The following is a 72089-nucleotide window of genomic DNA, read 5'->3' on the forward strand; positions in this document are numbered from 1 at the left end:
AGAAAGGTATGTCAAATAAAAAATATTTTTGTCTTTTTTTTTCTTACTTATATATGTACTCATAGTGCAATTTCTTTTCACTGAAATACCAAATAAAAGACATAAACCCCAAAGATAATTATTAATGGCAGCACTTAAATGATTAAACATAGGGTTGTAAAAATATATACAATTTTTAAATTTTTAAATCCATGCTGATAGAGGAAGTGTGTTTGTGCTTTTGTTTTTTATGCTTTTGAGGTTTTGAATTTTTGAGGGCTTTTTTGGTTTATGTAGGATTGCTTTCTGTTAATGGTATTCAAAATTCATAAGTATCTTATAGGCCAAGCTGAAGATCTAAATCTGAAAAGCTGTTACTTGCAGAAGAAAAGTCAGTTTCAGGAACATCTAGGAAGCAGTTTGCATCTACAAACTGCCTTCTTTAGCAGCCTTCCAGGAATCCTACAGAGATGAAGGACATCTTGACATGATTAATCTTGTAACTTCAGGAAAAGTAGGCTGATGAAAAGGATCCAATTGTTTCTAAAAAAGCTTCAATACCACAAAATGAATAATGCCAGATGCCTGCAGAAACAGTGTCCCTTCTCCATAAGTGAAGAAATTTTTTTGTTCTGGGATGAGAGCAGAGGTGCTGAGAGAATCAGAGCATTTAGGTTGCTACTTTTTAAATTTACATTTAGTTTTTCATGGTAGGTTCTTATAAGACCAGTTAAAGGTTGTTGAGTCCACATAAACGATGAAGCTGTATTCAGGAGGTATGATGTTTTGAGCAATCTCAGTCTTCATGGTATATAAAACTGCTGTGACACACAAGGTGAATTAATCAAGAGCAGGTTAAGTAGAGCAAGCAATACCAAAAATCCTCCTTTTGGATACTGGATCTAGTGCTGGCACAATCTGCAGAAGAGTGTTCTAGCGTGGTGTGCAAGGGAGTTTCATGAACCTGGGAAACCTGAAATAGATCTCCCCAAGAGCCTTCAACTTACATGAAGAAACTACAAGCCTGTCAGTCTGACCTCAGTCAGAATGTCAGAGAAGGTCCTAGAGCATGTCATCATGGGTGCCACTACATGACACCCACAGTACAGCTAGGGCACAGGCACAACCAGCATGAATTTAGGAAAGGCAGGTCCTACTTGACCAACCTGTCCTCCTTCCATGAAAACTGGCCATCTTAGTGAATGAGGGAAAGGCTTTGGATGTTGTCTACCTGGATTTTAGTAAAGTCTTTGCCACTGTTTCTCACAGCATTTTTCTGGAGAAATTGGCTGGTTATGGCTCAAACAGATACATTGTTCACTGGGAAAAAAAAATGGCAGAGTGATTGATTCCAAAGAATAATGGTGAATGGATCAGCTGCTGTATGGTCACAAGTGGTGCTCCCCAGGTCTCAGTATTTGGGCTAATCCTGTTCAATAGCTTTACTAATGATCTGAATGAAGGAATTGAGTGCATCCTAGATAAGTTTGCAGATGACACCAAGCTGGCCAGAAGTTTCCACCTGCTGGAGGGTAGGAAGGTTCTGCAGAGGGATGCAGACAGACTGGATCATCGAGGTCATTTTTCAACAAAGTATGTTTATCACTCTCTACCTGAAACAAGGTTGTAGCAAGGTGGGGGTTGGTCTCTTCTCCCAAGTAACAAGCAAGGAAATGGCCTCAAGTTGCACTGGGGAGATTTAGACTGGATAGCAGGAAAAAAATTCTTCACCAAAAAGGTTTCCAAGCATTGGGATAGACTGCCCAGGGAAGTGATTGAGTCACCATGTCAAACTGTTTAAAGGATATGTAGATGTGGTACTCAGTGACACATGGTTTAGCAGTGGACTTGGCAATGTTGAGTCAAATGTTGGACTTTGATGATCTTAAGGGTCTTTTCCAACTTAAATGCTTCTATGATGTTACTAGATTAACAGGTCTGGATACCACAAACATATACTTACTGATGGAATAATCATGACGCATGTATGACTGAAGATTCTTATACTCTGCTCCTCTGTACTGTGCTATTACCCAGAAAGGTTCTCAGGATCATAGTCTCTATACTAAAACAGCTGAAATGCGTAATGAGACACTGATGCTAACCTAAAACACTGTTTCCCATCCAATGCAGCTCTGTTTTTTCTTAAGGTTAATGTATTTGCTGTAGACATGTCAGCGTCTGCCATATTCCATCCTTCCATTTTATTAAAAAAAATAATATCTAGTTAATTGTTGATTTAAATTTTTTCTGGATTTTCTACTGATACATAATTTATGTATGAATAGAATGTGTATATAATGTGTATATAATAAATGTGTATAATGTGTATATAAATGTTATATGTGTATAAATGTTATAAATGTGTATATGTGTATATAATAAATGTGTATGTGTTATCACTGTATGTGAAGGATGTGACCTTACCCAAGGAAAACTGCAAGGTTATGCTGCAGGTTAGCACTTTGAGAAAGCTTTTTTAATTGAATGATGTTTGCTATTTTATCTTGCAAACACTTTTCCTGAAAGGATGAGGTAACAGAATGGCAGTGTAAAACTGTTCTATGAAACCTGATGGTGTGCTGTAAATGTTTGACCTTTCTATCATTTAAGCAACAAGATACTCCAGGGTGTGATGTTGAAGAATAATATTAACACAGCTCACTTATACAGAGTTTAGCATGCATGCTGATATCATACAGTAATGGGCACCCTGGAGTGTTTTATGGAAGTATAAAATGACAGATAAATTGTTACAGGGGATTTCTTATGTCTATATATTCTTTAAATAATCAGCACAAAGCTGTATTTAAAAACAAAACAAACAAAAAGCCCACTTAAACATGAATAGCTCTTAAACAAATCCAGAAGTTTTAAAATTATTATTATTTATATCTATTTGTTGGTTTAGATTAGGAAATGTTGCCATAATCTCTAATATAAATATATAATAGTACAGAATGCCTGTCTGAGAGAGACAAATAGAAGCAGATAAACTAGTTAGTTTTGTAAATAAAGCTGATTTCTAAAGAGGATTAAAGACTATGCAATCACTTTGCTTCCAAGTTTGGGTATTCTCAAACTACTCAGTAGCTCAATAACAACAACTTGTTACTTCCCAGTGTTTTGTGGCAAATGTATATTTTTATCTCTTCCTTGTGTTTTGCTATGTCCCTTAGCACCATTGCTTGATGGTCTCTTTTCATTTTGCCCCTTTTGCATGTTCTTTTCATGTAGGAATTTCCCTTGCCTTTTATATTCAGTAAATGCCTTAATAAGATTTAAAAACAATAAAAAATATATTAAAGAATATAAAGAACCCCAGCAATGATTACATTGAAAATTACATGGAAATCCTTCCATGTAGAGGTGAAAGGGTCTTGTGCTTTTATGCTGATGCCATTGTCTTATTTGCAGACCTGGCTTCTTTGGGAGTACTATGTACCAAATTACAAAGGTAGTTCATGTCTTGTAAATGTAGGTACATATATGCTCAAAAGAACAGAAGGACAGTAGGACACCTATTGTTAGGGTGTCATAGCAGTCTGTGTGTGCTCCAGTGTGCTGCAACAGCCTCTCCCTCACCCACATGAGCTCTGATAGTCTGTACACAAAATTAAACTTTTCTGAGCATTATTAGTTTGGAATAAGCTTTAATATCTGAAAGCTTATTTGTAGTGGTTGATTTTCTGAACTTTACTGCTTGAACTATAATTGTAAAATTTGTACACCTTTTAACCATTCCTTCGGATTTTAATATTAATGATGCCAAAGTAAATTCTGCAAAAATACCAAGAGAGAATTGCCACGTGGGCATGGTATAACACAACATAGTATTGAGGAGATTCTGAAAAGGACAAAGATACTGGAAATGTCATGTGTAAAGCTGGGTAAGGAACCCAAGGCTAACTGAGGGGTAATTGACCACTGTACCAAATCAATCTACATACAGATTTTGGAGCACCTAACCACCTTCCTATAATGCTATTTGTAGTTCACAAATCAGAAGGAAAATGCATGTGCAGTGGAGGTGAGGGATGTTCTCGTGTTGCAAAAGGCAACACGAAGTTCAAGAAGTACGCCGTGCAATTGTAGCAGAGGGAACCTCAGCCTGCTATTAACGATTCTTAGAATCATCAAATAGTTCCAGACTGTTACACTAACTGAAATTAAAGGAAACTGGGTTTACTGTCCCATAAAAACTTTAAAGAACTAAACTTTCTTCCCAGTAAGAGAATTTCCATTAATAATAAGAATTTATCCATCACAGAATAACCTAACAGTCAATAAATTATTTCCATTCTGAGCAGAAATTCTGGTTATTCAAACACTCAAATATTAATGTGAAATCTGGTATACTGTCTGAGGGAAATGAATAGGATTTTCCTATACTTTTGCGTTTTACTTTTCTAAAACCTCTCTTATTGTTTTGTATGACTTCCACTTGGCCAAATAGAAATGCATTTCTCTTTGTTGATGAAGAATACCTTCATCGAAGTCACATTCTTGCCTTAGGAAAATAATCTTGATCACAGTACTTTAAATGCCTGGCACCAGCCAAAACTATGCAGTGATAATCTTGCTTACTGGTGGAAAGATTAGTAATTCAGTGCTGTGGGAAACGGTAAAGGTAAGAAGACTTTCAGTAACCATCAAAATATGCCCCAGGAAAGAAAAAGCAGAGAACTTAGACCTAGCTGCAGCTGCAAGGTCTGAAAGTAAAGAAGATACAATAATGCAATATGAAAGGACATGAAAGAATAGTTGACTTTTTAGGCTTGGCCAAGATAGACCTTAAGACTGCAGAAAAATATGCTTACCAAGATAGTAGAAAGTTTTAAGCTTAATAACAGACTACGGTGTATTGTTAATAGAAAGCAAACATGCAAGCATTGTTTGAAGGTTTATGTGCGTTTCTAGTGATTGGATAGAACAACTGTCTGTAAGCTTTAGCAATATTCTATTGGCTGAAAAATTTACAAAATATTCTGTAGCAAAGAGATCTTAAGCTGCTCTTGGCAGACATAAGCCATCTCCTGTATGTGTAGCTGAGACTGGTGCCCAAAATAAAAGCTCATGATTCGTCACCTGGCAGTCCCATTCCATTTGTGAAAAATTAACTTCCAACACAGGGCTTCTGTGTCTAAGGCCCCTTCCAGCTCAAACCATTCTCTGATACACATTTCCTTTGTGGAAACAAGAGAGTGAAGGTCTCATGGGCCTTTGCAGATCTCACTACTTAAGAAGCATTTTCAGCTAATGATCATGCCAACAAGACCAGCACAACTTTCTTAAGAAAGAAGTTGATTATTCCTGTCAGCCTCTGTACTCCTTATCAGAAGGATTTCAATCCTGTTGTTATTTGCCATGTCCTGTTTGTCTGACACAGTATTGGTGCAGAATGACTTGTACAACCTAAAGGTTGTATAAACTCTGAACCATATGCGGAGAATTCGTATCAGCAGTGTGACACATTGATGCTGCTCTGTATTCTCTCCTATAGCTGCAGTAACAAACACACTGCCACTGTTCTCACCTCATCCAAGTTGTATTCTGGGTTTTTTCCACACCACCAATACCTTTGATGAAAAGGTATTGGTGGTGTGGAAGGATGCAGAAACATTAAAATTGTTCCCTTCATAAGAATCTGTGAGACAAACCTCTGCAAAATGCATGCCCTGAAGAAGATATCATATTTAATATGTTTAATCAAAAACATGTATACATGCATAAATGCATGCAGATTTCCTGAGTTAGCAGAGAATAGATTATGATTAACAAAAATGCAGTTAATTTTGTTTATACAGCTGTAATTTGTCTTACTGATCCAGTATGTGCACACAACCTTTAAATTCCAGATCATGTGTGGTGGTACGTATTTGATTTTTTTTTTTTTTTTTTTTCTTTTTTGTGGGGGAAAATGGAGATAGGAAAAGTATTTCTGTAAAAAATTGTAAATTGATTTCTGTACAAAAACAGTACAAGATGCCTTAAATATTATTGAAGTATAACTGTAAGACATTTGTGCAGGTAATATGGATGCATAAGTGAAATTAATACAAGTTGGGAAACTTCAAACAACATAGAAACAGAAAAATGCATTAGTGAACATATAGTCTATTCTACTAGTACACAGAATGTATCCACCTTTATTCTGGTTTAACCAATGCTCCAAATCAAAAGCCCAAACAGGAGAAAAGTTTAGATTGGATTGGGACTGTGAAGCTGGAGACCACAGCTTTTTTGTCTGATGACCTAAAATAGCTGCAAAGTTTAAACCTAGTGCAAAAGATTTTTAAATGGGCCAAGTCCTGCAGAATTAAATAAAAATACTGTGATGTATCAATTACCAGAGCTGGGTTATTAATTTTATTAAAACATATTTTTATTATAGAAGAACAGATCCCTATCCAGGTCAGATGTAATCAAGAAAAATGATAATTTTCTGGAAAAAGTAGGATGGTCTGACTCAAAGCATTTCATTAAAGGGACGAGACCTTTTTAAATAAGAATGAGAATGAAGACAAACATGAAATTTCATTACTAAATGATAAACGACTTATGATTGATTTAGTTTTCACTACTCACACATTTCAAAATGTCACATTTACAGTAAAATAATCTTTCTAGGAAGAATATGTGGCATGTATAAATATTTTGCTAAATGGTCTCATGCTTCACTAAGTTCTCTCCATTTGCAGTTCATTATTTTGTTCATTTAAATGACAAGTGCTATACTAGTTTTTTTTTTAATAAAAAACGAAAGTCCTCTGTCTTTTAAGATATGAAAATAAATTCTATAATGCAATCTATAATTAACAAGGATAAAAAAGAATTAGAATTTTGAGTCTGGAAATAGTTTTCAAATGGATTGTTTTATTTGTTATTCAGGCCTCCTAACAAATATTGGTTAGGGGTTTTGTTGTTATATGCTTCTGTGTTTTGGGGTTTTTTTAACATGAAAGATAATGAAGAATTCTTTAAAGGAAATGGTAGATTTTAATATAAAACTATGTCACATGAATACCTTTGAGTAACTTTTACAAAGCCCTTCAGCTTGCATGCAAATTTCTCACCATCTTGTGGTGTCATATCCGTGAAAGGTCATGGAATCATTTAGTTCTACTTTCTCTGACAATTTTTCAACATTATGTTCCATCAACCTACAGTATTCTGCAACATAGGGCACTAAATAGTAATGTAGATTTATGTACTGCACAGGGAGTGGGGAAGCAGGAGAAAAACGTGCAGGATACTACACTACCTTTGTTTCTTCCTTCAATGCTCATTTGCTTGTTAGCAGCAAATTTATCACTATGCCTGCAAAGAATTTTTAGGTTTTTTTTTTAAAAAAAAAATAATTTTACACCAGTGGTTTTTTACCACGAGCTTCATATTTGAAGTTATGACAGAAATAAAGCCATAGATTTCGAGAAAGGCAAGTTAGGCAAAATGTTCTGACTGCCCTTCAGGCACTTACCAAAGAAACAGTTAAACACTGCATTCTTTCAGGCCTACAAATTTTATATTTCAGCATATAGGTTATGAAGCAACACAAGCTTAGCTGTTCTTCTTGGTGAGCACCTTAAAGTATTTTAAGCAAGGAATCAAATTCTCAGAGGAAAAAATACACATACATGAATTTATCACATGTATTTGTCCTACAATCATGGAAGAGTAAGGTACTTCCTCAGTGTGATCGATTACATCATGGAGTAAAGCAAATGAAATATGATGAAACACGTCCTAGAGAAGTGGTTTTAATATACTAACTATAAAAGAAAACTGTATGTTTGGCTCAGGTGAGCAACCAGAAATAAGAAAAAATAAATTATAGTCCTCTACCTTATGACCTTATAATTGGCTACACAAAAAAAAACAACCAACCAAAAAAAAAAAAAAACCACAAAACAAAAAACAACAAAAAATCCTCTAATCCACAAACACCAAACACTATTTGTAACACTTGGAATCCTTAGAGAAAAAACAATTCTAAGATAAAGGAGTTTCTGTTGTAATAGCAATTTCTTCTCTGTCTTCAGCCAAGGTAATAATATTATTTGGGTTTAGGTGACATTGAAAAGGAAAATATCCAAAATAGGATAGATTCTACGAGCAGTTGTAGAAACAGAGCAATGTAGATTTTATGATAAGAAGAAAGCTCTTACAATTAATGGAGAACTATCAAAATGCAAGTATTAGGGGGGAAAAAAACCCAGCTACTGTTGCCTTTTAAATACAGATCTCTTCATATTTAAGATCAAATTACAAACTACTGCAAAATATATTTAAAACATGTATAGAAATCATTCTGTAATCAGTGCATAAAAAAAAAATCAGTATTTGGTTATAACGACTGGTTATTTCTAAAATTCCAAGATACCAAAAATTATTGCTCTCAGATTTTTTGGTTATTGTTTTAGTATAGAAGTCACATAAATCATGGCTTTAGTTTTTTGCATATTAGTACTTTGTAGTGGTTTTAAAGCAGTAATTAAAGAATTACTAGAAAACTTACTTATTTTTTGCCGTGAGATATGGATTCGAACAAGAGCAAAACAGGCTTAAAACTTAAAAGGAATAAAGAAAGTTTATTAACAAAACTGCAAGAATAAGAACACCAGAATATACCTCCAGAAAACCCTTTTATCCCCCACTACCCACCATTCCCTTGTTCACATGACAACATAGAGACAAAAAACTTTGGTGTTCAAAACAGTCCCAATTCCTGCTAGAGTCTTTTCATCAGCCTTTGCAGAGAAACAGAAGTCTTCTTCTGCTAATCTATGGAGTTTCTCACAAGAAAACTATTTCTGTTATAACTTTCTATTTTTCTGATGCCAGCTGCCCGGAAATCTGTCATCAGATTTTCTCCTCCCATTTCACATCACTCTGAGGTGTGTATGGGCCATGAGTCTAGGGATGTCATTTTAAGGATGAGTTATTCAAAGGCAAAAGTTCTCTTCATCTGTCTCTAAGCTTTCCTGGAAACAGAAGTTTTCTCTTTGCCTCTACAAACCTACAAATCTTCAACTATTACTTCTCTTCACTGTTCCAGCACCTCACTGTATCACAATTACTCCACCTTTTGCTCAAAATCCACACCTTGAACACTCCATTCCTCCCAACATACTCTGTCATGAATTAAAGGAGTTTTTTCAGAACACTATTGTCAATCTCCATAGCTTTAACAGAAAAATATTTCAGCTTATAAAGCATCTCCTTATTCTCTCTTCCCCATCTAAAACTTTACTGTTGATTCTCTCTCTCTGTCTCTCTCTGTCTCTCTGGGAAAAAGGAGTAATCTGTACGTTTTATCCAGGTAGTAACAGAATTAAAGTCTTGCTCAAGCTGCAGATGTTCACGGTGTCAGGTTTCAGTTCAGCGGCAGAAACTACAAACCAGGCCAGGCCGGCCGGCTCCGTTTCTCTCCCCGCCCCTCCCTGCGGCCTTGTCCGGCCTGGAGGAGGGGGGGAGGAGGCCGAGACAGAGCCTTGTTACCTTTTCAGAAGCTGGAAGCCAAAAAAAGCAAGAGAACTCTGCCTTTACATCTTAAGGTGGTGTTCACAGGTTGATCTCACTTTTCAATGGTCAAAACTGCTGTCAATTCTTAGAAATTACCAATAATTGGTCAGGAGAAAAGACTCCCATCAGCCTCCAGCAGCTTCAACTTCCTTAGCTCCCAAAGCTGTCTTAAAGGTAAAGTCGCCCTATGACATACTTTTATAAGTTTTATAGATAAAATACAAAGTTTTAAAGCTCATACATCTATAAATATCAACACACAAATCAAAACTTCAGCCTTTATTCTGTTTTCAGTGTATACTGAGACACTAAGCTTTTTAGTGCACGAGAGTAGCTCAGGAACATTCTCAGCCTTGAGAGTTCTTGCCTCTTGTGCATCCAAACCATCAACTTGCACTCTGATTGCACATTTGGTAGACAGATGGGAATTAATAGTAACCTTACTTGATAGAGTGCATAGGTTAAACAGAATTGTTCTTTGAATTTTGCCTTGCTCTGGTTAGAGAGCTGTGCTGGTATTCTGTTCTGAGGAGGAGTTGCCCATGATTTACCTAAATAAAAGCACAAATTCTGAAGTACAGATGGACTCAGCTGTGAAAATCAAATAAAAATATTCAGTCTCCAATGATGAAATGTGCATTGCTACTCACTATTTAGATGAGTAATTCAGTGTGCAATAAAGACCAGTAATGTGATGAGTAATTTCCAGATCCTCTACTTGTTGCTTTAGATGGTAGCATGTTATATTTGCAGCTATTTTCTAGCAGCCTGTATTGATGTATTGAATAGTTAGTAGATATGGTGTCCTGGTTTAGGGCAAATTTTGAGAGGAAACCTGTGATTGGGGACCCTCTAGAAAATCAAATTAAAGTGGCCCCTCCCCCAACTGGTTCAGGGAAAGATTTCCTTGAAGGAAAGTAGAAAAACTTTCTTTAACTTTTTAAAGATTTTTGTTTAAACTTTTTTTTTTAACTGTTTACTTAACAAGGAAAGTATTCACAAGTATAAAAATTTAAAAATCTTAAACAATAAAACTTCTTGCTGTTCTGAAGAGATGACAAATTCAGAAAGTCCTTGCTGTGGGGTTTGCTCACTCTCTTATCAATCTCACCTCCACTGGAATGACTTGTCCTGGGCCCCGGTGCGCTACAGGTGTGAGCCCCTGGTGTTTGTCTGGGTTTTCAGTCCAGTTCAGGGCTGACCAGTTCCAAGAAAAAGAAAAGCCACAGTCTGGGGAACTTCTCTGCCTCCACTAGCTTAAAAGCAAAGGAGAGCTCTGTCCCACTGTCTGTCCGTGCTGCAGACCGCGTAGTCCAGGGGAAGGATGCAGGGGAGCAAGTGCAGTTTCTGAAAACAAGCTGTGCTTCTTTTTTCCCACCTTCCTTCTTGGAACCCGTCTTAAAGGTACAAAAGTTAATACCCAACATGAACAGAACAGGTAACTGGGGATACAAGCATCATAAAGTCACTCCAGGTCATGTGGCCATGAAAAATTTCAGTCCTTAGTAGAAAGGACATGCTGACATGCATTATAAATGCCCAGCCCTGTGTTTTCTGTCTCTCCCATTACCCTTAGCTCTGTTCCTTCCTATCACACCAGATGTGTTTGGCTTTCTTAAAAGCTGTTTCCTGTTTTATAAGAACTCAAATCCTTCCTGTTCCTGCACTCAATATGAATTTCTGCTGGTTTTGAGCTCTTTGTGAAGACTAGGGAATTTGAAAGGTTGTTTCTCTTTGGAGGCATGAATTAGTTTTGGGTTTGAACAGTTAATAATAAAATTCAGAAAGAGTCATATAATCTGTGTATTTTGCATGCATAACAAATGAAAAAAAAAAGTAGGAAATTTGTTCAGAAATACTTAAGGAAAAAAAAAAGTTGTATGGACAAGGGAGCAGTTAAGACTAAGTCACAGAACCACAGAATCACAGAGTGGGTCAGGTTGGAAGGGACCACAATGGCCATCTGGTCCAACCTCCCAGCTCAAGCAGGGTCATCCTAGAGCACATGGCACAGGATTGTGTCCAGATGGTTCTTCAATATCTCCAGTAACAGAGACTCCACAACCTCTCCGGGCAATCTGCTCAGAGTGCTTCCAAGCAATCCAGTGGCTGGTCACCTGCACTGGAAAGAAGTTCTTCCTCTTGCTCAGGAAGAACTTCCTGCACATCTGTTTCTGCCCATTGCCTCTTTTCCTATTGCTTGGGCCTCTGAGGAGAACCTGACTCCATGCTTTTGACAGCCTCCCTTCAGAGACTTACACACTTGAATGAGAGCCCCACTCAGTTGTCTCTTCTTGAGGCTGAACCAGCCCATCCCTCTGCAGGTATGGCATAGAATGTTATCTTCTGTCCTGGGAAAGGGAATGAGAGTGGGGGAGAATATGAGACAGCTGTGGGTGAATGATGATACCTATTCATTTCAGTGTAGCTTTACATACCATAAAGTATAAGGCTAACAGGAATAAGGAGTTAGCCAGAACTTACAAATCTATCATTCTAGAGCTTTAGGTAGTACTGAGTTCTTCAGTGGAGCCCCAAAATATTTTGAGACCAAAACCTGGAATTTTCCAGTTTATAATCTGCCATATTTGCAATTTCTAGTCAGATGATTATATAACATATTAGAACAAAATATCTATCTAGACAGTCCCTGCCTATTCAGGGATCACCATGCTTCTAGGCCTAATTTCAGTCTGTACAGCTTGTGTCTGGGTTACTGCAAATTCTGCAAAATCCTCTCTTGATTTGTTTCTCCTGTCCCCACAGCGGCCTGCCTATGTCTTTGCATGAACTGCAGTCTGGCTGCCTGTGAAATGACTGCTTGCTGTAATTGGCAATGTGGAAACTTCTCTGGTGCATATTCATTAACCCCAGGAATATCCCTGCCCTCTTTTCGCATCTATCTTGTCTGGTCGCTCTTCTTAAAAGAACAAAGCACATGATAAGAAGCCAACACATAGAAGAGATACCATTCATCAGGCTGCTGCTGCACATACCAAGTCTGTAATAGTTAAGGGTTAGAATTACAAAGAAACACATAAGTGATGGGGAGTAGGGATTCATTGGAAACAAGTAAACATAAACCAGTCAGATATTAATGTCAGGCCAAATCCTGCAGCATCATTGGTGAAAGGCTTGACTGAATGTAGCTGGATAGCTAGGATCTAGCTCTTGTGTAATATTATGGTTTGTTTTCTGTTTTGCAGTTTGAGTTATATGGATAGTAAGGTCTGAAAAATTGTTTGATTTTTAAAAACAGTTTTCAGAGGATTAAATCAGTTGCTGCTGTATTAGCACAGAAGATTAATCTCAGAATCATTGGAAATTTTGCCTGTGTAAGGCCATGAAATTAATAATGCTTTAATGCAAACACAGAACTGTAGAAAAGGTCAAATTTTTTTTTTTTTTTTTTTTTTTCAGGTAACAGCAAGTCCAGTATAACTAGCAAAATAATTCTGCCAGGCAGATAGGATTGTCTGAAACCCATCCTCTTGCCAATGGAACAGAAATATGATGATGGTGCTCTTCATAATATAATTAGTGAGAAGCATTCTGTAAATTGCTGAAGAAATCTTCTGTCACAGTAGTGTATATTCCACCTCATAAAGCAGGTGGCATTTGGGCTATTTTCTGTGAGGGATGAATGTGAGCAGACAGACTGATATAACTAGGGCTAATATGCACAATGATGATGATTTAGCATGTTGTGTTTTTGCTGTAATTACTTGGTAGTAGTACTGTGTTGTATCAGACCACTGCTACCTTTTTATTAGTTTGAGAAACTTCTCTTTTTATTTTATTTTTCAATTGAGGCTAAAATAAAATTTTCATAGATGTGTAGTAATGTTGCTTTACACAGTTTGGATCCCAAAACAATTGAAGAAAATTGGGGTTTGTAATTTACAGTTTACTCTTTGGCATTCTATTGTGTTTATTTAACCATGGGGAAAGGTCATAGAGAAGAAATAGACAAGAGAGGATGGCAGCAGTTATAAAGCAACTTATTGCTGTGTCAAAAAATAATAATTGTCATAGGGGTCTGTCTAATCACTGATGCATGCATGTATACTGTTTTTTATTTTCTGTGAGTGCTGAAAAGGCAGCACAGTCCTCTGATACATTTTTATGGGCCTTTCAAAAATACTAGGTTTTCTAGTAAATATATGAAATTACTTTAGAGTTCTACCTTTATTCTTGATGTGATTTTGATAGTTTGTTTGGGGTATTACCCCTCCCTACCCCACCCCCCCAGTTTGATGAGTTATAGTGGAAATGATATGGAAGGAATTGTTTGTTTCCTTATTTCATTATATTGCAATTATTTTAGCAGCATTCAAGTAAAATATATCTGAGTCAGGCTAAGACTAGAAATACAGAACGATGATAGAAAGTAATCTACCATAGAACAATGCTAAACAAATACTTCACTTGTTGCACAAAATAAATTAAATGGATATAAAAGCAATTCTCTTTCATCTATGATTTCACAAACACAGCAATTACAGCCTCATATTTGCCTCATGAAACACATGATGCTTTCCATCATGGATTTTAGCCTGCATTAATCAGGCTACAGTTTTGCCTTCAGTTTTTCCTATTTTTTTCTGTTAGTTGCAATTCTTTTTCTCAAAATATAAATGTATGTTGTTTATTCCCTTTACTGGAAATAATCTGCTGACCTCAAAAAAAGATGGCAAGTATTCATAGCCTTCCCTTTTTGCCACCAAAATAGACATTTCTTGATCAATTCATGTCTGTGTCTGTGAGTCTGTAAAAAAAAGAAGGAGTGCAAATGTGACAATCTAATATGTTTGCACAAGCCTCTCCCTGTTTTTCGTTGTGTGGTTTGTTTGTTTTTTTCCTGGGGAGAGCTGTGTTTTATGGTTCAATTGTATTTTCTTTGCCACAGGCATCCATTTTGCTCTAAAGGTAAACCTCGGGATTACTTTCTCTGAAGTCTTCAGGAGCCATTGAAATGCTAAACACTCAGAATAACTGGGAGAAGTAGACTTAAGCAAAACATGGTATGAGATGCCCTTATGAACCTGTAGGTAAGATACAGTGTCCTGAGGGCAGGGCTCCTCTCGAGGTAAGGCACCACTGGGACTGTGTTTGTGGCTATAGTGGTGTCCCTCAAGAGCAGAGTGCAGGGTGGGATCTGATGCATATGGCTTTGTTACCATTAGCAGAAGGGCTGTGGTGCCCTGGGACCTGTGGGGCTGGAGTCTGGCCCTGGTCTGGGAGGTGCTGGCCAGCCAGCTGCTGGGGGCGGGTGACTCTCACCTCCCCAGTGTGAGCTGGGTCTGCACAGTACCAGCTGTGCTGAGGAAAAATGCAGATATAAACCCAAACAAGCCCAAGGCTAAGCAGGAAAAAATCACTGACACTAAGTCAGCAGGAAGAGACCCTAACCATGAACCTCTTCTAACAAAGACTTTGAGTGTGACCTCCTCTGCTTCCCCCCAAGGACTGTTGTTTGAGGAAGATGGAAACTGCTCGCAGGAGAATCCAGAAGGGCATTGCAAAAGTGACCTTAGTACCAACAAAAAGAGGTCAGTGTTAGCAATTGTTTTGTATGGTGTTTTTAAAAAGCATATTATTAATGAGGACTTACTCTGGTAGCTGGACTGTGAATAATAGTGTTACTGGACCAGTCATAACAACAGTGGTTTTGTTAATTACTAGTGCTTTAAATACACTGATGATGGTTTTCTCACATGTTTTCACTTTTTGTCAGCAACAAGATTCTGAGTGTACCATTATCTAGTCCAGCCATTTTAGGTTTAACTGAGTAATCTGGTTTATATTCTAGTGAAATCTGACCTTTGAGTTTGAAAGTGTTTTCTGTGCTCATACAAAAACAAGTGTCATGGATCTTTTTCAGGCTCCTGAGTTCCACTGCTATAATCATGTAAGGATCCAGTGAAACTTGTGCACTGTTCCACACTGGTGTGTCCCCTCTTGAAGTGTGAAGTCCTTTAGAGGAAGAGAAGAAAATGATCTCCTATTAGATTATTCCAGAGATATTTTACAGTTTAGTACATTTTCATATTCTTCTGTCTCATGAATGTATTGAGGCATCCTGAAAACCTGTGAATATGCCTTTAAGTGTATTTTAAGTTTTCCTTCCTTAGGAAGGGAACTGCTTTCAGTATTCTGAAACTAGGAATGTCAGTTACACTTTCCTCTCCCACAACATACAACACCTTACAGTTTCTATCCTTTTTCGTTTGTTTGTTTGCTTTGTGGATTTGTTTTTTGTTTGGTTTTGTGTTTTTGCGGGGTTATTTTTGGTTTGGTTTTTTTTTTTTTTTTTTTTTTGAGGGGGGCATTGTGTGTTTTTTTGGTTTTTTGGGGTTTTTTTTGTGGTGGTTTTTTGTTTGGTTTTTGTTTGGTCTGTTTCTTTTTTGTTGTGTTGTTCTGTGGTTTTGTGATGTCACATTTCCAAGCTGTGGAGATCTTTATCTTGTTTCTCTTTGGCTTTGCATTTATGAAATATTAGGGTATATTAACATTTACAGTATTTAAAGCATTTGAAGTTGCTTTCTGTGGAAAATATTTTTGTCTTTCCAGTTTTGTATATATTGGCTTAATCTTGCAAATAGAGCTCAGGAAGAATTTTTAGATATCACAGGAAGTGCAATTTTATTGCAAATTTATTTTTTTTTAGTTTATTTTTTATCAATTTATCATCATTATTTATACAATATGTTTTTATAAGTGTATAGACAGAGGGAAGCTGCTTACTGTGTTTAAGCAAGGGAAGAAATAGCTCATCAAAAGCTGGTAGGCAACATTTCTTGTGAAGATGATGATTTTTATATTAGACTGTATTAAAGGAGGAAAGGAAAATTACTTTGAAATTTATTTTCTAGAAATGATAAAATCTTTTGGGAAATTGCCTGGATATAACTCTTTTTCTAGTAATTATGGCCTCAACCTCTTGAAGCACTCTGATAATCCTCAAATGAAATTATTTTCTCAGACTAGGACATTCCATTCTAGATTATTTTCCCTAGAGAACCTCTGCTTAATATTCTTCAAAAAAAAACTTTGGTAGAGAATTTGCTACACTGAAAATTTCATATAGGAGATCTGTCTATAGATAAGCCTACTTTTGATGAAAAAATCTATCAGGTAAGTAAGAAAAAATTAAAATTGAAGCAAAAATAATTTTATGTGTCTATATAATCATATTTCAGTTTATTATTTTTCAGTATTGTCACTTTTTCCTCAAATGACATATTTTTCAGATACTGTTAGGGGAACTTCTTGTGTTTTAAGAACTACTTCCCTGTGTGCATTCCTGAACTCATTAGTCTGAACTTTTTTCAGTCCTGATTGTAGGTGAGTTCATGGTAGTGAAGCCTTTGGGAGAACAGTTTACTGTGAGTAAACAACTCAGTATTTATAATAACTTAACTTAATGTATACGAGCACATCATTCCGTCACAAATCCTTGTCAGAATATTCCTCAGTTCTAACCAAAACAGTCACTAAGCCTAAGTTTGGGAATGAAAACATACTGCAGTTCCTAAGACAGCAGCTAAATTAAAAAATAACTCTTACTCCTAAATGTTTGCTTATTGGATGCCTATGAAGGTTTCTTAGTGACTCTCTGAAGGTCACTAGAAACTTCAGACTTGGAGAAACCATGGCATTATAGAAATCCTTCTGTGGAAAGTGAACTGAAAGGCTGTCTTTATACAAGGATACTTGAAAAAAACCTGGAAGAGGAATCTTCTGATCTAGGTTGTCTCTTAAGTAAAAGTGACTTTTCAGTGGTACTGAAAATGTGAGGAGAGACAACAGAATTGTGAATTTTCATTGCATTTTGTCTGCATAAGAAGGACCTTACAGGCATATCTACTTTACATGAATCTCTCCATTCATGTTGCCATTTATTTTCATGACATAATTGTTCACATTCCACATTTTTAAGGGATTTAAATTTGTCTACAATGAAACTATTCCACATGGAACAGGCAATAGCTATTTGTGAACTTTAAGCCTTAGCTTTTTCTGACCCGTAATGTCAAATTCATTTTTTCTTGTGACTGGCTTAATGGCTTAATGACCTCGAATTTCAAGAGGAAATGGGAACCATTCAGATCCTGTATAGATAAATGGTCTTCTGCTGACCTCTAATGGAGAAGATAAATCTGAAACTAACTTGTAGCCAATTGCATGTTCATAGCTCAACAGAGCAAGAAGACATGGTAATAACACTGTGATAATACTGTCATCCAGTTAAAAGCAATTATGCTGTATGATAGAATGTGAAGAAAATTATGTTAGAAAATAGTTGTCCAAGAATTTACTTGTTTTGCAAACTTAAATCTAACTTAGATTGAAAAATCTGTTCCTCCTTTTAAAACTTAGGAATTTCAGACAGAAACAGAGGATTTATGAGCTTGTGTACCGGGGTGTTGTACTAGAAAATGTTTCACTTTGTGAGGCTGTTACTAGTGTGGAGTTAAAGACAAAACAAGGTAAGAGTTAGGCTGACAGATTAAGCAAGAGATTCTTCATATGGGGTCTTCAACATCTTTGTCATTAATTCACAGGTGTAAAACATGGTGGACGAGATAAAGAACATGCATGGAGTACCAATTTTTACTTTTAAATCGTTTCTTCAAGATCAGAAAGGAATATAGTGTTTTAGAGGATAATCCTGTGGCAAGTCAGCTCCATGTGTAGGTATTCTAGAAACACAGAATAGCTGAGGCACCAGAAGGCCTCTCTGCAGATTATCTAGTTGAGGGAGTTTAATCTTGCTGGCAGCTAAGCCCACATTCCTTTTCTCATTCATTCACCCCCAGCAGGATGCAAGAAATAACTGAAAGGGCAAAAAGGAGAAATTTTATATATTGAGATGAAGATAGTTTAACAGGTGAAGAAACAAAAGTAAAAGTAAAAATTATACAATCAATCAATATCTTCCATCAGCATACTGATGCCTAGTCAGTCTCTGAGCAATGGCTACCTTGAAAAAGTACCCCAACCCCCATAGTTTTATTTCTGAATGAGATGTTATATTGCATGGAATAGCCCTTTGGTCTGTTCAAGTCTGCTGTCCTGATGTGTTCCCTTCTAACCTTTTGTTCACCCTCAGGCTACCTGCTGCAGGGAGTGGGGGGGAGGAGAGAATAGAGCGAGAAACAGAAAAAGCCTCATTGCTGTGCAAGCAGTGCTCAGCAACTGCTAAAATACTCATGTGTTATCTATCAACACTGTGTTGACTACAGATCTAAACCTAGCACTGTAGAGACTGCTATTAAGAAATATAATTCTGTCCCAGTCAGTACACTAGCAAGGGAGCCCAGATCTAGACATAGCGCTGCAAACGTGTCTCACCAGGGCTAAGCAGAGGAGAGGAATCACCTCCATTAACCTGCTCCTGCAGTAGTCCAGGATGCTTTTGGCTGATTTTGCTGCATGGACACATTGCTGGCCCGTGATAAGCCTTTTTCTCAGGACCTCAGGTCCTTTTTTGTGAAACTGCTAGTTGGTATATCAGCCTTCCTTTTTAACTGGGTACAGCTTACCTGCTTTATGCCAACTGGTTTTGGACTAATAACCTGATATAACTCCATCAGCCTCAACTTCTTGTTAAACTCCCAGCAACTTTTTAATTTCTTGGACAGTTCCAGCAACATTTTCAGTCCTTTAACTGCTCCAAGAAGCAGACAACATCTTGCCAAATAGCGCGTGTACTGGCTGACTTCACACATAGCTCTGAGCTAACCAGAGTGTGAGCAGCAAGTGTCCAGTGAAAAGAAACCCGGCTTTGGAGGAGCTTCTGTGGAGAGAGCCGTGTATCACACCGCAGAGGAAAGGCAGGCCAATCTGACTCAGAGGGAGCTGGCAAGGACAGGAAGATTTTCTGCTTTGAGATACAGAGCAGGAGTCCATTTGAAACCATACTGCATTAGTTACTCTGCTCACAGAACAATTTGCTAAGCTGGTAGCATATATAAACTTTTATTTAACTGAAACTCGATGTTCTGCTTTCACTGTAAAGAGTGTCAATGCTTCACTGACTCCAGAAGATGGTGCTCTCTGCATTTATTTTAGAATTTATTATCCCAGAAACAACTTTTATCCAATTCAGCCTCTGTTGGTTTGTGAATTATTGAGGATACCTTTGCAAAAACATCTGCTAATGCAGCCCTGCTCCTGAAGCTTTCACATTTACAAATAATATGCATAAAATTTTCCACATGGGAGGTTAGAAAATGCACAAATATTCAAGTAATCTTACTTTAATATAATCTGATGTGCTAAACCAATCTCAGAACATACATATTATATTTTAAAAAGACAAATAACACTTGATTCAATCAGTAACTTCAAAGCTGACTTTTTAACAAAAATATGTCTAAATTCCACTGTTGTGATGATTCTTTATGGAAGATACAGGGTCTTTGCTATAAATATTTCATACGGTTATAGAGCAGTGTACAAAATACGCATATATCTTCTGATGTATTATATGAACTGCAATATTAAAATAGGTATGAGAAATTATGCTTATCAGTTCTGAAGTACATCCTTAAATTTGTTTCAAACTTCATATTTCTGAGCTGTTTCTGTATTTGTAATTGATTTTCTACTTCTGTACAACTAAAAGCAGTAGCATTTTCTAGCTTTTATCATTCTTTTCATTCTGTTTCCAGACTAATACAGCCTTGAAAAAACTCTAAGTTATGTATACATTTTACATGCATATTAGAGTCTGTGAAATACTGCAGGTAATTCACTTTGTGCAGAGTGTCAGAACAGATGACAAACTCAATCTGAAAAATGCATTGGATTGCTTTCTGCCTGTAGTCAGAACTATTTCTGATCTGCCTCTCAGGTACAGGCATCACAGGTTTACTATTTTGTACTAATTTGGTTTCCTGGGGTAACCCAAAAAGTCATTGTACTCTATATACATCTGTGCCCCAAAATTGCTACTGTGTCTTTAAAGAACTGCAGTGCAGCAGGAAAAAGAATGGTGAGGTCCAGGACGGTATCACGGCCTTTTTAAGTCTGCTCTGGCAGGCAGTATGAGCTCTTTTGCTGCATGAATTTTGCTTCACTTGTTTTTCATCTTTGCCTTAGGCAGAGCTGTCTCTGGCCACTTGGTTTGGGTCTTGGTCTCTTGCTATAGAGTCGAAGCAGTGCAGGCAGAAGCTTTTCCTTTTTGGGTTTTCTTTTGTTGTTGTTTTTTTGATCTCCAAGAGACTGCCTTGGGGCAAACCCAGCAGTTTTGTATCTGGTGGATATTTGCTGTTATTTCTTGACTGTTGCTTTTTCACTTGTTAGTAAACTGGTAGTTTTTCACTTACATCTGCTTGTGTTCATTCTTTATTGGCAGAAAGGAATTGGTTGAACCTATGAAGAGAGGCAATTCTTTCCAAAGTGTTCTCTTTTAAATTGTCTCAAACCAGGGCATTTGGACATTTTGATACATTTAGTGCTGTGTTTTCATATCTGGGGTTTCTGTGAGAAAGCAGGAAGGTGTAGGAGTAGGATTCAGAAAATTTGAGTAAGGAATGCAGGAAGTGGAAAAAGATATGTGTATATTATAGACCAGATTTAGAGAGTAGATGAAATTGGAAGGTATTTTCCTAAATCATCTAGTCAGACCCACTATTCAGAGCAAGGTTGACTTTGATGCTGGATATGGCTTTTTGCTTAAGTCAGGTGGCTCAGGTTTCTTCAGATCTCCCTGAGTAACCTGTTCTGGTGTTTGACAGACATTGTCAATTACTTTTTTGAACATCCAGCTGGGATATCAGTCATTACAGTTTTACCCACTGTCCTTCTTTTGCCAAGGACAAAATTGTGTATTGCCAAGAAAATTCTAATTCCAACTTCTCTGCAGCCATACACAAGTTGAAGACAGCAGTAAGATCCTCTTTTAGCCTTTCTTTCTTTGAGATGAACAAAACCTGAAGATCTCCTAATCAATACTTTTGTGTCCCATATTGCAGTCCCAAATCATCTTGGTGACTGCTATCTATCAGGAATGATTGAGGTGTGAACCTCCAGGACTCCCCTGTGATATTCCACATTTCTCATATTGCTCTGTTGCTATTCTTCTGAAATACACAGCTTACACTTAATTTTAGTATATCTGTGTACAATACTGCTCTATCCCATACATATAAGTTCTCTCCACTGTATAGACCACAGCACTGTTTTCTTGAGTTCTTGAGTTCTTTAATAAAATAAAAATCCAAATGTATATTTCTTGTTAGAATTCTCTTTAGGACTTGAGTTGCATGAAATTAAAATATGCTTTATCAATACCAAGCAACACTTTTAGTTACTGCTTTAAAATTCGAAAAGACAGCAGGCACTTTAAAAAAAAAAAAAAAAAGAGACAAGAAAGAAAAGTCTCCTTAGTTATATAAAAGCGGAGTTTTTAATTTACTTTGCATATATCTGTGTTTAGAGATCTATAAAGAATCAGCTATGTCAACTTGTTTAGTTAGAGTATTTCTAAATAACTCTGGGTAGCCCACGCTAACAGCTATAATCTGAAATACTTCTATTCTTGATTCACAGGATATAAATGAGTAATGAAACATTTAGGTGTTGTTTTGACAGTTAGGATGTACTTATCACTGATGAATAATGGTAGGAATGGCTTCCATAATGGCTCTGTACATAGAAGAAATTATTTCCCCCCCCATTTTTTCAAGACCATTTCATATTGTGACCAGAATTCAGAAATTCAGAATATAGAAATTATAAAAAATGTTTGCACCAGAAATTGCTATGCAATTTCCAGTGGCTCAGGGTAACCTCTGAGTTGAGAAACAACAGTATACTTAAGAGATTTTTTTGTCCAAATCACTTCATGCATATTGAGTCTCAGACTCCAATGGAAGCTCTGAATTCACTGCTTCTTAACTCTCAGTATGGATATATTTTTTTTAAGATATTTCAAGGTTTTCACTGTTTTTCCTTAGTTTTCTTACTCCTCAACTTTTCCCATTTTTTTTTGTGTTTCCCAAAGTTCATGTGTACAACATCAGACTCATGGTCAAGGTTAACCTGACCTGTCATCAGGTAAAATTTGGATTGACATGACATAGTGTATATAATAAAAGGCCATATAGGAAAATCTTCATAAAAGAATATCACCATGTATAACAAGAGTTTGAAGAATTAGAAATGGAGTGATCAGGTTGTAAATTATGCCTGGTATTTGAGAAGCTGGAGACAAACAATGCTGAAAATTGTAGTTAATTGTAAAAATCTAGAAGAAGATTTAGGATGGCTTAAATGAACTGTGTAATTAATTTTGAACCACTTTACCTTTAGACCTCTCTCAAAACTTCTAATTCTCATCAAGCTGTGGTAGCATAGCCATTATTACTTTAAGAAGTCACCTTCTTTGTGAAAAGAATGAATTCCACAAGAAGTACAAAGTGTGCCATTTCATGGGCCAGCAACTTAAAGTGACTCAAAAATTTGTGTTATATAATAAGGACCAAGCATCTTTTTTTGGTGCACAAAGCTGATTTGCTTTGAAAAATTAACAACTTTCTCTAATCCATTTTAGAAACATTTTATTAAGCTTCTGTGTGGAAGAATTTTGCAAATCTTAGTCTTATCAGTAGTATTTCAGATTCAAAAGGAGAAGTATCAGAACATCCCTTCTGTTTATTTTGACAATAACAAGGAATATTTATTTTATACAGGACAGAGTTTTCCCAGTTTGAAGGAGAAAATTGTATATGTGACTCTTAACTATTCTAACAAAAAATAAGTCTTGAAAACTGAAAGAAATGGAAGTATTATAAATGTAGAAACTGGCATAATCTATCTGTTGGCATAATCTATTTAGTCTCTCTTTTCATTCAGTGGAAGGAAACCTGATAATTCAGTATAAATTGAAAAAGCCCTATAGTTAAGAAAAAATTTTTGTAACATATTTTGGGTAGTGAAAAAAAATCACTGAAATGAGTATATTAATAATCATAACAATGTTTCACTTATCTGAATAATTAAAATGAATAGTCTTGATTTTGATAGCAAAAACAAAACCAACACCACGTTGCATTAAATAGATCAAAGAGAATTCAAGAGTGTCATTTGGTCTCCCACAGTAACATAAATACCTCAGTTCTTTCAATATATGTCGGTTTTAACTCTTATAAAACTGAGATACATGTTTATAAAATATTATTGTCTGAAACCTACAATTAGGAACTAATGAGTTCTGTCTTTAGAAACTTCAATACTGTGAAAGATTGTTCAAAACTATTTCTTCAGTTTGCTTAGAGAAATAAATACTTCAGAAACCATGTCTGTGGTTAGCAAATTTGCCCATGAAAACCTATTTTGTAACATAAAATAACAGTGAAAATAACAATGAGATAAGATTAGGTATTGTTTAAATGACCTTTTTAATGCCTTTTTTTATTCAAATTACCCATAGACAGAATAACAGGCCAAATGAATCACAGAGACTATTGCATATATCTTTTTTTATTTTATTTAACTCCTCAGTGAAGCGTAGACAAGTATTTTGAAAAAGCATTTTAAATTATTTAAATGCTGCATTTAAATCTGATTAAAAGGTTTTTTAATAGCTACCATGTACTGTGAAAGAGTACCACAGAAATTTATTATAATGATTTCATGAACAAATATTGACATTTAATTTTCTTTCTCTTATTCCTCCAGTCTGCTAGTTTTGGACACCCAATATTATTAAGTTTTCTCATTCTTACTTCAGATATTAGTCTGGAAGTCTGAGCATTATGCAAATAGAGCAAGGTAATAGCTCCCAAAATGGCATGTTTACAATGAGTTGTCAGACCAATACTTAACCATTAAGGTTATATATCTTTTTCCCCTAGAAAAAAACCATCTTGCATGTGATAAGGTAGATTTTTGCTGAACTTTAGTATCTAGGGAAATAAGTCCTTCTTCAAACTGGAAAATGGGAAACTAATTCTCTCTGAAAGATGTCTTTGTGGTGCGTGTGTGTGTTTTTTTCCTGGTTCTATGAAAACGTTCTCATTTTATCTTTATATAAATCTGTAGACACTGAAAAGAGAATGTAAAACTCTCCACTATCATATCCTATATCCTAGATGAATTTTGAAAATTAGTTCCTTTTTACATGAAGCAGTCTGAAAACCTTTTTTGAAACTAAAGTGCACCATTAACTAAGGGAGGAGATGTTAGATTTCAGCAGATGAATATTTGACCAACACTGCTCTGAGCTTTAAAGCTTCTCTAAGGGAGTGGGATTCTCATCTGACATTCTGGCAACTTTCCCATTTCTTGTCAGGGAATCCTGTTTTTTAAACTTCCATCATTAAAATGGAGATAATTAAAGATGAAAAACTTTGGAATAAACTTTAACAGAGCCAATTGTTTGTCTTCTGAACTTTACAGAAAATTCTTGAAATGTGGTTGTTCATACAACTTGTTCTATAACACTGTATTTTATGTATGGCAATAGGATTTAATTCTATATCTGGATTTATTTTGAGTTTGAGGAATTAATTTCCAACTCTGATCCTCTTTTTTAAAAAAACCCTAGCCATCTATTTCACATCATTGCTAATTAATGATTGTTATTTGCTCTTATCTAAGCATAGTTGCATCTTTTTTTAAACAAATCATGCTCTATTTTGATCTTTTTTCCAAATTTAGGAATTTCCATCTGCAAACATAAATATTTTCTGCTCCTTTCTCCTTTTCATTAGTACATTGAATACCAGAGCTTACAAGACCTATGCTGACAGAAGCTTGCCTGATTCAACCATACAAGTTAAGAAAGATTTTTTATCAGAGTTTTGAGTGTTGCCATACTTAATTTTGTTCCCACAATATGAGTATTTCATTTTAAATGTACCACCCCATTATCCTCGAGAGATTCTCATAAGATAGGATAGAAATCTTTCCTATATTTGAAATACACTGCACCTATTTCTTCCCAAACCACAAAGATTTATTCTATAGTAGTTTTACAGTAATTACTTTTGTTAAGCTGCCCGGTTTATAGTGCCTTGTGTCCTTTTCTCCTTCTTCTGTAAATATTTGTCTTCTTCTAGGCTTACTCCTTGTTGGTTCTAAAGCTTAACTGATAACAGCTTTGAGAGAGTCTCACAGGTTTACAAAGTAATTTGTGGCAATTTTCATGGTTTCCAGCTGATCAGAGAATATTTACTTTATGTAAACAGTCTATACACCCTTCCTTTAGTTCTGTTTTATGTTCTTTCTCCTTTATTCCTTTCATTTATGTCAATCATCTGTTCTGAATGTCTGTGATTTAGATTCCAGCACAGATAAGAGACTGATGTAATAGAGGACACTTCTAAATATATTTCCTTTAACCAATGGATGAAGCTCATTATTCCAGAGACAAGCTATTCATCACAGTTTCCCAAAACAAAATATTTTATTTTACAAGATTTTTAAGTAAAAGCCATTCTTTGCAAAGCTTTTGGTCATGCCCTTATGTTCCAGCCTTTGCACAGATCTGTCCAATCTTGTACTGTCCCATTAGGAGCCATAGTCCAAATTATCAAGAGTCTGCACCCTTTTCTTTCTCTCTCTGAGACACTTCTTTATGACATACCAAAAAATTATGTCCTCTGAAATTTACATATTTCTAAAGTGGAGATAAACTTGAGTGTATCATTTCCTTTGGACTCTTTACTTCTCTTGCTGATTCTTTGCAGTTAAGAAATTTGAAGGAATTTATAGTAATACCAGAGAATTTGTTTTTGAGCAGTACAAATACTGATGACCAGGTATCTCCTCAGGTAACTCCTTTCAGCTGAGTGTTTATCTCTGCTGTAGATCCATTTTGTGGATCTTTAGAAGGCAAATCCATGCTTCTAAGCTCTTTTGCTCTTTTGCTTATTTTCTTTGAAAATAAGTAAACCCCCAAGTTTCCACATGGGGTAAAAAGGAAAGGCTGGTATCACTAATTCACTGAGAAGACACCATCCGTCATTTATCCAGGCAATATGAAACTTCATCTGGTCATCAGGGGAAGAAGTCTTTCAGCTCTGCTGATAATGTTAATTTTTAGTCATATAATTAGTCTTTTTCAAAACTAAAATTAAAGGGGAAAAAAAAATATACTAAGTGCTTCACATTTTACTTTCAGATAACCTATAATCAGATTTCTGTTACCATTGGACAATTTACTCTTTCTTTCTTTGGATTTCCTCTTGCTGCTGAGGAGTTTTAAAATGTTTTGTCACCCTATGCATCTTTCAAGGAACATAAAAGGTTAATAATATAACTTTATCTCGTAGGGTTATGTGAAAATATATGTATTTTAAATAAAGAATTCTCAAGGCATAGTACTAACATTATGCAAATATTTAGAAGTTATTTTATGCTTTTTGTGTTCTGTGTAATACTTCAAGTAAGACTTAAAGATGGACAGTGAATGTGGAAGATAGAAAAATCTAAACAAGATGAAAGAAGAAAGGAGACTTGAAAAAAACCCAAACAGTCTGTCACATATCAGGTAATAATTGCTATATGAAAATGTGTATGCAATAGGAATAAATTAGCATTTCTGAACTTTTGAGTGCTTGACTTGAAACTTTCCATACAATACTTTTTTATATAATGTGTTTTAAAGGTTAGTGTACTTATATATTGTGGAGTTTTCATTCACATTTGAAGCAATTTTGATTTTGTAAATGGCAGTCTGGCTCCTGATTCCAGCATAACCTTTGCCATTATTACAGTTTTGGATCTCAGTACAAATGAGTTACAAGCCAATTACCTTGAAAAAGAAGGAAACATAATGGAGAATGATATCATATATGAATTTAAGAAGAAGATTTTAGAAAAAAAAGCAGTAATATTTTAAACCAGTAAGAGGAGATATACTGGCCAGAACTGATTGATTTCTACACAGGATAAATAGATAGAAGCTTCAATAAAAAATAAACCTCTTTGACCTAATATGTAATCATGTATTTGGGAAGCAAATTTTGAATCCCAAAACTGCCATTGTCATTGGAAGTCAATTAAATACTGTTAAGATTATTTAAAAATAGATATATTACTTTTTTGAGTAATTTTACTCAAGGAGCCTTCATGTGTCTCTTATGCTATATCAACCTCTTTTACTTAGGAAGGTATGTTTTCTCATGGATTTTTACCTTAGTGAAAGACAGGTGAAAAAGATGTTAAGAATGCCTGGTCCCTTTCCACAATAGATGTAGGGTACCTGGGTTTAGTAAAGGGTATTGTGAAATTGAGTATATTCACAAGTGATATGAAATTAAAATCTGGATTAAAATCTTATAGAAAGGTATCATGATACCAGGTGACTGGCTGTACCAAATAATAGTGGAATTCAGTTTTTCTGACTACACTTTAAAGTACATGGATAAAAAATTCCTAATGTTTAATATGTTGATTGCTGCCATTATTTAGGAAAGAAATGCGGAAACCACCGTAAAAACACTGTAGTCCAAACACTGTTTCCTGTTAGCAGCAATGAAAAACAAAAGCAGTATTATGAATAATAAGGGAAAAGCTGGGTAACAGACAAAAAGCACATTCTGACTACATTATGTCAAAAATTAAGTGCCCATTCCCCTCACATTGTATAGACTGCCATATGAGTAGGAATTAGGTAAGTTTTGTGACTAAGCATCAGCAAAAAGGACAGTTGGGGAAAGAAAAGAGTTTTAGAAGGACAGCTAAAAGAAAGAGCTTGGGTTTGGCTGCCGAAAATTTAAAGAATCTCTAAATTTAGGAATGAAAAGAGCTAACTGCTAACTGGGAATTAGACTCCCAAGTATTTAATGTTCCAGATACGATGACAGTTTACAGCTACAGCTGATGCTTCTCATGAATGACAGCAGCTGGTTTGCAAGGCAGGGAAAGGGAATATTTTGTCAGTCAGGATTGTCATTGAAGTGAATATTTGCCTTTGTCAGAGGTTAAATGCCTACAGAAACACACTGCTACATGTGCTGTACAGATTCAACTATGTAGGTATTTCTTCCAGTGCCATTTCAATATAACTTCCATACCACTAATAACTCTTACATGGCATTTCTCAGACACACATAATGCAGATACATAAGCTTCTAGGCTGCCTATAGATGCATCAGGATCAAACAACAGTCAATTAACTGTTTCCTTATTTTATATTTTCCTATTTTATTGTCATTAAATCTTTCAGGGTCCACCTCAGAACTAAGCAAATAATTCAGGAAGCTAGTTCAATTTCCAGCTATATGATATACATCATATAGGTAGGAACTATGCTTCATGAAAACGGAAGATAATATTTCTAGCTTACATAAGTAAAAGTGAAGTAAATATGCTAGATCTGAAAGCATGATTTAACTAAAATTAGAGGGAACCTTTTTAAAATTTGCTCTGGTCTTATTTTTAGTGATAAGACTACAGGCTCTTATTATATGCAGGATATTTTGTCCTAAAGGTTCGTATCTTGAAGAATCAGATTGAATACATTGATGAGTAAATCTTATGACTCCCTTGGAACAGAGAAGGTAACAAACCCCATTGAATGACTACATAGTGAATTACTGCTGTTGAAATTTCTATATGACTGTTGTTGGATGGGTACAGCATAAGGTTTTGTGAATGGCCTGAGCTGTCTTTATTTTAAGGCCTTGTATATTTTGGGATTACTCTTGTTACCTATCCTCATATCTTGAACTAACAAGGCAGAGGCATTTCAGGGATATATGGTATGGCTGCATTATTATTACAGTAAAAGAATGTAATGATTCTTAGAAATTACAGGGAGAACTTATATATAATTCATTTAATTTAAAAAGAGCTAGTTAAGGACAATTCCTGTGGCAGATGAAATTCATAGGCAGTTCTGGTTGAAGGGTGTTATCAGGAGCAAAAGTGGGAAGAGGGTGCTCACAGTTGCCTCAGAATTCTTTGATATCTCCCTATGTACATGTCGGTCCACCTTCCTTGGGTTTACAGTCACAATTCACAGGAAGATATTTGAAGTAGCTTTGTTCTTTTTTAATATTTTTCTGATGACAAGGCAGGACTATTTGGTGATTTTAGAATAAAAAACTGAAAATGGGAAGAATCTGTGACTCAATTCTTACATGACAGCCGAGCGCCACTTAATGTAAGCATATCTGTGAGTAACAGTGGCAATCTTCTCTTTATTGCTTTCCTAGAATATGAAGCTTTGTTCCACATCCCCAATATATATCACCAATATTACATCTTTCAATATATTAACTATTCTATTTAAAGGGTCTAAAAGTTTATTGTGAATAGAATCACCATTAGTCCCATCTGCCCATTGAGAAAGAAATGCATTTTACCTATCTTGAGGTCTTAATTGCATTTTCCCTGATGCATTTAATGTGATTGTCATGACTTTGAACAAAATGTCTTTGTGGAAGGACAGGCTTTTTTCATAAGCTGTTACTTCCTTGTTTTGTTGATCCTTTTTTGCTGCAATAGGGATGAAGAATAATATCTCCTTATCCTGGAATACAATATGGGGTATCACATGATCTCTAGGTATAAATCCATTTTTACACACAAATGTATGTATTGGGAGAGATGGAATAGCTGACATTCAGGTGCTTAAAATAATATTCAAGAGTTAGGAGAAAGAAAAATGTTTAAGTCAACAAATTGCCCTAAAATGCATATTACATTGATTAACTTCATAGATACTATTAACTTCATTGAAAAAAAAAATCTTTTGGATACTGTCCACAGGACATTTGATAGAGATGTTTATCTCAATGAAGTAATCCAGATTACTCTGTATTAGTTAGCAATGATTTTCAATGAAGTCTGTATCCTTCTGTTAAACAGTTACTCAGGATCCACCTTTGCTGAATGTTGAGATTCTGAAATAAAGTTAATTATTCTGTCTAATGAGTGCTGCAAAGGCCTTACACAAACCTGCATGAAAGTCTTGTAAGTGTGGCTGGGATTTTATTTGTTTATTTAATTATCCCAGGGCATATATATATATATATATATATATATATATATATATATATATAATTTTATTTTTTTTTAAGGGGCACAACATCTGGACATAGGTAGCAGACAGACTGCCTGTTGCCCTGATACAGCTGCTTTCTTCTGGCTCAGCCTGAAAACTCAGGAGAGAGCACAAGTAGGGATTAATGAGCTGTTTTCAGGGAAAGCAGATGCTCCAGGGAAGGTAAGTGACTTGGTAAGCAACAACACCATAGTGTAAGTACAAATTTACACTGGCAGTAGAAATAGAATGCAAAGTTTCTAGACAATGTTAAAATGATTATATAAAAGCAAACCTTTATTTGAAAGCCTTCAGGTACAAAATATGGCAAAAACCGCACCTCAAATTAGATTGGTACAATTTTATAAGATTGGGAAATTAGAATATTTAATATTGTCCAATAAAAGAAGCAGTTGGTTAAGTAATTTCCCCTCTGGGTTCTGGCCTCTTGGAGCTCTTCACCCAATCTCCTACCTTACCTTTATTATGTCTATGACTATATGGTGGAAAATAAAAAGTCCTTGGTGAAATAACAGGCAAGATTAAAGTAAATTTTAGCCATGCATCAATATGTGTCTTTTCACTGTGGGAAAGAAAGCTGGAAAAGCACTAGAAGTTATACTATAAATGTATACTTAACAGTGTACAAAGCTACAAATACATGAAGAATACATTAAAGCTAAAAACTTAAGGCACCACTGAGACACTTGCAAAAAAGTGTAGAGAGTGGAGCAACTTTATCACAGATAGATCTAAAAAGGAAGACCTCTTATCTGAGGGCACACTGAGATTAAATTTTAAATACTGTTATTTTGCACTTCAATGAAGATGTGTAATTATACTTACTTTGAGCTCCTTAATTTAGAGGGATTTTGGTGTCAAAGTCTTTAATTAAACTTATTTCATGGAATCCTGAGAGTAGCTAAAAAGCAAGAGTTCTTTAGGTTCATCATAACTAGAATCTTCTGAATGACCCTTCAAACAACTGAGAACAGATTCATTTGAAGCTGAAGTGTGGTTCTAATCTGATGCTAATTCTGAAAATTTCAGATTTTTTTTTTATATAAATCAATTTTTTTTGCAAATTTGTGATTTTTTTTTCAGATAAAAATTTTCTCCTCAGTGAATGATACTGAATTTGAGGTTTAGTTTCAGTCTGCACTAGTATAGTTGTAATGGCATAAATAAAATCTATTAAGGTAGAATTTTGGAACTACTTGTCTGTACTTACCTGTCTTAAGGGGAAGCAAAATTACATTTCACAAAAATGTGTGCATAACCTTGAACAGAAAAAATGTATTACGATTTTTGTTTGTGTATAAAGAAATGTATTTAGGTGGCCTGAAGTAGTAAATTCAAAATTAAATCTGATTTTTAGAAATGTAGTACAAATATGGAACCTTGTAAATCAAGACTCTTTATGTTATAGATCTGAGTACATTGCACAAAAATTATGCAAGAAACTGAGAGCTATTTTTTGTCATTTTAATATATAAAAAACCAAATATAGGTTTTGATGTAAAAGCTGTTAACTCTTTTCTGTTAGTCTTTTTTCTTGTTCTTTGTTAACTCAGCTAGTTAACTCTTTCAAAATGTTTTGCTAACAGCATAAACTACAAAATAATAACTAACAACTGTACCTTTTTTTCTCAAGTTAATACATATATACCTTTCATGGGTCAACATATGATGTGTCTTTTGAAAGTGCTCTTTGCAATGTCATTTGAACAAACATTCATAATTATTTTCATGAGGTGCTGCCTATTTCAAGAATCTATGTTAATACATTCCACTGATTTGTGGACTCTGGTAAAAGATGACTTTCAGTATAGGCTCAGTTTTTGTTTTTTTTTCTTCTAGCCATATGTTTACTTCATATAATTAAGAAAAGCAGAGGTAAAGATTACAGACATAATTTGTATGAGTGGATGAAAGAATATCTTTAACCTAAAGTCAGTCCAAGAAAATTAGCTGCTTGACATCTAGTTAGAAGGGCTGATCAAACAGTGCAGGAAAGGTAATATTTGTCCAAATGCAAATGACATTTGCTTCTCTAAATTTTGATTAATCAATGTGGTCATAAGGATGTATTCTTGATCTCCAAATTCCCTGCTGAATAACTATTCATATATAATTGTGCCAATATCCAATGACAATTTGGAGTTTATGGAGATTTTACAAGCGCCAAGGGCTTTCTGGGAGACAATAAGTGTATGAAAAAAAGGTAGTCTCTCTTTAGTGATGAGGAAGTAATTGGAAAGACAAGATTGTTAATGAACTTCTAAAGTGTAGAATAAAATTAAGAAAATAGCAGAATATTCAAAGATTGAAATGACAAAATTGAAAAGTATAATCCAAAGCAAAAATGGCCAAATCTTCAGGTATTTTGTCAATCTCTGATTTTGCGTATATTTTGTGAAGATCTCTTCTTAGTGGATCACAAATCAGTGGATTATATTTGTGTGAAGTATAATAGTTTATTTTTATTTGCTGATGTATTTAATTGGAAATTAATGTCCAGTTCCTTGCCTATTGCTTCACTATCAGTGATTTTCATTTTTTACAGAGGAAAAAAGAAAATTCTTACTTCTTTCTAAATCTTCCAAACTGGGTAGTATATATATATATATATATCACTAGTAAATGTAATAATGTATTTATTTCTACATCTATTATAAACCCTTAAGTATATCTTCTTTGACAGGGTGCACACCTCACCCATAAAATCCAAGCTGTTACTTTATTTGAAATGCATACCCCCCTACTGCTTTCACATGGGCATAAAATAAAGCCCATCCCTGCTATAGTTGTAGCAACAAAAGGGAATAGGGGTAATGGAAGTTTCAGTACTCAGCCCATGTCTGACTCTTCGTTCCTCAATGTTCCCTGATCTACTTTTGCCCCTTGCCTTCCTAATTTGATATTATAAATAAATTATATCTAACTCCAGCAATTCTTTTGCTTATTCTCATTCAACATACTATGCAAAATCTATTCTTTTGTTTGCTATTGGTTCAGTAAGAAAAATGGGTGATCTTTGGACAGTTAGAGTATAACAGCCATAGAGATTTCATTTACTGTGGATACTCCAATCCCTTAATGTTGTGAACATCCATACCCAGAAATTCACATACCCCAATACCTTAATTTTGCAGACACCAACATACTATTAATGTTTGGGTTCTTAAAATTATTTGTGTGACAGAAGGAAGCTGTGAACTGTGGTCAAAGTGATCACTGCCTTGGGCATCTTTCATATTACCCCTGCCTTCAGATTTCACCATGTCTTTCTTTTCATGGCTGGGCTTGAGTGCACTCAGCTATAAAGAAACATGAAGGTTCAAAAGATACAGAAACAAACCTTAGACTGGAGAGTTCACGCATGCACAATGTATGTAAACATACAACAGTATCCAGTATTGCTGCATCTAGAAGAACAAGGGTTACTTCAGCAAGACTGAATTTTTTTATTCTATCATTAGCAACAATTCCTTCTGATCATAGCAGTCTGCATGTTTTTTTTTTGTTTGTTTGTTTGTTTTTGGTTTTTAAGATTGTTATGTATTTCTATGCTTTGAGATATTCCACAAAAAGTAGATTTGGTGAAGTTCTCAGTATCTCTTTCCCAAACCCAAATTTGTTATTGCAAACTTACCTCAGTTTGATTTACTAGTGTGATTTATTTATTGGTTTTGTGTCGGTGGCATCTATAATTTACAGTCATTCTGCAGGCTGGAAGATCTCATGACAATATTACATCGAAGTCAGTTTGAATTAATTCATTAGTTAAAGAATCTATCGTAATTTGATTTCTTTTCAACAGTTGTCAGTGATAGTGTCTGATGCCAGCTAATCTTGATTATTAAAAACAACAATAAAAACAAAAGCTAATGGCTAGTTCAGTAGAATTGCATTGCTTAAGGCTTGCAGCTGATCTTACAGCTAATAATACGAGTGTGTTGCAATTAGTTCTGATAGATGTTCAGATTGCATTTCCATGATAAGGGGAAAGAAAAAAAAGAAACAGAAATTTGACTTTATAGGCTATTACTCATTATTCAGGCAATGGCAATAGTTCCTTTAACTTAAGTAGTCAGGTTCTGCATTGGGATTTATAAAATACGATCTTTGATTATATATGGACAAATCAAACATGCTGAAACCTCAAGACTGTAATGTCAGGAATAAATCCCAAGACATATAGAAAAAGTATGGTTTTGATTTAGCAAAACAAACTATTCAAATCCCAAAGCCTATGTCTTTGAATATTTTTGGTGTTTAAGATTCTGATTAGCCTTACATTTTCCTTTGCCAATTAGTATTTTCCTTTGTTTCAGAGAAGCCTGTTCTTCTTCTCTTCCCTTTGTGACATTGTTTTCTCCAATCAAAGAGTTCAGATGTTTAATTATTCAAGGACATTTTCTCCAGACAGATATGGAATTGCAAGTTTTCTGCAATAATATACATGCAGGGCTGACTTCTGCTCATGATAAATTAGCGTAATTTTGAAATGGCTTAATAAGAATAAATTATATTCAGAAAGGAAGCAGTAGAATTTTTAGAGTATTACTCCCTTTACCACAACCTATCAACACTGAAAACAAAGCAAAAAGCATGAATAACTTTACTGAGAGAGATTTTTGTTTATCCAACAACAATTTTCATGTGGCATAAATATTGCACTTTAGCTGTTTGTACAATTACATGCTAGCATTATCTTGGATGCAGAATCACTATCCACAGCTTACTTTCTCTAATGAAAAGTCCTGGCAACTGAACTGGCTCATCTGCATTTTTTATGACTATGCAAACTGTCATAACTTAAAATAAAACCAAAATAATGCAAATAATGCCAGGAAACCAAAAGATTTTATATTTAGAAATACTTAAGTCTAGCTCTAAGCTGAAGAAAATTCAATTCAAATGTTATCACCATTTATATAACAAATAATTTTTGCTTTTAAGACATTTATGCTGCACCATCTATCTTTTTCTGCATGGTATGCAGATGGCACAGAGGTTTCAGATATTCAACAGACCAGCTCCTGCACACTCTCTGTTTAAACCTTCCCAAGTTTAACAACAACTGAGGATCCATTTTGCTTGATCAGGCTCTCAAGGTAAATGGTAGGATTTATTTTCTACTAATCTACATTTTATGCTTTTCTTATCTCTATTTGTCCGTGCTGAATTTGGAAATTATTCTGAAGTTCATTCTAAAATTCACTTCATTTTTAGGAATAGGTTCATAATCATATAGTTTAGCTTACATGAAAATGACAAGTTGAATTAAGTGCTTTGGCTAATATTGCCAGATTTTTCTGCCTAAGTTATTTCACCTGCATTCATGGACTCCACATTTTTTCTAACACAGAGAGGAGGACCACCAGATTTTCTGTTTAAGTTAAAACTTTTTCTCTTGAAATAATAAACTGAGAATAATATAAACAAAAGAAAACTGACCATAGTAAGCCACCCCTGATTTACTGAGGTGTGGAACATAGTTACCAAGGGAAACTCTTAACTTACAATATCTCACGTACCTTTCAGGAATGGCCAGGTTTGAGTAAAGTTTTCTTTGTTTAAAGTTGATGTCATGTAAAATTAGAATGGTCTGAAAATAAATTGCACTTTGTAAGCAGTATCAGTCTTCCCATAACAGGATGAGTACTTTTAATTCACCATTGTGAGAGAAATTCCTAGATATCTTTTCATATTACTGAAAATCTGGATCTTATAACAATTTTTTCCAATCTTTTTTCTTTTCCCTAGATTGCCATTTATGTTACAAAACATATATATAATTCTATATGAATACATGTGCAGGCCTCCCTGCCCTCAGATTACCCATATATTTAATTTTGATGACATTCTCTTTGCATAAAATAGCTACTGGGATGGTGTGAGAATGGCATGGTTTAGATCTGGGAAGTATGTCTATTTACCACAAGAAAAACAAATACGTGAAACAGTAGTAAAAATTCTAAAGTTTTCATGCTGTATTTCCAGTTACTGATTACCATTTACCCATGGTGTTTGTTTCCCAAAGGTGCCCAAGTTACTTCCAGCAGCCTGAGAAGGTGCTGGTATGTAATGATAAAAATACTACACCTGAGCAGACATTCCTTTTCCTTTTGGAATAACCAAAAGACCAGATGGCTTGGCTTACAAGACTGACTCAGGCAGCAGTAGCTGCAATAGATCTTCAGGTGTGACACATTTTGACACTGTGATAACCTGATATTTGAAATCTTGCTATGGTATTCAGAAATGTTTAATAAAGTAATTCAAGTGTATCATTGGACAGGTCTCTTTTGGCCTCATTTTTCTTCTCTTCATTCAAGCTAATTTTATCTTGTTTGTTCTCCACCACCACGTTTTTGGTTTCTTTTTGTATACCAGGACTGAAAAATCAGATGCAAAACTTGACATAGGAAAGATACCAATGAAACATTTTACTACACTGGATTTCAAAAAGAAAGTGAAAATGTGAAGAATGATTCCATTAAATTTATTTTTCTTGCACTAATAATATCAAGTAAGCAGGATAAACACAGCTTCCAAACATTATTTGAAAGAAGAAAATTAATGATTACAGTATAACAAGAGAATGCATGGTCTTACTGCTCTTGGGGTTTTTTTCCAATTACAGAATGCTTAGGTTTTTCAAGAATAAAAAAAATTAAGTGTGCTTGTCTTGGCACATAGGAAACATAAGGCAAATAATGTGGCAAATATTAATAGAAAAATTCTGAAGACTACATTTTATCATTGTGTGCACCAGCACCAGTGATCATTTCTCTGGACGACAGTTTGACTCATTGGCAGGAGGACAACTCCTGATTATTTTCCTTTCCCTCCCACCTTGAAAACAAGTGATTAATTTTGGAATTTCATATCTGGGCTTACTACAACTGATACATTTTAGAATGTTTATGTGGGTTAGATTTAGAGAGCTCAGTATCTATCTTGATCACTACAGCTATATCTTCATTTTAGGTCCTTGGAAACTCCTCACTAACCACTTCTTTTAGTAGTACCAGTTGTTGCCTTTTTCCCAACCTGGAAGTGCAACTTGAGATAATTTTAGCAAGGAGGTAATATAAAAGAGGATCTTTAATGAAAGCCTTCAGGGGCAGTCTGGAAAGATGTTCACAAAAGCCCACCCCTACAGAGATGAGTACACATTTATAGGTTTTAGGAAATCAGCATAATTGATAAAAAGCACCAATTAGAAGGACAAGTGGTGATGCAATTCTCCCCCAGGTCAAACCCCTTCTCTGAAGTCCCCCCCTCAACACTAGCTGTACCTTGTCCATAAGAATGTATCTCAAAGGGTTGCTCTCAACCTTGGTTCCCAGGAAGAACCAAGATAGCACAGGGGCCTTGTACCCACCCAGGGGTCAGGTTTCTGGAATTTGTTTTGTCTTTCTGCCTAGGGAAAGGCCATGGAAAATTACTGGAAAACTTAGCTACTAATACAGTAGGGTACAGAACTACAAATAAATGTTTGAAAAATATAGAAAACATATAAAATGGGGAAAAAAAAAGGCAAAACCCAAACCAGCATCACAGTCATTGCCTATCTGTAAAGACTGATAATGCTCCTTAGTTCTGGTTGGTAAAATACTGTTAGTTAGAGCCATCTTTACCACTTAATTCTATTTTTTCTGCTAAAATAACTTTTCCTCTCCCATAACCAATGTGACTGTACATTACCCACTTGAAGCTGTAGCAGTTCCAGTGTACAATTACGTTCTTCAAAATAACCCTGATCATGTATGTCAGTGTTTATCTTTTTAAGTTCTTTTGTTTGTTTCTTTGTTTTTCTTTCTTGCATGTAACCTTCTAAAACTGTAGCTTGGAGTTTTTTGTATGACAGAAAGAAAACTTCTACTTGGTTTAATATTCTCTCTAATGTGTGATTTCCAATCTTCAATAACTAATCAATAGTTTTATCACAACACATTTCCTTAAGTCTCTCAAAGGTGAGAACAAAGTAAAGTTTTGGAAAGTTTTGTTTTGGTTATTGGAGAGGAGAAGACTTTGAGGTATTTAAAATACTAAATAAATTGTTACTTATGTTTGGTCCATTGCTTTCAGGAAGTTTTTTTGTGTTGCACTTTATGTATTCCTTCATGTGCCCCTGGTTCTATAAAGACACTAATTAGTTGAAATATATGTCTAGCTGTAAATCTCTTGCCATGGTTGGGGTGGGGAGAAAAGCCAATGAAAAGCATACTGTCTCAATGGACTAGCAGTTTGACTATTAAATCTACTGACTCACATAATTGTACAGCTATGAAGAGACTCCATTATCTCAAATTTCCATGGAGATATTGACCTGATTGTCATCTTGAACAGCAATTGCAACTCCTACATAACAGTAAAAAAAAATTTAGTAATACACTGTTTAAATAAGGAAAGGGGAAATAAAGCTTTCATGACAGAGTAGATTAAAATTTCCTAGTATGCAGCTAGAATTGTATATGTGCAACCTGATATAAATGCATAATATGGAACAGAAATGAGTACTAGTATAATTGTTTGAAGTTTTGAGATCTCCTCTGACCTACATGTAGCTCAATCAAGTATTGTGTGTGGAGTAATTATCATGTCAGAGTCATTAAATCTTCAAATTAAGGCTTTTGCTTCTTTGAACAGAAGAATGAAATCTTTCAACTGGTGAATTCATTAAGTGACAGTTACCTCCACATGTCTTTCTTAGAGGGTATCTTTTACTTGAGGAAACTAAAGCTTATAAAGTATATGGATGTCCTCAGGTGACTTTATCATCCTGGTATCCCTCCCAAATCTGTCCCTGATTTAAAGGAAGACAAGGCCCTGGGGTGATTTTACTGTGGTCTTCCAGTACCTGAAGAAAGCCATCAAGACAGAGAGACAAGGGCATGTAGTGACAGGACAGTCACAAAGGGGAATGACTTCACACTGAAGGAGAGTAGGATTAGATTAGATATTTGGATAAAATTATTTACTGTGAGGGTGGTAATTCACTGCAATAGCTTGTCCAGAGAAGCTGTGGATGCTCATGCCTGGGTGTGTTTAAGGATAAGTTGGATGGGGTTTTGGCCAATCTTATCTAATGGAAGGTCCCTGCTCACAGCAGGGTTGCTGGAACTAGATTTATGTTGGAACTAGAACTTTAAGGTCCCTTACACACCCAACGATTCTATGATTCTATGGTTCTATGAAAAGAAATTAAGACATACAAAGAAAACCTACTGAATCAGAAAAAAAATGTGATGAACAGTTGAAGATAGGTAGTATTGAACATAGAACAGTAAGAAAAGCTGATTAAAGATGTTTTAAATGAATGATTGGTGAACTGAGGTCCCAGAAGTAGAATGTGGACAACATTATGATAAGATTTTTTAAGACTGCATGGCAAGGTCGTCACACTGATTTAAGCAGTATGTGAATTTGCTCTCTACATTCCATCCCCTGAGACTCTTGTGGAAGACTAAGACCTTCCCACCAGTAATAATAGCTGTTTTCTTACATTCTGCATTTTGATTTTCTGTCGTTTTCCCCCATTGCTTTCTTTTTCTTCAAGTTTCATAGCCTTTGGATTGCCAATGTTGCTGAATAAGGAAAAAAAATAATTGCTTTAATATCTGACAGTTTCACTTTAGGCAAATGTAGAAGAATTTGAATAGGAGAAAACCAATGGTGTTATCTATAACAAAAAGCTTTTCTGAAATCTTTAATCCCCTTATGAAAGTTACTGTATTCTTGAATCTTCAATTTTGGTATGCTTGTTAAGTCTATGATTATGGGAATATATCCATGAAAAATTCACTTAAGGATTGTCTAGGGTGAAATATATCTACTGCATTAAATAGTCTGCATCATACTGCAACAATTGCAATGCCCTCATTTTATCTGAACTTTTTTTCCAATCTGATTATAATTGACACAGAAAGTTGACCAGTTTGCAGAGACTATGCATTATAATACATGAAATGATGTAAGTAATCTTAAATTTTACATAGCTTATCCCTACTGTCAGCTTTCCTTGTACCTCCATTCTTCAGTGTTCTGATCACCAGTCAGCAAATTTGATCAAGAAGTTTAAATGGAATTCAGAACTACAATGCTTAAGAAAACCTTAAACAGTATGTCTATCCAGAGGAAAAATCTACTTGAATCATATGTCTATGGAATCCTGTCATTGATTTAGTTATGCAGCTTTCCCCACAGAAGTTGATTTGTGCACTTGACTACTTTATACATCAAATACTGCATTTTAGAAATGTTCTACATAAAACATTTTATTGAATTTTTAGCTTGCAAAAAGCACTGTTTCCAGTATCATTATTATTATTATTATTGTTGTTATTATTATTATATTATGCGAGTAGCCCAGATTTCATAATTGTCTAGGTCTCCTTCAAAAAAGCAAAGCCAACCAAACAAAAAATCCCCAAACAAAGAAAATAACCCCAACAGAACCCTCCCAGTTTCAAAAACCCCACTTTTAAACTAGCAAGAAGACACTGAACACGGTATACAGTGATCTTGAAAGTGTAAAGATGAGGTGCTGCATCCGAATTGAAAGATGCAGGCTTCACATTTTGTTTTGAAGATAGACTAGGTTAGGGCTGCTCTTTGTGCTGGGTTCTGAATTTTTAGCCTAATTCTCATGAAAACTCTATTTTCCCCAGATGACAGAAAATGTTTGCCCTTACATTCTGGTTTTCCATGGAGCAAAGAAATTGCAGGAGAGAGAGCAAGGATCTTTCAAACAGTCAAGATTCAAAGCATGTAGTGCTTTGAAAATCAATACAGCAACCTTGAACATGGGATCTTTGTGTGAAGAGCTAGTGCAAACAGTTCAGTAGGGAAGAGAAAATGCTAGATAATGATTTCTAAACCAGACATACCCTACATTCCTTTATAAAACGGGATATTTGGATAAACTACACAAAAAATGCTCTCAAGCAAATGGAAAAGAAGCATGATTAAAGCACAGAAACAGGAGAGTTGTCATGAAGAAAAGAAGGAAATTGACCGGTGAACAAGATGAAGAGTTGGGATGAGGCTCCTTTGTCTATGCACGTGTAATACTGCTACTTGATCAGAGAGCTAAAATAGTAAAAAGATAAGATAAAACCACATTAAAAATAGCATATTTATACTAGAAGAAAACAGTCTTTCCTTCACCTTGTCATTCTTGCTTCCTGTGCAAAGAGAATGCAAACATTTTGATCATTGTTGCACTATGCAATAAGACAGGGACCTACCATGCAAACCACATATCAATTCAGACTTCTTTTCTACTGTGTTATTTTAATTTTTTTATATAGAAATGTGATCATTTGCAGGAGCAGCTTCTGCATGCTTACATATGTGATAAAATTCTTGGCTGTGTGAAAAGCAGGCAAATACAAAAACCATGCCATTGCATCTGGCACTATGTTTCAACCCTGCTACCCCAAAATTGAGTCTATAAGGAATATCTATGTTTCCTACTGCCAATTCATATTCCTCCCACTGATTGAATAAGAACAACTCAATAGAACAGTGGGAGGAACAAGTTCTAATTTCTTCTTTATGTTACAGCACTGATTGCTCACCTGTACTACTATTCTTTTTCTTCTTGAAAGCAGAAACGTTTTACTAAAAAATTTGAAGTTATTTAGCATATCAATATTTTCTTATGATTCTCAAAAATCAAACATGCTAATCTCTGAAAATAGATTCTTATGTACTTTATTAGCTGGACTTCAACAGAATTCATTAGATATGAATTTTCATTTTCATCATTGGTAGGGCATCTATGGCAAGCGAAACAGAAAAAAGAATTTAAAATTATCCTCTGTGTCTGTCAGAAAAAATGGCATTAGAAACCATACATTTTCTAGTGTTTTCAAAATACCAGTATTTTACACATATTGTTAATTCTTTACAATCTCTTTTATAACTTATTTTCTAAAACATGAGTTCAGTATTTGATCACAAACTGAACAGAAGGCTGTTATATAGCACATCATGTACATTTTAAAGCTACTTAATGATGCAGTAGATGAGTTACACATTAATATTCACAAGGATGTATCTCCTTAGGAAAATTAAATTTTCATAAGGAAAAGATGATGTTTTTAAAAATGCTTAATTAAATTAAATTAATTTTAATGTGATTGTTTATTATTTTTTCACAATTTTTTCATTTATTAATATTTATTAGAGGAGGATGGTATGTTGATATAAGTATTTTATGTTAGAACATTTTGAAGAGGTTTAAATTAATGTTATATATGAAAATTTAAAATTTGGACAAGTTTGTTAAAAGTTTGAAATATTTATTTTTCCAGCTGAATGAAGAAAGAAAAAATAAAGTGGTGTCAATGTAGTGTAAGCACAATTTAGCAACATTATTCTCCTACTAATCCAAAACACAACACTGTACCAGCTGCTAGGAAGAAAGATAACGCTATCCCAGTTTAAATCAGAATGGTATCCATCCCTTATTGTATATCATTTACACATGCCCACATCCCATTTTTCTCTACATCCCAGTTAATTATCATCAATTTTCCTGTCTTTTAATATAAACATACAGTATTTCTTTCTTAGTCTATGTATTATCCTACTAAAGCCTGTTGAGTTCATTTAGTCCATGACTTTGGGCTTCATCAGTCATAAAATTTCAGGGCATGAAAGATGGTCGGTGATGCTGGATTGTTGCAAGCTGAAGTCAGTTCTGATTCCATCACCATTGCACTTGTTCAGCTCCATCACAATTTATTCTTCACTAATCTGGGTTATTATTACTGTAATACTCTTAATATGGTCACCATGGAAGTAATGATATACAAAGGTATATAGCAATTAACAATGTACAACTTAATTCATTTTGTCTTCTTACCCAGAATTAAATTTCCTAGAGGTACACACTGAACTCCTGCACTATTCACCAAGTGCACCCAGGCCCTTGAACAAAAGCAATCCCACAAATGGATGTCCCTTTGCCTGAGGCAAAAATAACCTGGACTGTTTTCCCCAGCCTATATTTTAGTATATAGTAGAGGAACTCTGTTCCTTTCAGTTTTGTTTGGGCAGGGCCAGCCCAACTGGCAGATTGTCTTGTGTTGACTAACCAAGTGGACTTTGCTAAATGCGTATCCCAGTGTTTGAAGATTCTACCACTCGCTGCTCCCAATAGAGTTTTTAACAGTCAACTTCATTGCTGGATTTTCCCAGAGGATGTGGTATATTTAGATTATTCTGCCAGCATCTGTCAAAATTTACACATTTGAAAACATTCATCTAGAGAGAATTATGTACCTTCATAGTTGCTTGGCTGTCAGACTGAGTTAATAATGGCTAGGGCTAGAAGATTCTCAAGTAATTGGAGATTAGCAGAATCTATTACATGTAGCAAAATTCATGTTTGGGGCCAGACATCATCTGAAAACCAATTTGAAATTGCAACACGTATAAAAATTAGCACCAATCATCCACACCTGAAATTCAAGTTCTGAAGTTGTATCTGCCTTGATCAAATGTTTTCAGTTGAAGAGAATAAAAAGTTTTCTGCCAGATGAAAAAACCCCAAAACAACCAAACAAGGCTGTGTTCTTTTCATATCTGTCATTATCCACACTACTGATTCTTTGGATTCTTGTAGCAGAATCACAGAATCACAGAATATGCTGAGTTGGACAGGACACACAAGGATCACTGAGTCCAACTCCTGGCCATCCCCAGGAGTCCCACCATGTACCTGAGAGCCTTGTCTAAATGCTTCCTGAGCTCTGGCTGGGTTGGTGCTGTGACCAGCTTACCTGGAGAGCCTGTTCCAGTGCCCAAACACCGTCTGGGTGAAGAAATCTCTTCTAATATCCAACCTATACTTCCCCTGACTCAGGCCATTCCCTTGGGTCCTGGCCACCAAGTGAAGAGATCAGGGTCTGCCCCTCCTCTTTCCCACACTAGGAAGTTATAACTGCAATGAGTCTCCCCTGATCCAGGCTGAACAGACCAAATGACCTCAGTTTCATGATGTCACCCCATTCACTTACAGCCCTCTGTGTCCAACCAGTGAGCCAGTTGCTCACCCACCACACAATCTGTTTATCCAGCTGTGTGCTGGGCACTGTCTGGAAGGATACTGTGAGAGACAGTATTGAAAGCTTTACTGAAACCCAAGAAAATTACTTCAGCTGGCTTCCCTTGGTCAGCTAGGTGGGTTACCTTGTCATAAGAAGAAATCAGGTTTGATAAGCAGGCTCTCATGAAGCCATGCTGTCCGTGATCAATGACTGCACTATCTTTCATGTGTTTTGAATAGCCCACAGAGTAATCTCCTTCATAACCTTACCAGGCACTCAAGTGAGACCAACAGGCCTGTAGTTTCCAGGCTCCTCCTATTTGCCCTTCTTGAAAAGAGAGACAATGTTTACTAGCTTCTGGTTAGCTGGGACCTCTCTGAAGAAGTATGCAAGTTCAAACCTGGCCTCAGAGCAGGTCTACAGGCAATTTCTCAGTCATTTTCTAGCGTGGTGGCAGATATGTCAGAAGAAGCTGGGTGGTTACAGAACATCCATTCTTGGACGTTCAGGGTTGGTAGGATAGACTGGCATACAGTCTCTGCAAAAACTTGCATTTATTATCAAGAAGGATCAAAAAAATCATAGAAGACAGATTGCTTTCATGTCCAATCCTCTGATAAAATGAAGCAGTGATGCACAATTTTTTTTTTTCTGCTAATAAGTCATTTGTGATGTATAGTACTGAAAACTTGACTCACCACCAAAGTAACTACTATTAACATGCAGTTTAAAACCAACATATTTAGATAATGATGTGCTGTTAATTTTAAAATATAGATTTTAATATTCCTCAGATATATTCTGAGAGAAAGAGAACAATATATTTGCCTGTGTCCATAAGATAAGTCTGCCATGTAGAAGGCTGTTGTCTCAGGAGTAGGGTGATGCAATTACCAATGTGAGGCAAGCTGACAAACTGACATTTTACATTGGCGTGTGTTCTTGACCATGTGATTTATTTTCATAGTCTGCAAACTATCAAATATCAAAACACAGATAGATTGCATCATTTTGTTTGACTGTGGATTGAGGAGGAAACATACTGAGCAGGAACTTGAGAGAAAACGTTAAATAATTTTTTAAAACATTTTACATGAAAGCCTCTATGGAGAAAAGAGAAATAGATGAAAGAAGGGACTAGAATGGCTGAGAGGTGTTGAAGACAGTTGTAAGATGACAGGGGGCTGGAAAAAAAAAAGAGGTTTGGGGACACCCATCTGAGTAGCTGGAGAAGAGGAGGATTTGAGAACATGAGTGCAATGATGGAAACACTCCAGAGACAGAGATGGAGGACCAGGAACTAGGATCTGTTAGACAGATTCTGCTGAATTTGTGCCTTCCTCCTGGAAACTGAGCAATGAGGGATTTTGTTCTGCTGCCGGAAGGGGAAGATTCATGTTCATGAATTCAGTACTAGGAATTGTAGATGTTCAGGCATCATTATGTGATACAAAGATCTGAGCTCATTGTCTCTCCAATAATGGGATGTTTTGGCTGTATGAGATGTATTTTCTGCTGCCCATATGAGCCATCATTTAGGAAAACTTTTTTGTTTAAGTTAACAATGACCACACTATGTCAATAATCACACAAATGTCACCTGAATGCTGACAAAATGCTAGCCTTGCATTAAATAGATTAAATAGGCAAATGCCTATCCTTTGCCCTTGCAACAAGTATTGCATAACAAGAACACAGAAAAGCTGAAAAGACATGTATTGATTGTGTAATCATTAATGGCCATAGTAAATTTCTTGTGTAACGCAGTTAATATGTCAAACAATGACATGAGACAATTTTACTAAGATCTAGACATATTCTAAGTTCTGGTATTTTTTTCTGAGAAAAGTAAATGAAGATCATATACAGAGAAAAACAACGTTTCTACAATGAAAAAAAGGTAATACGGGCAAGGAAAATTCAGATGGCAAATAGCAGTTAAAAGATCAGGTTAGAGGCACATGAAACAACACAGGGCCACATTGCAAGAGAACATGTTAGAGGACAGAGAGGAGGAAGCTGAAATCTGAAACAAGAGAGTAATAAGGAACAAAAAATTATTTAATGGAAAACAAAGGAAAAACCCAAGGAGATTTGCAGTGTAAAGAACGAAGAATGAAAATGCATTGTTACTGGAAAATTATTGGAGTAATGAAAACACAGAGAAACAAAATATGTGATAGGCAGTACAGCAGTGTTACTGTGGCTTGTAACTGAAAGGAACACAGAACAACTGTTAACTGTTGTTAAATTTGCCTTAACATTTTCTTAGAGGACAAGTGGAGAAGCTAATTACCCACATGCAGAAGGGAGTCATCTGAGGCATAATTGTGGAGTACCTGCCTCATAAATACATGGAAACCCAAGATAAATAGTGCACATTGCAATAAGAACAGAGACTTAGATCATGGAAGCAAGCAGAATATGCTAGCAGAAGACTAGAGCCAGTGAAGGAAAAGGCAGAATTGATACTCATTGTTGCACCAGCTGTTGAAACTGGAGTCTTTCTACAGGCAGCATGTGTCTAAACAATGAGGTACCAGGGTGCTGTGGTCTCTTCCGCAGCCCCTACACTCTCACTTATTTCTGCTGACTGCTCTCAAATATTTAGTTAAAGTACCTTAAATTCAGTGCATTTTGAACCAAAACACACCAAAACTAAATGTCTCAGTTTGGTCTTATTATTTGCAGTTGATATGAAGTCTCACAATATTTGGAATCAAAAAAATTTTTCTGTCTGATATTCAGACTTTGAGTTTTGCTCCACAGCTACACCACAGATATAGTTTATAACACTAATAAATGAAAAAAAAATGGGAAAAATTACATGCTATTTAAAAACAGCCTAGGTTTTCTGTATACTATATATCTGTAAACTAAGCCAACACTATCAATTGTATCCTTACTTTAAATACAGCCTTTAATGTTATGGGTTCTTTGAGGTATTCTGGGAATAATAGTCTGAAACAAAGTACGTGTCTATTTCCAGGTCTCTTTAGTTTCCCAATGTTTTATAGTGTAGTATTTTATCTTACAGCTAATTATGAGTAAATGTGTTTCAGGTTTAGCAATAAGAAATTTCTTTGAGAGTATTATGAGCTTAAAAACACAGAAATAAGAAATATCCTGCCATTTCTGTATTTTGCAGGGATTTATTTCTGAATCCAGAAGACTTTCATTTCTGATAGCTATTAAAAGGTGATATATATGCCAAACACATTGTATTCATATTCTTGGGAATTAATGAGAGACATTATGTAACAATGTGTCATACTGTCACAATTTAAATTTTTTGAATATTTTTTCACTGCACAAACTGCTAATTTCTAGGCAAACAGCTGCATTCTGAATTATTTAGAACACTTGTTCTTTAGCTAATTGACAGTTAATTGATGCTTTGAGAGACCATCAGCTAAACAGTATGTAAATGAATTTAGGTCTTGCTTCTCATGGAGACAAGAGACAGCTTATGACCTACTTCCACCAGGGCAGCTACTCTCTTCACTTGCCAGAGATAGGCTGCAGAAGTTACTTCATGTAGAGCTACCTCCCTAAAATATTCTCACTTCTACCAGGAACTTGCAGTTCTTCCTCCAGAGATGGTGTCTGTCTTTAAAGAAATGACTGAAGTAATCAGAGAGCAGCACATCTATTTATGAACTGACTTGCTTTACTTGGTATTGTTTTATCTCTCTCTCTTCAAATCTCAGATATATATATAGAGTTATGTCTTTGGACCAAAACGATACAGCACACAAGAGCAGCAGATTCCCAACTGTATTTTTGACTAGTGAAAAAAGTAATTGATTTTGTACTTCTAATGTATTGTGTTGTTTTTTTCTCAATTTTCTTCTGAATATGTTTTGGTAGTTGGAAACATCCTCACCCAGCTTGAAACACTGCCTTTCCTCTTATAGAGCTATAATATTTATTTTCTGTATTTCAACACTGGCATTTACTACAGTGCCCATCTCACTGCCAGACTTTATTATTCCCTTGAGATGTTACACTGCTGGTTTCCTTGGTCACTCACTGATAAGGTGTTGCACAGGACAGCAAGGTTTATTGAACTGGAACAGAAAAAGCAGAATCAGGGACTTGTAACTCAAAAAGAAAACACAATGCATTTAACTTCATGGGGTACAAAGAAGCCACAGTAGTTACGCAGAATTTCTATAGCCTTTAGAATTTGGTCTGGATACGACAGGAGTGTAGATATTTTCCTCTAGATGGCAGGTTTTGGCAGGCTTTGTTTTAGCCATGTAAATAAATATAAGGTCTTTCAGGACAAATTACCTAGTTTAGTCACTAATTTTATCCAACTAAGTTCTTCCACTACCCCAGCTGTGTATGCATGAATGAGTATGTAGACCCCAGTGTCTATGTTAAGTCATGAAAATAAGGCAGTAATTTAATATTTTGTAGATAAAGTTCTTAAAAGCATCTGCTAAAACTTTATTTTATGAATGAGATTAGGAATATCTTTCTTTGAAATGTACATGTAACTTATGGTCAGAAGAAAAGTCAGATGAAATCCTAGTTTTCTATCACTTTCTTAAAGTGTTTAGCTGCTTATTAACTTCTGAAAGATAGTTAAGCCATTTATCACAATCTCCAAATTAATCACTTTTTGCAATTGCATCCCAGAGAATGACAGGGTGAAAAAGGGTGAAGCAACTGCTTTGGAGCCTTCAGCTACTGCTTCTCAACTAACACATCTTTGACATATAGTAATTCTAACTTTTAGGGGTTTGTCTAGTCTAAACATATGTTTGCATATAACGGGGAAAACAAGGTACTTAATTTCTTAAGCAATGTAAATGTTCTTAATGTTCTTTTTAAATTAAAATGTACTATATATTTACTCCTTTGCTGGCCACTTTTTTTGTGCATAACTAGGTTTTTCTGAATAAAGGTATGTGTGTGTAAGGAAAAGACAGTAAGTGAGGCAAAGCTTGGGATATGGAACAACTGCTTTTTTTTTTTCTGAAAGGAAAATAAAACTTGAAATTAGGATTTATCTTTTTGTGAGACTTCTGTGACACTGTCTTTATAGATTATTTGTAAATGTGAAATGACACTGATAATTAAGTAATACATTGCCAGCATTTCAAAATCAGTATTTGGCAATATTCATTCCACACACAGTAATGAAAAATTCAGTCATATAGTTTGCAATGCTCCTTGAATTAGGCACAACATTCACATCAGCTTTTTAAACAGACCAACCAGGGAATATATTTTCTAGACTCTCTTCAGCTGCAGAAATACATCATGACTGAAATGTTGTTGGAATGGATACTGATTGCTACACTTGCCACCATTTCATGCAGTAATATCCCATGCAAAGTCCTTTGTACTTATTTGTCCAAAGTATAATTTTCCATTCACTGCCAATAACCAAACCCACAGTTCCTGTAATCGCTACACTCTGGACCTTTGTGATGGTAGAGAAAGATATTGATATTGTTTTCAGGCTCCCCAAGAATAGCTGTGAGGAGTCTAAAGAACGTGTCTTGAAATATTGACAGGTTTTCGTGCAAAATCATTGTATTCAAGAAGAATTACAGGCCACTTTTTAGAGGACAAAGAAACACCAAAATGTTCAGAGAAAATACTTCACAGTTTTCAGGGAACAAAACATTTACATAATATCTTTACATCATACAGTGCTCAGTTTTTGTGTTGCCTCCACATGTGAAACTGCCTTTTCTCAAAGTTAGTTTTCAGTAAAGTGCTCTCTTTTTTTCCAGTTTTTTCTCTAAACGTGGGTTCCATAAGTACAATTATCAAAAATCACATTGTCAAAAATGGTGTGGAAAGTAAAAGATTTGTTGCTAACAGTACCTTGTTTGGTCCCTCTAAAATGTGATGAAAATTAGCAAGTTGTAAAAACAAAATTAACTGCTCATGGATTCTCATCTTGTCCAGTAAAATTTTCTTCTCAGGTAAGATTTCTATGTGTGATGGTAATGCCTGAATGGGGGAAAAAAATAACAGAACTATAAATAACATAATATCTGTAATTTTGTTCAGCAAGAGTTCTCTTTAAAGACTGCTATTATCTGCTGTCCCATATCATAAGATATGTACTTTGGCTTATACAAACAAGCACTAACCTAAAAAAAAACTGAGAAAAAGAGGAGTTATGTCTATTGTTTACTGCTGTGAAACAACAGTACAACCTCCCTTGTCACTGCAACCAAGTCTTTGATCTCTTTTCTGTCAGAATTATTTCCTGACCCTGAGGGTAAATCAAGAGGCTTTTTTGGAATACCCAGATGTATGCCAAGAAACACTCAAATGTTCAAGATATCCCTGCTACTGGTATAGGGTAAATGTTCAGCATAGGTTATCTCTGTATACTGGGTTTGTGTACACAGTCTATTTTTACTTTAAAATACTATTAATATTTCTTTGGGATATGTTGAATTACTAAACTCTTATTTGAAAAGAGATATATTTGAATAATTAAATAATTAAATATTTAAATAATTAAATATTCACCATCATCCTGTACATAGCCCAGTACTTCTGAATACTTAAGGGCATGGAGTAATTGCAGGTTTTGACAGCATTCACTTTGTAATTCTTTACTTTTATGCCATCAAGGAGCAATAGTTTAGCCTGCACTCATGATGACAATATTTAATGCCTCAAAAAAGACATTACTTGTTGCTATCATTGCGTTACCTGTCATCTATCACAAAAATATAAACCCTCATCCAGGAGAACTCCCCTCTAAACAATTTCTTACTTCTACCTGTTTGTCATATGCTATCTGTTGCAGGTTTTCTCTTGATATTTCAGAAATTGCCACTCACTCGGAAGCAAAGATTACTCCCCAGCAACCACGGTTTTACTCAATTATTTTAAGGCATTATGTCTCGAGGTAACTAGATAAAAAACTTTGCATGTGAAAGAACTCATCTATTCTACAATATATACTGAGTCAGTCAGTATATGAAACATTATTTTTATTAAAATCATGGGGGAGGGGAGTGTTTAGATCACTTTTCTAAGAAAAGTGATCTAAAATGTTTTTACTGTGCACACAAGGGAAAATGAGTTAGTTCCAGAAGACTGCATGAGCAAAAATTGCTTTACCAAGTTCACAGAAGTTGCTGCACTGCATGGAAACAAGTCACGTGTCTAGGAGTAAGAAAATCCATATGGAAATTAATGTTAACAGTTAATGTGCAGTAGTACAGTTTCTTTGCAGCTTCTGGCTCAACATCAGTTCTATTGCCTCTTTCACAGTGCTTTCAGGGACTTGGCCAGTGAACAAGGAGAACTAGGAATTAGGGCACAGGAGGAGGGTGAGGAAAGGACATTCCAGAAGATAGTGAGCATGGAATTAAAAAAGGCCTGTTGTCCTGCAGGTCTGAAAGAAGTGGCATGTTTGCCCATTATACAGGTGAATACTTAAAATCCTGTAGAAATACCACTGTTGTCATTGCAAAAATACTCCAGTTCCCCAAAGCCTGCACAATTAGAAGATAAATGAATGGGGGATTTTGTCACTGTTTTCGTAACAATATTAATATGCTGGTGGCTTGAGTGGCTATTTTCTGTAGTTTATTTTTAATACAACAAAATTATACTGTTGAGGTCAAATACAGATGACTCTTAAAACCCATTTTGAAACAGAAAAAGGAGAGTGATTGGTCAGTTATTTTATAGATACTTGTAAATAAATTAAAGACAAGATTTAGGCAAGCACAGGAAAATACTCTGCCATTGTAGTATTTCTGGCCAAACTGTAATTTTAAGCCCATAAAATTTTTCTTGTTATTGGATTAGCACGATCTCTGCCAAGCAGTCCAAGTATGTAATGGCTATCCATCTTTTCTTGTATACATGTAATGGTTGACTAGTTGAACTGGGAATTAGGTTTGAACTCAAAGGCAATGTAGTTGTAGAGGCTTGTCTAAGGAAAAAAATGCAGCCTAGAATTAAATTTAATTAATACATTTCTCACCAGTAGCCTTATGTAAAGCTGAGTGTGAGGTGCAGTTTAGTTGCTGGCATGAGCAGAAATGCACAGTAGTTGTAAGCAATCCATGAAGGCAACTTTAACTATTAGTATTTCTAGTGAATTTAGACAACTATGATGTAATTAGGGGTATTGGGATTTTAATAGCCCATTCTAACACCTCTGTTTTTTGAGTAGGTTTTAAAGGACTCTTTAATGAGCATGAGTGCTCTCAGTCTGAATTTTGTTGTCTCATCCCAAAGTCATAATTTGAATATTGTCAGACAGCCTCTGCACAGTATTATCTGCTACCAAAAATATTAGTAAGGTACTCTGTGGGAAGAGCACTGCTGTTAACAGTGCTGAGATGTCCTGATAAATACCTTTAAAGGCTGAAAAAGGGCATAGCCAATGGACTGTAACTTTTTTCTGATTTTATAAATCTACATGTTCTCATCATATTTGGCATAATAATCAAACTAATAAAATTTCTAGCTCTGAAGATGATTCTAGTTCATTGCACTGGAATGGCTGAATCCATAAGCTACCAACTAAAACTAAATCATTAAGTAGCAACTAAAATGAAATATGTTTATAAAGCTATTTTCAGGTATTATCTAATGGATGCTTATCTTCATACCACATCATCTTATTTTCTCAGCAAATTGTTTTTAGGGGATATGTGCAGAGAGCACTTATAAAATTTAATGCAATTCAGTGTAATGAAGAAATTTGCATTTGAAGCACAGTCGCTTACAAATGTTATGGGACAAGCAGCATTCTATTAGAAGGCATTTCAAATGTTTCTGAACAGCAGCTGAGGAGGATATTTCCTGATGTGGTTCTATTACTACAGCACATTTTCTCTTCATCTGTAACTACTTTTTAAAAATAGAAAAGGCAAAACGGAAACTTCAGTTACCAGGAAATACAAAGAACCTCAATTCATCTTTTGAGAGAAGTAATGAGCAGAAGGCTGCAGTTAGTCATCCACTAAAGCTTTACAGTGGAGAGACTCTGATAATTTGATTGCTCATTTTGAAATAGAAGTCCTCCCTGTCCCCAGAAGGTTTTTTCTTTATATTGGCAGCTCTGATAGGTAGTTTGTTTCATGAAAAAGAGGAAATGAATCATGAATCAAAAAACTTTCTCTGTCAAGCTCTCTTTTCCCATCCTCCTTCTGTTGCTGCTTCCATATTTTTTCTTGGAAAGGATCCAATACTCTTCCATTATGATAGCTTAAGGAATCAGAGTCTATGTATGACTAGTTTATATCAATCTGTCATAAGGCATTCTGAGGTAACCAGAATGCCAGTGTAACTTCCATGCAGTCATTTTTTAAATTCCCAACAGTCTCTAATAATCTCTCTCTTCTTTCTGCCCATTACGCACAGAAGCATCTTTGGCTTTACTTTTGGTTTTGTTTTTCTGATCTACCCCAAGCTGATTTGTGTCCCAGAGCCTTATTCCAATGGTGTGTTGTGGCATTCTGCCACATTGCATCTCTAGAAAGCTACTTCCATGCTGCTGCCACTCTCAGAGAACCACTGCCACTAATGTTTAAAAACATAATAAATTCTCTATAACTCATTTAAACAAAAGAGTGGACAAACCATCCTATATAGCTCAGAGAAAACACGGGATTCTTTGATGAGGAGTTGAACAGAGACTCAGGCTGTGGAATTAGATTAATTGCGCAATGCTTTTTGTGGAAAATGATTCATCTCTCTGATAACAGTCATCTATCTACAACTTCTCCCTACTGATGGTTTTGAAATTGAATGTAGAAATTTGCTTGCCTTCTTCACCATTTGGATGATAAACTGCCCTCTGTTGACCATTGTAAGTGACAGCTAGAATTTTAACTGCATCCCCATAAAATTTGCAAACAGAGAACACTTATTCCTTAATTCCTGCTTGATTCCTCCATGTATCTACAACTTAATGAATCTTGAAAGACCGAAGAAAGGAATTACACTTCAGAAACTGAGGTTACAGAGTATATTAAAGGATCAAGATATCGCTGGGGATACAGAATGATCAGTCCAAAATGGTTTGGTGCTTCTGAATTTCATCACCTCAGGAGAATTATAAATCAAAGGCATCTAGCTATAAATGTGCAGTATGGAAGGATATAGACTCCACAACAGTGTGCTTCATCAGCTTATTTGGCACTGTGGCTTAGGTGGAGTGACATTACATAATTTGTGATGACTTTGTTCTGACATTTGCCCATCATAAAGGATTGAGGGACCAAAGTCACAGAAATGTCATCGGTGATAAATTCAAGCTAGACTTTAATCTTCCTCACTTGAAGTAACATCAAAGGAGAATAACACAGCCTGCAAGATACTTTAGACAACTTATTAACAAAAAAAAAAAGAGCCACAACTGACAGATTGAGTGAAAATTGCATTGATAATTTAAGGTGCATTTTCCTTCTGAGCATGTAAGGGCTTCACATACAAAGGCTCAAGTTAACCAGAATGTCAGAAAACATTCAAACCTCTGTAATTTTGCAGTGACTGTATCTGCTGTTTACCTAGCAGACTTAATGTTAAACGTTAAAAGGTCTTTGAAAAAGCAATCTATTCAGTACCTAATTTGAATAATAAAAACATAGTTATTATTGAGAAAAATGCTGCTGATTGCTTGTACTTGAGATCTAGACTCTAAAATTATATATAAGACCTATTCACTTTTTCCAAGAAAACTTGCAAGACCCTAAAACAGAAGTGATGTCATCTTTGGGCCCTATCATAAACGACAGATAAAGACAGACAACTCCAAGAATTAATTGCATCATAGCTCGATAACAGTAATTCTTTAATACAGTGTAATATTTAGATTTCACTCTTCCCTTTCTATATTAAAAATCGTCTTACGTTTCAAAAATAGGAATCACAATCTATGTACTCATCAAATTCTGTTTTGATTAGTACCTGGACAAAATTTTAACCCCCTTTCAGTCATCTGGCATATTTGTGTCTTGCTTACCTCGTTTCAACAACTATGATCTTAAATCCAACAGTGACTAATGCATTGAATTTAACATCATAGGAATGCTGGTGATCAGATGGTGAAGAATTGGGAATAAGTATTGATGCAACACTGTCTCTAAAACAATAACCTCTATAATAGTTTTTTGCTAAAGGTAATTTTTTTTAAAAAATATTAGAATTACAGTATAGCTAGAGTATGGAGTGTTCAAGAAGACTGCATTTTTTTTTTTTTATATATTGCAGAAGTCTTTGAGGGAGATGCCTGCAGTATATCAGATTTGAGCTTTGTGGTTTTGGTTGGTTTGGGGTTTATTTTGTGTGTGTGTGGAGTTTTTTGAATTATAATTTCCAGTAGAAAGTGATAGGACATTGTTATATCATTTTGCACACAAGTTAAAAAAGGTCTGTATTTGGCCAATTCGAAACTGGACTCAATTTGAACTCATGACCTCATAACCCATGAGCTCCAAATCCCATTAGTAAACTTGCAATCCATGTGCTTTTCTCCAATGTATGAGGTTTTATTATACTGTACAAGTTCTTTTGCTAAATGACCTATATTTTATTGCAAAGAAATTGTTAGACCCAAGGTTTAATATTAATATCCCATTTTTATTTCACTAGCTCAGTTGCAATTATTTCCTTTTTTAAAAGTCAGTCTCTGCCAGATTGTTTTTCATTTTCTTTTTCTTATGCTAGAAATGTCACTTTTTTTTTTCAGATTTAGAACTGTTATTTTAGGAGATATCCTGGAATATACAGAAAAAACCTTATGGAAACATTCAATGTTTTTCCCTTCAATTTCATAACAAGTTTGACTGAATTAGAATGTAAAAGCACAACTACCTCATAATTTTTTGGCTCTTTTTTTTTTTTTTTTAATACACAGTAACAGAGGATAGTTTGATTGACATATCAAGCAGCAATTCCTTCAAAAGCGATGCCATCTCTGTAAAAATAATGCAAGTTCTGAAAAGTTATTGACATTTCAGCAAAAGAGATAGATTTTGAGTTGTTTGCTAGCAACGTGTCCTTTAGAATTTTTTATTTTTTTTTACATTTCATCGAAGTAATTGTAATTGTGTAATTGACCTTAGAGCAATGGATAAAGCCCATCACCGTCAATTGATAGAATAATTTTGCCATGTAATGGCTACTGGTCATATAGTGCTCTTTCAATAACACTTTCCTTCATTTAAAATCTGTATCAGAACTCTTGACTACCATCTCAGAAAGAAGTTCTCCCTTCCTTCTCTTCTGGTTCAAGAAAAGTGGCAGGTACATTGAAGCTAAAGTAGTAACATAGTAAGAAAGAAAACAGCAAAAATAGTTCTTTCACCTGGGGAAAACACCGTGTTTTCCCCATCTCTTCAGGTACCTGTGAGCTCTTTGTAGTAAAGGAATAGTGGTAAGTTTTTATTTTACTAATCTGCTTAAAATCTTGAGAGAAGAAATGGAAAAGTCTCTTCTGGTTTAAATAACTGGTGCATAATAAACTGGTGAATAAATAACTATATTCTTATATATTAAAAACTGTTTTCCTGTGATGCAGAAATTATGTCAGCAAGGATGTATTGGTGTTAAAAGGAAAAGACATTGATGCATTTCAGTGAGGGAAGGCTAATGAAATAGTAAACATATTCAAGCAGAAATCATACTTCTTCACACAGGCTAGTCTAGAATGCTAAATCTTTCTAGAAGAACATAATGGACAGGACATTGTTCTAAAAGAACAATGCCATGGACAGGGGAAGTTTTTGCTAGTCCAGGTTGCTCAGAGCTACTGACAGCCTGGTCTTGAACATATTTAGGAATGCGTCATCCACAGCTTCCCTGGACAACCTCTTGCAGTTTCTCATTGCCTTCATGGTAAAGAATCAGATTTTTTTAAAAAACAGATAGAAATATCTATTCTAAACCTACCCTTTTTCCATTTGAAACCATTTTCCTTGTCCCATGACTACTTGCCCTTGCAAGACATCCCCCTCCATCTTCCTTTTAGGCTTCCTTCAGTTACTAGAAGGCCACAATTAGGTCACCCTGAAGACTTCTCTTTTTCAGGCCAGACAAACCCAATTCTTTTAGCCTTTCCCTCTCCAGGGATGTCATGTGACATATTTCCTTCTTTTGAAATCTTGTGGTGACTTTTGTTGATTGTTTTCTTTGCTGCTAAGAGGTGTCACTGGTGAGATAAATTCACTTTCTTATTTTGTTTTAAAGCCCAATTTCATTGGGAGGATGACTTTCATTGTGGAGAATTCATTCTGTCTGTTAACAAAAGCTAAGGCTAATAGCAAAGGGAATTACTCTAGGAGACAATTTTTTAGCTAGAAAAATGCAAGACCATTTTTGAAAATTCTGATATTTAGAAGGAATTAAGAATTTTTCCAGATACATGAAATATAAAAAATAAAGATTTTGTTGGATTTTCCATGCTTTGGGAAAGAAAAAAAAATGTCTCTGAATGATTTTACACTCATTTGAAATATTGATATGTAGCTTTTTTAGTTCTTAGGTATTTTTTCGTCAGTGATCCAGTCTATGACTGCCAACAAGACAGTCTTAATAAAAATAATATATACAATAGCTAATGAAATACTCTCATTCTTCTTTGCAATTCATGTCTTTTCAGTAATTCATTCTTCATATTGTACGTCTCCCCATCAGTTCACTACACAATCCTTCTGAATTGGTTATATTTACTCTATTTTAATTCTGCTTCCCCTCCTATCCTCACCATTATCATCTCCCCTAACCTGAATTGTACACAGACTATGCATCCTAACTTGTAATTAATCTCTTCTTTAAGCAAATAGCTTTTCTGTTCAGCCTCTGCTTTCCACAGTTGCAGTAATTGCAGTAATTTCTTTTCATGCCCTAGCATATTTTATGACTTCTTGGCAATGATTATTTGAACATGGATGTCTCCTAAGAATTTCTCCCCTCCCTGATCCTTCTTGGACTGTCTGTCCCTGGGCTAAATCTCTACATGGTCACAGCAGTTGCCTCATTAACTCATCTCACTCTGACAGATGCTGTTTTCTTTGTTTTTTGTCTACCGTGGTTCTTCAGTTCCCATAGAAACCTGTTCAGATGTACAGTCAATTCAGCTTGATATTTTAGCTTTCTGTTCCATGGGGGCAGAAGTGGTACCTGCAGGTGGGAAGACTTCCTGTGCCTGGCTCCCTCAGCTTCATCATGAGGAGGAAGCATGCCCTGCCATGAACTCAGAGGGGGTTGAGCCCAAGAAGTCCTCAGGTTCTGTGAAATTCATTTCATTTCTTACATGTAAGCCAAATCACAATTCCTATAAACAGTAAAATTTTGTAATGATTCCAGAGCTTTCAAGTTTTGATAGCAGCTGCAGCAATAACAGCTCATTTCATGCCTTTACAGGGTTTCTTTACAACCACTATGAATAGAAACTGGTTTTTTTTTAAAAAAAAAAAATAAAGGAGAGAACTTTCTCAAAAATCAAGGATTTTAGGTCTCTCCTTTCTTGTGAGAATTTCCTATTTGTCTCAGGTGAGAAGGATAGTGCAGATCTTTTTTAATGTGCCAAGTACAGAGGCAAGAAGTGCAGTGGAACATCATATATCTTTGCCATGCAAAGATGCATAAGGCGATTTATGTGTCTTTGACAAATTCAGTTTTTTTCAGAATCACAGCCAATTTAATGAAATTAAAATAAAACATTTATGAACCTGTAAGTGTAAATTAAAACATGTAAGATTTAGTAGTTTCTCTACCTCAGCTGATGTCCTTGCACATTGAACTTCAGCAATTCTGTCTTAATATGGTACCAAATCCCACATATCTTTTTTCCCATGACTACCCTGCTGAATGTCAGCAGACTTGTACCTATGAATGACATGATAACACTTGATGCACTGTTTTTGAATCTCTCAACATTTTAATGCTGTGTAAGTTCTATGCATATGCATGGTGCTATAAAGTAGTAATGATTTTTAGTCTTCAGGAATTTATTTTCAGGAATTTATTTTCACATTTTGTTAAAATGTGATTAAAATATGATAATTATGAAGGGGAGGGGGAAAGACTTGTATCTAGAATAGACTGAAAAGCATTTATCACCTGCTTATTGTTCCATCTCTGGTTTGAATTTTGTATTCAACACACTGTGAAAGGTGATCCTGAATGCAGATAAGCAGTAATGCATTGGCAACAAATATAAGATGCAATTAAATTATTTTTTAATGAGTGCTGCTTGATAAGGCAGGATACTCGTTCTTATTCAGGTGCCTGTTCCTTTTTTTTTTTTTTTTTTTTTTTTTGTTGAGGTGTTTCAAAGGATTTTTTGGATGCAGAATACACAATGAGGGCATACACACAAAAGTCCCAATGAATATAATCATCCTGAAGTTTCTTTTGTTGCTCATCTTTTCAAAGGCTTCCATATGAAAAACAAACAAAAATATCATATTAATATCTTGTTTCATTTGGCCCCACTGTAGCTATCAAGTGAACTGTTGTCTCACCTGTGATACTTGCTTTGTAATTAAAGTTAGTTGTTTTCGTAAATCCATTAATCTCCTGAAAATAGAAAGGTGATGCAAGTTCAATGATGGAAAATAGGAAACAGTAGGTGCATGTGGTGGTTTAAAACCCACCTGGAACGTTAAGCCCTTTTCCCCACCCCTTCCAGTAATGGAGGGACACTAGGAGAGATTATTAATTGGCGTAACAATTTACTGTACAGAAGAGTCAAAGGGTGTTTTACACACAGAAGGGTATTCACCACTGAATGTTCCCCCAGGCAGCACTCAGTGTGGTGTCCAACCAAGACAATATGGCAAAAAAGAGAAGCTTCAGCAACTTAATTTCCCCACCCCCGCCTGTCCAAACACAACCAGAAGCAGGAACAACCCAAAACCTGGAAGCCAGTTTGTCTGAATAATGTGTCCTTCTGGTGAAGTGTTGTCTGGCAGGGCTCAGGCCCCACTGCTGCTCTCTGGTGTGGCAGCAGCAGCAGCACGGTCCCAGATCCTCTCCCCCTGAGCCAGGCAAAAACTGTGCACGTCCTCCTTTCAGCTTCGGCATCTCCCTTTTCCCAACACCAGCAACTCCCTGCCAGAACCACACCTCCAGCAATGATATTGCTGGTATGGAATTAAACAGTGCCAGAAACTCCACCCCACTTTTTCACTTTACCCAGGACAATGCCTAAATTTCTGATGAACATCTGCAGATCTTGAAAAACTTGCTTATAGCAGCTGTCTCATTTTCAGGGCATCTGAGAGATAAAATTATAATTTCTTGGTTTTATCTCCTTGACTGCATGAGACAAAGCACTTCTGGGGTTTTATTTGTCTGTTGGATCCTTAATGGTGAAATTATTGAAAAAAATATTATCTTCTTAGAATTCACCAGTATGTATTTTCTTAGTGTAATTTTAAATGTTTCTTTTTCTTGTAAAAACTAAATAAGGGAAACTAATGAATTGGTGAGAATTATCCTGCATTAGACTGTGGATCCAATCGCAGGGAAAAAAGTTGGATATTTTTCCTCTTCTAAGTTGGTAGATGTTTATGGCCATGAAGAGAACTGGACGAAGGAACAGAAAGATTCTAAGTTCTTGTGCTGGCTCTGGCTGGGACAGGCCAAATTTATAGCATGCAGCTATTGCATATATTTTATATATATATATTTATATTTATATGTATATTTATATATGTATATATATATATATACACATATATAAATATATATATTTATATATAAAAATATATATATACTTGTTATTTATTCTGAAAACTGTTAATAATACAGGAATGCTTTAGTTACTACTGAGCAGTAACTAAACTGTGTTTAGGAGTTAAGGCCTTTTCTGCCTCTTACCCCACCCACCAGGGAGCAGGCTGTGAGCACCTAAGACTGTGAGGGACACAGTCTTAGGGACAGCTGACCCCCAACTCCAGGGATACTCCAGACCATATAATATCAGTTTCAGTATATAAAGCTGAAATAAACAGGAAAGGGTTAATATTCAAAGCAATGGTCTTTGCTTTTCCAAATAGCTGTTATGCGTGGTGGAACCGGTGTTTTCCTGGGGATGGTTGAACACCTGCCTGCCTGTGGTAAGGAATAATTCCTTACCACTTATGTTAAAGAATTAATTCCTTGTTTTGCTTTGCTTGTATGCACAACTTTTGCTTTCTCTATTTAACTGTCTTTATCTCAACACATGAGTTTTCGCACTTTTTTCCTTCCAGTTCTCTCCCTCCAGATGGGGAGAGAGTAAGTGGCTGTGTGGTGCTTAACTATGCTAAACTATGATAAGTCTCCAGTACTTCAGTACCTTAAATATTTGGGGATATTCCTTTGCTTATTTTTTGGTTTATTTTTGACTCTCTTTTGTAAAGAGTATAAAATTAATTAATTAATTAATTAATTGATTTTCCTCTCTCTTTTGACAGGACCAACCAGTTCACGGCCTTTCTAGATTAGGTCTTTCCTTAAAATTACAAAAGGTCTGTGGAGTGAGAGAAAATGCCTCCATTCTTTAATGAAAAAAAATAAAAAAGTCATGAGAAGTGCACACATAAAGAAGCAGAGGCCTGAAATTGAGATATTTGAGGAAAAAAAATAGGAGTGGGACTTCTAAAGGGGAAAGAAAAGAGGAAAAAACAGTCTAGGTTTTAGGGAGAGGAATAAAATTTGGATATTGGGAACTGAAATTTAATACAAGTGGATGATCTGAAGATTGTTAGAGCAGAAAGAAGCAATGGAAACATATGCATGGAAGTGAAGTAGCCTAGGAGAAATGTCTGGAGGGAAGAAGTTATTAGTGTTGTTGGGTCACAGCATGAGTCTGTCAGATGTCACAGTAGGAGAGAAATAAAGGAAAGTGTATTTGTACTTGAGGAGCTGGAAAATGAAATATGTGAGCTTCTAGAGTTATGAAGAAATCTCTTATACAATGTAATAAGCAAAATTGTTCTATCCTGCTGTATTTTATTGCAAAATTGTTCCATCCTGCTGTATTTTATTAAGGATCATATATATGCTCTAGTGAGCACTTTCATCAGTATTGTGATCCTCCCAGACTTACTAACAAAGCAAAGGGATACCACCCTTCCTTGAACAAACAACATGCTATAGGGTTGTAAAGGCTTTGAAGACAAACAATAAAAAAACCAACATTTTTCTTCTGTGATTTTTAAAATAATTCTGAATTATAGTCTAGCCTGTTACAATTCATTGAGTCACCAGTCCATCACTTGTCCAGATGTTAAAAATTAAAAGTTAAGGTAGCATTTATTTCTTTTTCTGTTAGATGTCAATGATGTCAGAATTCAACAGGAAAAAGAGCGTTCCAAATCAAACATGCAAAGAAGTTATACAGAGACAATAACTACCTATTTGAATCTGGTAATCCAGTCCTCATGCCTTTCATGACAGATATTACAGGTAGCAGTTTAACAAACTAGAAAGAATCTGTATTTGTGAAAATTTAGATCAATGTTTTAGATTCTTTGCTAGTAATTTTTGTTGCCATTGTATTTGATTGCTTTACTTAAAATTCAAAATTATTGCCAAATTAAAAAAAAAGTCTGAGAATTGTCAGCAATAAGTTCTTTTTTATCTTATTATTAGTATTAATCAAAATAGAATACACTTTTCAGATCTTGGTTAATAAAATGTCAGTTACATTGGAATTGCTCCTGAGTAAATAAATGAAAAAAAAATTAATTCTAGTGGACTAAGGTATTGAAATGTATTTTGATGATTGAGGAGTAAGTATACTGATGGAAATTACACAATCTAACAAGTTCATGCAGATGCTGTATGCACTGGTGACTATTACATTCCTACTACGGCCTTAATTCATGGATAAGAAAAAAATAATCCCATGTTAATTTTTCGTACAATAATTCACCATGTACAATATGATTCTTTACTCTGTTCAAAGATTAAAAACTTTTTTAGCATACATTTCAGTTAGTAATCTCTTAAGCAGCAAATGAGTCCAGGTTAAGCATCAACTTTTTAACTCTTCTGGACCAAGTGAAAATAAAAACTTGATATGAAAGTTAAATAAATTAATTCTGGTTGAAAAAAAATGTTTGAGTCTAGAACTTAAAACATCTACTTCAGTATTATATTACTCAAATGAAGGTAGAACTAAACTGCTGTTTAGGATATGGCACTGCTTTCAATGAATAAAAAATTTTAAACTGTAGGTTCTTCCATCTCAGATGGCAAAGCTGTTTTCTTAGTAGCAATTATACTCATCCAATCCCCTGCCATTCAGTCACATTTCCAAATCCCAGGTTTGCTGGTTTTATGTGTTTATTTCTCCCTGAAATTTGGAGATGTTAAAAAACATACAACTTTAAAGACTTTCAGCAATTTGGGCCATGGCAGCTTAAATCTCAAAGTTTGTATATCCCACAATTACTCTTGGAAGAGGTCTTCTAAAATGTCACTTCTGGTGTAGTTTAAAAAGGTCTCAGAGCTTAAACTTTCCTTCTCCAGCTGTGACTTGAACATAAACCTTTTTCTTTAATATTTTATTATATGCATTATCATATTGAGAAAAAAAAGAATCAGTAGATAAGGATAACTATACCATATCCTACTGTGCTATGAGGTGCAAATAAATAAGCTCAAGGCTGCAATGAAGAGCTTGCAAAGATCTTTGCAGTTGGAAATTTGAAGCAAGAATAAATGTTTCCTTTATACAACATTTAAGCTTGTAGTTATGTTCCCTTGTTACCATCAGGAGGAAAGGAAAAAGTAAAGATTCTGTTCTCATCTTCCAATTACATGATAAAGATGCTAAAGACAGCCCTTTGAGGCTTGTTGAATTGCTACTTAGCCAAAGGGCTAAACTAACACTAAGATTTTTACCTCTTTTTTTTTTTTTTTTTTTTTTTAACCAGTAGAATGATTTAGATGTCAGTTCACATGAGAGAAGTAATTTTAATTTGATTTAATGAGTCTTGATACTCAAAAGCTTTAACTCTGGCATATTTAAGAGAAAATAATGCCTTCAGTATCTGTTATTAGAGTTATTTATTTACTTGAACTGTGAAGACCCATTTTTATCTGAATCTTCCCATCTCAGCAAGAATGTGGTCATTACAATATTTGCTGCACACTGATAATATACCAGACTGTTTGTACCCCTTCATCTGAGATGTGAGCAAAATGCACCACTCACACATTTATGTTCCCTCTTAGCTGGCAGAACTTAATGATACCTGCTTCACTCTCATGATTGCTAATGAAACAGCATGAATTCTGCATTTCTTATGTCAAGCCAACTTGATGCAATGCTGGTATTCTTCCTTCATTCAAACTTTCATGTGAAATGTATTTTTTTTACAAAACAAATATATCACAGAAGGCAGTCAGAATAGCTGCAGAAGAAAAAAAAAATTCAAGGAGCTCAAATATATACTTTATTATTAACTCTTGTTTTGACAAAGCCAAGTGCTTTTGAATGAGAAGGTGGGAAATACAATTATTTATCACAAAAAGATTTCTTCTAATAGTGTTGGCACTTAAAAAATAAAACCTCTGTTCTGTGTAGGTTTAAAGCTTTTGTCTTCATGTACTCCTTGTTGACAAACATTTTTTTCCTTTGATCTTGTTCTATGATCATTCATAAGGTTGCTAAACAAAGCATGTAACGCTAGTAAGGTCACATTGAAGAATTAGTTTTACAGGCAGTAGCTAAACGTTTGTTGACCTTGCACAAAAGAAAGCAGGAAAAGTTTTTTCATTAAATGAAAAAATGTGTGGTGCTGTGGAAGATTACCTGCAAACATATTCTTACCATTTCTCCAATTATATTTTCAGTAAAAGGAACACTTAGAAAAGATGGAAAGTGGCTGACTGTGGAAATGAATACAACATAGCTAAGCAAAATTGAAATGACTGTAGTACTTCTATTACTATTTACCTTCCTACATGATTTGGTACAAACACAGATGCGATGTGTGAGACAGAAGATTTAATTTATAGATTAAATAATAACCCAGAAATTGTCAGTATTAAACAAGATAAAACTTCTAATAAAATTACATGTCCTCAAAGTACAAAATTTATTGGTTAAAAACAATCATCATGTTTTTAATAGAAAGGGTACGACTACCACAAAATCCTTTTGATATCCATGCTTGCAGAATTACATATGTAGAATATGCTTCATAGTAAATACCTGAAAATATCTCCTAATAGCTGCAACTTTTTACTCAGAAGTTAATTGAAATACCTTGGGGTATCTGAAACATGTATTAGTTTATAAGTTTTTGTGACAGTTAGGCTCATAATAAGGCTTAGAGCAGTACAAAATGTACCATTTACATAGTTTGTTCTGAATACATACTGTCCTGATAATTAACTCATGAACATACAGGTCCAGCAAACAATTACTTTTTAATATGGTGGTTATAAGCATTCTCAACCATGTAATATACAACAGTTTTGTCTTGATATCTATAATCAGAGATAATTTCTTGTAATTAAATTTTAATGCAGCTAATATACCTACATGATAAAAATGCATTCATTAAGTATGCCAAGACCACAGTGTTGATGGAAATAATATTGAATAATTCTATCAGACAAATTTAAGACCATAAATATAATAAACAATATAAATTATTTATTTATTATATCTTATTATATAATTATAAAAATAATAAATCAGAATTAGATACATCCTTACATAATTCATTATTAAATTATTAATGAAGTTACCTCTTCCTGGATGAGAAGGATGCCAACCCATGAGGTAATTTTATTCAACAGAGATCACTTTAGTATATCTTGTTAGGATTCAATTTCAAATCTTATTCTGGAGCCAATAACTTCATCTTGATCTGGCAGAATATGATATACATTTATAACCTCGCATTTTCAACAAAAGACAGAGATCCATTGTAAATATAGAAAAAAAGGAGAAAGTTAGAAACTCTGTAAACTGATGTAGGTGTGCACTAATTTAAGTTCTTTAGGCTAATAAATAGAAGTCTTGCTCAGGAAGAGCATAGCAAGATTTTAAATGCGTGAAGTTGTCTGGTGCAAAGGTTTGATTTTTGGGTTTCTGCTCACATATAAACTAGTATGCTGAAAAAATTAGTTTCAAAGATAAATGAAAAAATTCCATAGTTTACTGCATCTTGTATTTAAGATTTTCATTTGGGACCTAGGAAAATTCCAAGATTTACTACTGGACACACTTCTTTTAAAACCTTGTAAAAACTACTTGAAGCCCATGTTAAAGAATGGAAAAAATTGACATGATCTGTATATAATTCATCTCTGAAACTTATTTCATCAGGAAACTACTTGACACAAACAGAAATTATAAAAAATAAATGTGTATTTAATAGAATGCAGTAGTTTCACAAAAGTTTGTTTAAAGTCATGTTTCTGCCAGTATATAGGTGATGACTCTTACAGCCAATCCGGTTGTCTTTGCAATTTCCAAGAGATTAACTACCAAACACAAGAGTTTCTTTACTTTTACACTGAATGCAGTACCAGAAAAGAGACTTCTGAGTAGCACTAGTGGATAAAGTGCTTTTTCCTTCTTTGAAGGCATTAAAAAAATGCAATAGAACATAAAGAGAACATGTAATCAACAATATTTTTCATACATTAAATCACAGAAGAACACTTCTGACTAAAACCTGAATGATTCTGCTCTTAGAACTGAACTTGCACATGAGAAAATACTGTGTGTTAGCTGATGGGACTATACAAGCAAAATTTTGAACAAGCTAAATATTATGTGTAAGAAATATTGTTGAACTGAGAGTAACTGACTGAAATGAGAGGAACATGTTAAGATCTTTCAGGGAATCTAGGTTATAACTTCAAAGTGGTACAGTAAGAAAAAATGCTACTCAGCTCAATTTTATTTAACAGAGCTATTTTATTTCAGTAGTACATTATTGAAAGAAAACCCAAAACCAGCCTGGGCAATGGTATAGCAATCTAAGGAAGCAAATAAGAAAAAATACTTTTTGGTACAACTGTAAAAGAATAACTGATGCTTTACTGTTTTCTAGTTGTGGTGCTCTTTTCTGCTCCTTAATAGAAATAACCAGCAGAATTAAAAAGGAAGTTTTGTGGAAGAATTGTTTGTTTTTATCGTGTTACTTAGAGCACATCTTTTATAAGCTATAAAGAAAAACACCCAAAAAGAGTACAAGAGGAATTTTGATAATATTATCTCTGTGAAAAGTAATGAAAATAATCTTTGAAATTCAGCATGGAAACCTCAACTCTCTGACATCAGAAAAAAAAAATAAAAAATTGGATCGCTAGTTGAAGAACTCTGCAACAGGAATATGAATTATTTACAATATTTTCCAAGAATAAAAGAATGGCAAAACCCTAAAAGCTGAAATTCAGCTGACACTGAAATTCACACAGCAGGATTGCACCCTGCTCCTATCAGTTCAAAATAACATTAGGGCTAGAAATGGGAGTACTTCAGTGTTTGAACTTGAAATATGATAAGGACTCTAGGAATAAGAACTGTAGATGCATGGACTTACTGCATAAGCTTTCTCCCAGAGGCAGTGTACATAAAGATTCTAGAGAATGGTTTCATAATGATCTGATAAAAGTAAAGGTTTCTAGTGTTGAGGAACATTACTATTTAATGCTTTTATTTAATATTAAGTTTAAGTACATTTCAGAAGGTGATCAGAACACTAATGTCATCTATCTCAATCTTAAGTGCTTAATGCAAACTTATTTAAAAAGTCAAGACTGTATTAAAAAAAAGTCAAAAAAGCAAATGGAGAAATACTAAAATACTTTGAGGTAGGATGTACCTTGTACCTTTTGGAGTTTGCCAAAAAATATTTAAAATTATGAATTTGTTATTTACTTTAAGACAATGGTACATAAACAAATTTTTAATTGTGCTGAAAAATTGGCATTGGACTCAATAAAAGGTTCAAAGTTTTTGTAGAATTTAGCCATAGTTTGTACTGTGTTTTTTTTTTTTTTTCCTAGTCTCTGTCTTATTTATCTAATTTCTGTGCACTGTCACTCAATATTATCTTTCCTGAAAGATTTACTTCTGCCATCCTACCCCTGCTTTGGATTTAAATGTAAATGAACCATCTACTTCTTTTTTGTTTCAAGTTCACCAGTCAAACTTGAGGTAAACTGATTGTAAATAAAAGTAAATAAATTTTATTTCACTGTTCAATGTAGTGATCAAAAGACATAGTGATCTATATATGCAGATGTGCAGCTTTCCATGCCCACCCAAGTCATGTAATTTTTCAGGCTATTGGATAGGTCACTGATAATTAAGGCATGACAGATTTTAAAACTGCATGTAAAATGCAATTTAGAAAATTATGCTTTTTGACCTAATAATGTTACATGCTGCTTTATCATTTTAAATGCTTTTGTTGTCTAGCAAATGGACATAAATGAGCAATTTAACAATACATTGAAATATTTTGTGCATGATGGTTTACTTCATCTGTAAATTGAAATGTCAGAAATGTTTCTACTGCACATTTTCAAAAGTCACAAGTGATTTATTTTAGCTCTTATTTAAAAAGCTAAAAATGAACAATATATTTCTGAAAGATATGAGGATGCAGCAAAATGCCTGTTTAAGCTATATCAGCAGTTTCATGGATTTGGCAGATCTTTGCAGTCTTCTGTGTCTTTCCTGCTTTATTTTTTATCTTTATGATATCAGTGGAAAACTGCAGAATTCTGTTTATGTACTCTGATTAAGATTATTAATTACAGAATAGGTTGGGTTTGAAGGAACCTTCAAGATCATCTAGTTTCAATTCCCCTACTGTGGGCAGGGACCCAGGTTGCTCAAAGCCTCATCTAACCTTGCCTTGAACACTCCCAGGAGTGGGACACTGACAAGTTCTCTGGGCAACCTGTGCCAGCGTCTCACCACCCTCACAATGTAGAGTCTCTTTCAAATATTTAATAAAAACCTACTCTCAGTTTGAAGCCACTGCCCCTTGTTCTATCACTACACTACATTACAAGCAGTTTCTCTTCAGATTTCTTTTAGGCCCTTGCTGGGGACCCCAGTCTGGACACAGCACTCCAGGCGGGGTCCCACCAGAGCAGAATAGAGGGGCAGAATCTACCCCCTCTTCCTGCGGGCCACAATGCTTCTGATGCAGCCCAGGATGCAGTTTGGTTTCTGGGCTGGGAGTGCCGTTTCCTGCCCTGTCTCTCATCCACCAGAACCACCAAGTCCTTGCAGAGCTTCTCTGGATTCATTCATCCCCCAGCCCGGACTGACACTGAAGGTTGCCCTTATCCAGGTACAGCAGGGTGCGCCTGGCCATGTTGAACCTCATGAGATTCCCATGGGCACAATTCTCAAGACTGGCCAGGTCCCTCTGGATGGCATCTCATCCTTGAGGTGTGTCAACTGCACCCCTCAACTTGGGGTCATGTGCAAATGTGCTGAGGGTGCATTTTGTCCTTTGTCTTATGTCATTGATGACATAAATAAATAAATTACTAAATAACACTGGTGCCAAAACACACTCCTGAGGGGCACCTGTCATCACTGATGTCCATCTGGACATTGTCATCAATGTTTTGTATGGATATACACCAAGTTAGTATCTGCAGTTAATACATGGAGCCCTTTGCTTCTTTGCTTTTCTTTTTCATTTTGTTTTGTTTTTTTTTTTTTCTTCAGACAAGTCTTTGGAAGCAGCTCAGAAAGGGGATGGTTCAGAGCTAGCAGAAGAGAGCTGTTGCTGTAAAGCTCCATTGCTGACCTCCATTCTAACCAACAAGCTGTCTCCATTTAAGGGGAAACTGTTTTTTCAAGGGGAGATTGTCAACAAATTGATTAAATCTAGTAATGATTACATCAGGTTGCCAATCAAGCAGAGGCAGAGGAATGGCAAAAAGGACTGGAAATGGATCTGTGATCATCAGTCATGTTCAGCAGTTAAGGCTGAGGACCACCATCTGCATCCAGAAGAGAGCTGGGGAAGGAACCCTAGAACAGCCACAACACCAGTGCACACACTGTTGGGCATGAAGCCCTTTGTCCTAGAAGGGTCTTGCATTTTTGCCATCAGGTGAAAGAGAATAAACATGTTCCTCACTAGCAAACCTTCAAATGGCTACTGCAGGATACTCCACCATATTTACCCTGCTAGTCTTGTACCTTTATTTGTTAGGTTTCCAGGTAATTCTAGGTAGTTGTTTGGTTTGCATCAGAGATAGTGGTGCTAGGTGCTGTTGGAAATATTTTATAATTATGTCCATTTCCAGCTGTCTTAAACTTCTGCCTTCTTTGTTCTAATTCTTACACATAAGTTATGTTTTCCCACACACATTTCCCACCCCATCATCCAACCCCTTTGTTAGTTCTCCCTCTCTATCTCCTTGATAGACCTCCTGTAAGTCTAGGGTCCGTAGACAAGTATGCACCAAACATGACATCAACTGAATGAGTGCAACAGTCGTGTCCATCCCAGAATAACATTCTGATGGATCATAAACAGTGGTATGGCCAGAAAAAAATGCAATTTGCATTGATTTGTCATATAGTGAGTAGTTAAACTGAGTGTATAATAAGTGAGCAAGAGAGGTTTTCTCAGGAAATGCAGCTGACAGGAGGATGTGAAATAATCTTCGGAAGGAAGTGCTAATTTTTTACACACTTATCTCCATTTTTCCATCATCTGCAACTCTAGGATCCAATTTATAGCTGACATTACTGCTTGCCATCCAAGTTTTACTATAAAAATAAGCGGTTTCCATTTTTTTCCTTAGCTGCTATATTAGATCAACATTAAATGCAAATGTTTTGTGGACCCACGGAAATATGAAACAGCCACAACTTTTTCTAAGCTGATCCCCAAGCCTTTTTCTTTATTTTAATGCACAGATGTAGCATATTGCTTTTATGTACATGAGTTGTTTAATTTAGTTTTATCCCAGGGAGAAATTTTTAGATATAATAAAGAGAGACACTTGCCATTTATGATTGTAGATTTAAACCCTACAAAATTTTCAGTTCAAGATACAGTAAATATATATAAAAAAAAAAAAAAATGATAAAAGTACAAGTTTTAATTTTTCCTGATTCTTATCTGAGTAGTGAGTTGAACATGGCCAGTGGCCAAACACCCTCACCACCTCCTGATCACTCTCCTCTCCATTGGGCTGGGATGAAAATCAAAGTGATAGGTCATGGATTGGGAAAATGACACTTTAATAAAGAATGAAAAAGCTGTGTTTGCAAGCAAAACAAAATAAGGAATTGATTCACTATTTCCCATCATCAGGCAGATGTCCAGCTACTTCTGGTAAGCAGGGACTCTGCAACTGTAAATGTTTCCTCTTAGGAAAAGAGCCTTTCTTCCTCTTTCCCTAAGCTTTTGCTGCTGAACACAACATTTTATGGTTTGGAATGTCCCTTTAGACAATTTGGATCAGCTGTCCTGTCTGTGTCCCTTCCTGATCTCTTCTGGCCGAGTGTACTTGCTTTAGGTCAAAAAGTGGGAAGACAGAAA

General features: G+C 35.3%; 1 long non-coding RNA gene across 6 annotated transcripts; it reads left to right on the plus strand.

Annotated features, from left to right (window-relative positions):
* Positions 1–9426: 9426 nt before the first annotated feature.
* LOC111925635 (uncharacterized) lies at positions 9427–36815 on the plus strand. Of its 6 annotated transcripts, XR_015289563.1 has the most exons (12): positions 9427–9678; positions 14414–14555; positions 14972–15056; positions 15389–15415; positions 16840–16892; positions 17887–17996; positions 18072–18200; positions 26907–27010; positions 30337–30441; positions 30549–30694; positions 35520–35631; positions 36561–36815. It is a non-coding gene; the product is annotated as an uncharacterized LOC111925635 (long non-coding RNA). The 6 variants fall into 6 exon arrangements; XR_015289564.1 differs by lacking the exon at positions 30337–30441; XR_015289567.1 differs by lacking the exon at positions 30337–30441 and having other exon boundaries at positions 9433–9678; positions 14414–14528.
* The last annotated feature ends 35274 nt before the right edge of the window (positions 36816–72089 follow it).

This window comes from Cyanistes caeruleus, chromosome 1, assembly GCF_971803275.1.
Source record: "Cyanistes caeruleus chromosome 1, bCyaCae1.hap1.1, whole genome shotgun sequence".
Lineage (NCBI taxonomy): Eukaryota > Metazoa > Chordata > Aves > Passeriformes > Paridae > Cyanistes > Cyanistes caeruleus.